The 55,550-nt window shown below is 41.7% G+C and overlaps 1 protein-coding gene across 2 annotated transcripts; it reads left to right on the plus strand.

Annotated features, from left to right (window-relative positions):
• Nucleotides 1-1,156: 1,156 nt before the first annotated feature.
• Nucleotides 1,157-43,585, plus strand: VAPA (VAMP associated protein A). Of its 2 annotated transcripts, XM_043539886.1 has the most exons (7): nucleotides 1,301-1,672; nucleotides 24,010-24,162; nucleotides 31,698-31,801; nucleotides 35,351-35,431; nucleotides 37,195-37,434; nucleotides 38,717-38,893; nucleotides 40,258-43,585. In XM_043539886.1, the coding sequence occupies exons 1-7, from the start codon at nucleotides 1,597-1,599 to the stop codon at nucleotides 40,414-40,416; spliced, it is 990 nt and encodes a 329-aa protein (XP_043395821.1). In that variant the 5' UTR covers nucleotides 1,301-1,596; the 3' UTR covers nucleotides 40,417-43,585. The 2 variants fall into 2 exon arrangements, with proteins under 2 accessions (XP_037748801.1, XP_043395821.1); XM_037892873.2 differs by lacking the exon at nucleotides 37,195-37,434 and having other exon boundaries at nucleotides 1,157-1,672.
• Nucleotides 43,586-55,550: the final 11,965 nt, after the last annotated feature.

Consider the following 55,550-nt stretch of genomic DNA (forward strand, 5'->3'; position numbering starts at 1 on the left):
GACAGATTACAGTATGTGTTGAGCTTTGGTGGATTAGTGATAGTGAAAGGGAAAAATCCTTTTTTGTCTCGGAATTTATTGTATGTTTAAAGTCAGGAAAAGTAGGGTGAATTGCCCTGCTTTCTACCAAAAATTAAACTGTTGCTTGTATCAGCTATGGATATTGGACACTCGTTGGATGAGGCCATGTTATTCTTACACTCTAACACTGGGACACTCCAGTTTTTGCCCAGCTGAGGACCGACTAGCCTACACTGGACCATTAAAAAGCCAGAGCTCCAGTTTGCATGTGTCTATAGCAATGTGAGCTTATTTGCCTTTGCACTGACCTTTTCCTAAGGCAGATACTCCACCTGCTCCATCCAGTGCTACTTTCAGCAGAGGACGGATCTCCCCCTCTTCCCAGGCATCGTTCGCATAAAGGAGAAGCCAATTTCAACTACCCTCCGCTGTAGGAGAACACTTCAACCTCCCTGGACACACAACAGCAGATTTAAAGGTAGCCATCCTGCAGCAAAAAAACTTCAGGACCAGACTTCAGAGAGAAACTGCTGAGCTTCAGAGTAGCAGCTGTGTTAGTCTGTATCTGCAAAAAGTACTTGTGGCACCTTAGAGACTAACAAATTTTTTTGAGCATTTGTTAGTCTCTAAGGTGCCACAAGTACTCCTGTTCTTTTTGCTGAGCTTCAGTCCATTTGAAAATTTGATACCATCAGCTCAGGATTAAACAAAGACTGTGAATGGCTAGCCAACTACAAAAGCAGTTTCTCCTCCCTTGGTGTTCACACCTCAGCTGCTAGAAGAGGGCTTCACCCTCCCTGGTGGAACTAACCTTGTTATCCCTAGCCTGATTCTTGCTTGCATATTTATACCTGCCTCTAGAAATTTCCACTACATGCATCCCACAAAGTGGATATTCACCCCGGAAAGCTTATGCTCCTGTACATCTGTTAGTGTATAAGGTGCCACAGGCCTCTACCCTCCCCTTGTGCACTGATGTGGCCCTTGAAGACTACTATTCCTAGCATGCAATGCTCCCACCGCTTGCAGAGTATTGCATGCTGGGATCTGTAGTCTTCAGGCTGAACTTTGGCCACATCGAACACCACTTCCTCCGCCGCTATACATTGCGCATGCGCTCTTTTTTCCTTCCCCCTCGAACCGCTTCCCGCCTGCCTCTTCTAGCTCACGCGCCCCCTGCTGCTTCAGCAGGGGCAGCGCGTGACTGCTGGGCCGCGAGGCCAAGTCTAGCGAGCTGTCAACTGAGGGGGGGCGGAAGGAGAAGAGAGAGGGGAGGAAGCGCGCATGCGCCTGTTGGGTTCTGCCACTGCCGTCGCCGCTCTCGTGCCCGCGGCGAGGTTGGCGTTGGATCGCATTGCGCGCGGCCGCCGCGGGGGGCTTGAGTCAATTCTTAGAGGAAAAGGGGGGAGAGGAGCACGCGCGGGCGTGCCCACGGAGGGAGATCGAGGCGGCGGCCGCTCGGTCCGGACCCCAGCCGAGTTCGGCGAGTCCTGCTCCCCCTCCCCGGCGTGAGCGAGCGGCGCCTCTACCCGGCTCCTCCTCCCCTCCCCCCGCGGCAGCCAGCGAGCGAGCGAGATGGCGGCCGCTGGGACTCTGGCTAAGCACGAGCAGATCCTGGTGCTCGATCCGCCCACCGACCTCAAATTCAAAGGTAGGAGGGGTGGGGGCCGAGTCGCCCGGGGCCGACAGGCTGGGTGGTGGTGGTGCTGGTGGTGGGGGGAGCCGGGCCCGGTCCGCCCCTTCCCCAGGGAGCGACTTCCCCGGGGTCGCGGCGGCGGCAAGGCCCCGTCCCGGTCTCCCGGCGGAGCGGGGAGCCAGAGCCGGTGACCGGGACACGGCGCCGCCGCCGCCATCTTGAGATCCCGCAGGGAATCGTGTGTCTCGGGCCCGGCTCCGACCCAGGCCGCTCCCGGGCAGAGGCGGGCAGGTGCCGCAGCAGCCGCCCCGCGTTGCATGCCTCGCCCCCCCGTGCCTGGAGCGGGGCCTCTCCGCCCTCAGCCTGGGAGCGTCTGCGCCGCAGCCAGGCCCTTAAACCTCCCCAGACTGCCCAGCCGAGGGGACAGGGCAGCCCGGCCTCCATCGCCTGGGAGCTGGCCAGGGACGTGCCGCATCTCTGCCCTGCCCGCTTTCGGGGCGGGTCTCTGGGGATCGGCGGGAGTGACTGGGGGGGCTAGGAGCGGGGATTGCTACCTCCCCAAAACCTGTGTGGCGCGTCTTCCCCGGGGAGCGGGTAGGAGAGGCCCCGGGGCGGATGGTGCATGTGTGAGGAGAGACGCTCCCCCTTTCCCGGGGTGTCCTCAGCTCTGTTTGTTCCTTGTCCGTCGTCTCGCTCTGCTTGCGGCTGGGTTAAGTCCAGCTGTTATCAAGGGTTTGTAGCGGGGAGGGAGTGGTGCTATTTTGCACCATTATCTGCTGGTATAACTAGGGGATCTGCAACGGCACGCTCCTTTCCCAGGTGGAGTTTGTCCCTTTTGGGAGGGCAGATGACACGATGCCGGCGTATTTCGGAGCAGTTTTAGGTTAATCCTTTGGAGTGTCTCAGTAGGCAGTTCATTAACTTTTGGTAATGAAGAAAAGGAATGTGAGAATTGCAAGTGCTTCTGTGTGTCAGATATTTATTTGTGGGGAGCTAGCTATGTAGTCTTACTAAGACTGGCTTAAAACCGTTCCCTTAAAATAGGCTCTGATTGATTACACTGTTCTCTGATAAACCCCGGCTTGAACAGTGAGGGGGGTTCTGAACAGAGACACACATTCAGTTGCTAGGAAGACAGGCCCCTTGGAAGGTGAGGACCAAAAGAAAGTTGTGCAATGGTGATCATAATTATGTGGTAATTTTTAGTGCCCACAGATTGACAATGGGCATTAAGTGAACAATTTATTAAAGCTTTTATTCTGAAACAAAACTGTTACTGTTAATTTTGAGAAAATATAAATAAATCTATTTGCATAAACATAAATTCCTTAATTCTTCAAATAGTATCAGCAGTTCTTGTACTTCTTAGCTAATCCTTTAATCTTTCTTTGTATTTAACTTTTTACGTTTAACAGTGTTAATTCTTCAAGTTCTTTTTCTATTTATAGTATTTTGGGGAGCAGAGCAGTCTTTTCTTGCGTTCTTTGGGAAATTTTAGAATCATTTTGGTGGCTTATTTGTAGAACCCTTTAAATGGGCAAGTAGAATAAACTGATGTGATCTTGTCTTATAGAGGACAACTATGTTCCTGAAAAATAGCTTTAGGTAGCCCATGTTTTATCAACAGGGCATAAAGCTTGCTTATTACAGAAGACAGATTTACAACAAACTATAATTTTCATATCAGATTTGAATTATTCTCTACCCATTTAGTCAATTAAAATTAAACCTACAGGAATACGCTCACTAATTTTTTTGGTAGAACTTTTAAAATTGCATATTCTCTGATACACCCAAAATTATAGAGGGTTTTTTTTCTGTTGTTCATTGTTAAAATGCTGCCAGGTTTTATGAAGTCTCTCACAGGGTTAGCAGGCCCCAGAATTCTACGTGCTCTTTGAGAATGGCTGCACTGTATTATACATTTCAATACTCTGTTGTCTCCCAAGAAGAGTAGAAAGAGGGTACACACATGCATACTAAACCGAAGCTGGTATGTATAATTGCAGGCATATCAACCTAGAATGTCTCTCTTAGCCAAAAATAAGCAATGTTTACTGGGTATAAACAGAACTGTTGAGATGTAAGAGATGCTGTCCTTGAATCATCATTGGTTTGCAAAGTCTATAGGAAGGATATGAATAAGCAAACAAATAGTCACAGTGTGTACCTTCAGAATGGGAGACATACAAATTGTTTTAAAGTTTAAGTTTACACATTTAACTTTATTTAGACAAGTACAGGTGTTGGGAAGGCTTTTGTGGAAGGGAATTTTTAAGTAGAACATGAAGCAAAATGGGGCCTTTGATGACTATATAGAAGGACCAGACCTATTGGTCAGACACAGCAGGTCAGTTCACTTACTATACATGCCATCCCAGTATGTACCCTTTTATGTTAAAATACGTCAGAACAATGTTCAGTTAACCACCATGCTTAACAACAAGGTACGATAAAACACTGTTTCTCCAAAGAAATAACTTAGAAAGTTGTGGGGGGGGGGGGGGGGGGGGGGGCGAAATAGATTGTAAGTAATATATTCTCCTTTTATTCCACTTAGACAAGCTGATAATAGGTAGTGTTCCTTAAAAGAGGTTCTGTTTCAAATCTAATATGGCAAAATTGTCTTGCGTTGGTAAAAAGAATAGTGTTTTACTGTGATTGTCACTGATTTGCTGAAGTTCTTTTGATGGGGCAGAAAAGAAAGTGGTTGACTCATATAGCATTCCTATAATCAAACATTTGATGTGCACACTAGACATCCAGACTGGGATTTTGAGAGTCCAGAACAAAAACAGGCTATTTTTTTGCTCCCAAAGGATTTACTCTCTGACATTTGTGATAGTCGAATGAGGATATGATATATGTTAACATGCTTTGATGTAAGCAGCGTGTTGCATTCAAAAATAAGCAAGTACTAGTCTTGTCAGGAAGCTCTGAGCAGCCTCCAGTAAAATGTTCCTGGTTTTTGCTTTCTTTATGGATGAGAAAGATGGTCAGCATCTTTGCTAACTGACTTAATTACTCAACCTTAATCAACAATTGCTGCACAAGGTCTGAATGAGAAGGTGTTACCATTTGGGATTCATATAGGTTTAAGAAAATATCTGATGGTGGCTGATGAAATATGAAATATTTCCACTCCCGCCCTCACAATGAATGAAAGACTAGCATCCAGTATTTGTAGCCCCTAGATCTTTCAGTCTTAATAGCCTCTTGCTTGCTGAGGCAAAACCAGTTTTCTCTTCTGATGTAATGGGCAATAGTTGATCCTATGATACTGTGGCAGTCATCAGATTTACTCACATTATTGTTCTCATAAGTAGCTCTTAAAACATGTGATGAAAGTAAGTATAATTATAACTTTTTTTTAACAAATGGAGAAACTGAGGCACAGAGTTGAAGTGATTTCCTGAATGAGCCACTGGCAATGCTGAGAATGGAACCCAGGTCTCTTGCCTCTTAGTCAGATGCTTTATCCACTGAACCATACTGCCTTCCTAACTCAGAGTATTCTTCCATCTCTCAGCCTAAAACATTTTGTTTATAACTTGAGATCTAAGAAGTTATAGCTGTAGTGGCTTGGTATTTGATTGAAAGATTTGAAAATATATTACTTGCTTAAAATTCACTAGTTTGGAAAGTGGAACAACTTCACTGTATAGTATAAGGCTCTTTCAAATCAACCATGCAGATACTGATACATTTAGTAATCGTTGGGTGTTCTGATGTTCTCCACAAGTTGAAGCTGCAGTTTTAATCTATCATCAATCTCTTGACTCTAAACAGATTTCTGTCCTGTTTAAAAGTCAGGTACTGTATATACTCGTTCATAAGCCGAATTTTTTAGTAAAAAAGGGAAGCACCAGAGAAGGGGGTTGGCTTATGAACGGGTATAGAGAGGGAGAGATGGGACACAGCCCCTCCCTCCCAACAGAGGGGGCAAGGAGAGGCAGCACAGCCAGCAGAGCCAGAAGGGAGGAGGTGGGACCAGAGTCTCTCCTCTTCTGGCCACACTGCTCTCCCCCCAGCCTCTGAAAAACAGCTCTGGGGCTGGCAGGCTGCAGCTGTGCCGCTCAGCCCTGCCCACAGAGCATGCTATGTTGGAGCAGCTCCAGCCAGGTCAGAGACATCCTCCCCTGGCCCTCCCCAGATAAGGTGGGAAGGGATGGGATGCAGAGAGTGTGGGGGTCCCGGGCTAGGGGTGGGGTCATGTGGGGGGTGGTCACAGGGGTTACTTCCCTGATTCCCAGTCCCCCCCCCCCCCCAAAAAAAAAAAAAAAAAAAAAATTCTCCACCAGTTGCAGTCCCAGCCCATCAGGGTAAGCAACTGGTGCGCAGGGACACTTGTTTACTTAGGTTTACCTCCCTGCCTGTGGATGCTCGAGGTAAACAAACCATCTTGACCCATCAGCAGCTTATCCTGATGGCCCGGGAGCCAAAGTTTGCTGACCCCTGTATTATAGGGTTGGCTTATGAATGGGTCATAAAATTTTTCCATTTTTACTTATCCGTCTTGGGGGAAGGGGGGGTTGGCTTATAAACGAACCGGCTTATGATAGAGTATATACGGTAGTTTGTTATTGACACTTGAAGCTTTTCAGTTAAAGGTCTGAATTGTCATGGGATCTCAGCATGGTCTTCATTAAATTGATAAAGGCTCTTTTTTAACCTTTAAAAGGTATGTATGATTGTGAGAGTTTAATTGGGGTTACTTTCTGCGTGTCAGTCTTTTTTTTTTTTTTCTTATCTAAGAGCTGCTCCAGCCTTTAAAAATATAATTAAGTCAATAATAAACAAGGTATGTGTTTTGCATACACTACCTAAATTTCTTCAAAATATTGTGTCAGAGTTCATCATTAACAAGTACATTTCCCAGACTTGAAGAAGAGCTCAGTGTAACCTCTAAATCTTGTCTGTCTCACAATAGAAGTTGGTCCAATAAAAGATATTACCTAACCCACTTTGTCTCTCTTAATATCCTGGGAGTAACTTAATATCCTGGGAGTAACACTACATTAACAAGTCACTCATTTTGCTAGGATTTAATAACCATGCTCCTGGCCATCCTGGTAAAACGTTGCTTCTTGTTCCAAGTCTTTCTAGTAACTATGGAATATTAGACACATTTAATTTGGAGTAGTTTGTAAGTATTTATATCACCAAATATTTTCTCGCTCCCTTTAAAGTTTAAAAAAATCATTTTGTTACTAACATCTCAAATTATTAAAAATGAAAAAAAACCTAAAATTCAGATTTTATAATGAAAATTTTTTGCTTTTTCCTCAATTTGGACAATGAAAATAGATTAATCACCTTCATTTTCTGGCTCTCTTACACTAGCATAATACTTCTCTATTCGTTGCAAACATCGCAGAGGAGTATTTAAATATAGTCTCTTCACTGTAATTTAAAAAAAAAGGTATGAACATTTCTATTTACTAAGCCTGAATTTTGGGAGTAATTGACTTAATCCTTTAAAGGATTATCAGCCAGTATCTTATTTAGGGTGCATATTTCAAATAACTTATTGGCATCACATAGGAATATTTTAAGATTTAAAAAAATGCTTTCTTTTGAGTATTGCTTATCCTTGATTGAGGTTCTTCATTGAAGATCTTGTTACAGGAATGTGAAATCCAGTTGTGTTTCTATTGAAAAGGTCACTTACTTGAAAGTGTAAACAAAGTATCATTACAGATATGAGCAAGAGAACAGTAGTGGTGTTTTTCCATTTTGTTCCTGATTTTGTCATGTTTTGGGCTAGAATAAAAACATAAATAAATAGACTGAAATCACTCAGTTACCAATAATGATCAGTATAGCAGATCAGATTTAATTTCTCATGATCAATCTGATTTGTAATCTAAACTCATTAGAAGAGTGTAAAATTGCCTCCTGTTAGAACCAGTATTCATGCAGATTAACATGTTCAGGCTACATAAAATATTGCAGGGAAACACTTTTTAGTTTTATGTCAAGTATAGATGTCCTTCTGGGATTTCTCATGATTATTAAAAGCATATCAAATAAGTATTGGAGTTCAGTAGTATGCTTTGTAATCACTGCCTTGCTATTGGTAATGTTGAAAGCTACGGGATATGCTTTACTGCAAATCGAGAAGGTTGAATTTAAGAGTAAAAATAGCTCACTGTTAAATCCATCCCCCTGCTTTCAAGATCTGTTGCCAGAATTGGCCCAGGCTATGCCTTTTTGTGTAGGGAGGATTTGAACTCCTTAAATGTAATCTGCCTGCTTTATTTGAGTGTGCCTGCCTTGGGTGATCTTTTGGCACTGCCCAAAGTGCCAACAGGATTGTGGCCAATTAGTATTGAGTTGTGTTGTCTCAGACTTCACTGTGAAGTAAATGTTCCTGAATAAAAATAACAGAAAATAAAGTCATACTAGTTACATTTAAAAAAATCAAAATATTAGATTGCACAGGGAAAATTTGATGAAAATGGTTATGCGCACAATTGTGATTTTACTATTTATAAAATGACGAACTCTTTTATACTTAATGTGTCTGTATGCTAAGTGTTAGTAGTGTGTACTGAGATATATCATTCTATCTTAAGTTGAATATCTAAGATTCAGTGAATAGTCATTGATTTTTAAGGCCAAAAGTGTGTGACCTCATTCACAACACAGGCTATAGAATTTCACCAAGTGATTATTGGCCAAAAATAACTTTTGGTAAGATGGACAGACACTCTTTCCTTAACATGTGCGTTATATAATTTTAACATTAGTTTAATAAAATCATATAATTTTTTGTAGTGGCAATGAAATGTAAGATAAAGTAACAATGATTTGTACAGATGTGTTAAGAAAAAATAAAATTCAACATTTAAAAAACTTTGACCAATCAGTATTTACAGGGAAGCGTTGTGACCATTGTCATCTCATAATCTCACAGTTAGGACAGAACTCAAAACTGAGTAATAGACGGGTTATATTGCTTTGCCAAGTTAGGAGTACTGTAGGTGTATTTGATACTGACTGCTGTTAGATTTATTAAAGCTGAAAATAGTGTGACAAGTTATGTTGGTAATAGTGGCATGTCTTGCTATTTATTCAGATGAAAAATTTTATCAATAAATACTTAGAGTATTTGTTGTCAAAGGGCTACCTTCTTCTTTCATTGGAGTTAACAGGAGTTTTGTTGCTCAGTTTATCCCACTTCCAGGCGCTGGAGAAACACCAGCTATACATGATCCTAGATCTCTCTCAAGTGCTGCTAATCATAGTTTGAGAATGAAACTGACAGATCTTTTTTATTGTTTAAGGCCACTATGAAAAACAGAACCTTGAAGCATAGTTCAAAGATAGCATTGTGGTGGGAATCCTAGTTCCTCAGCCAAGGGGGTCGTATATAGTGCATTGGATGTTTCAATACAGCACTGTCCTCTAATGGTTCATTGCTGAATGAGGTGGTTCATATCCTTATAAACTTCTGGCCAGTTTAGTCATTTGATTGATAGCTGTCTTGTAAACTAGGCAATCACTAGCCATTTAAAGGATTGCAATATACTTATCTTGCCAATTGCAAAATCAAGTTGAAAGAAAAGACTGAGGAGAGCTTAGTTCATACGAAACTAGTAAGGAAAATTATGAAATATATGAACCGTTAAGGGACTAATTATAGATTGGTATTAACTTTCTCCATCCATACTGGAAGTTCTCAAATGAGAACTGTGATCTTAATGTAAACCAAACACAGACGTATTAATTTGATAGACAAAATCAACCGCAAGTTTGATCAGTAATATGAGTTGTAGCATTCTGCACAATTCTTACTAAAAATAGGAAAGTAGAATCACAAGTCTGGTATATTGTAATTAAGAAATTCCACTTTCTTGTTTTTTTGTTTTTTCCTTTAAGTCATAAAACTTAATTTCTGATATAACAAAGATGCAATTTATTCTTGGGGTGCGTGTATTTATAACAATCTTAATTATAACATATTTGATTATAATGTACTTGAGCATTGATTTCTGAGGGGAGAAGAGCTTTCAGTGAAGCTTTCTTGTGCTTTTTAGCGCAAAAGTGAAAGTTTTGATAAAATTTTGTTTTGTAAAATTTGTTTTGGCTATGTTTAGTAGTTTTGAATAATGGGATGTGGGCTTTGGGTGAGGGAGTCCTTCACTTTTGACTTTATTATGCTTTAAATCATTTAATTTAGAAATGAAACTACCAGCATATGATATTCAACTTGAATACAGTTGGCAGTGAGGTTTGGAGAAATCTTCTGTTTATGCAGCTATTGTGGCAAAAAAAGCATATTAGGTACTTGAGTGAATTTTTAAAAAGATAAAGAATAACCCAGAAAATATGTGTTGGCATAACTGAGTATAATACTTGCTTAGAGTAACGTCTAGTTTGACACTTAAGAGCCCAAAAAGGTCTGGAGAAGGTGGCCTGAAGTATGGTGATAGTTAAATATGCCTAGAGATCATAATAAACTAGGGTTTTAACTTTGAAAGAAGTTAGAAAAGCTTGTCTGCAATATTTAAAATTCTAGATTGTATTTCTACATTGTCTTGTAATACAAAGTGTATGTGGGGGGCTCTCAGTAAACTTAGAACAAAACAGAAATACTGTTCAACGCACATAGCCTATGGAGTTGAATTCATTGCTACAAGAGGTTACAATCAAATACCGGAGTCTAATTTAGAAAAGAATTAGATAATTATTAATGATTTTGATGATGTTCATGCTAAAATAGGGGTGATAATTTTTATTGAAAATGGAGGTTCTTTTGTCTTTGCAGTTTTCATGATATCTAGCATATGCCATTTCAGTTCCTTATAGTATCTTTGGTTAGGGTTTTTGGGTGTGGAGATGTGTGTAATACATAAAAATTAAGATACCCAATTTTGAAATAAACTGTGGTACTATTGTGCAGTATAGTCCTGATTTTTCCAAAATCCTGTTATCTGAACCTCTGCCTTATTCGAATCCCTTCCTACTCCCCCATGCTGGGAAGGGATTTGCATAACAGAGCAGAGGCCCCCGGCTGCAGGGTACAGTTACCAACTTTCATGCGGTAAATAAGTACCCCTACTTTCACAATAAGCCAAAATCAAGCTAATACAATTTCAAAACAAGCCAATCCCTAAGAACCCCAATAGTCTGTGACTAGATCCCACGGCGTGCAGTCTGGGACTGTGGTGGGCCTGCTGTGTACCCCTGACTCCTCCTCCCCTGCCCCCCCCTTTGCCCCTGCTCGCTGGGAGCCGATTTAAAAAAAAACTAGCCTACAAGCTAAAAACTAGCCTACAAGCAGCTCAAACCAATTAAGCCAAAAACAAGCCCAATTTCTGCCTTTTTTTTTTTTTTTTTTTTGCGGGTTTGGCATGTCTGCTGCAGGGGAGCCTATCTTTGTGTGGAGGTGCCGGGAAGGCTGCGGTCCTGATGGGGCAGAGCAGAGTCTGGGCTGAGGGTCTCTGCTCTGCCCTGCCAGGACCTTAGTCTCCCTCTTTCAGCTTGTGCCTGCAATAATGGAGAGTGAGTGAGCAGAGCCCTGACGGTGGAACTGTAGAGGGCTTCCTATGCTGCTGCTCCTTATTGATTATCCGAACTTCCTATTATCTGAATAAAATCCTGAGTCCCTCCTGGTAGTTGGATAACTGGGAGTATGCTGTATTAGTTTTACTTGATGGAACGTGATTTGAGGTTACTGAGATAACTGTTTTATAGTTCTAAATCAGATGGAGTAGGTTACCAACAAGAATACTATTTTTTTTTTTTTTTTTTTAAAGCAGATGATCTAGTACTTTCCTGAGTAACTTAAAGGCAGGTCCCATCAGTGCCCTTAAAACTAACTGTTGAAGACATGAGTATCAGTCTGTTTCTCTACACTTCTAATTAATCTTTGCACCTCTGGGTGAAAACTCACAATGTATTTGGTTTTTTTGCCCATGAACCTGCAATGAGATATTTGTACATTTAGAGAGCTTGTATGTCAGTGGCCTATTGGATAGAGCACTCAACTGGGAGTCAGGAGACCTGGGTTTTATTCCCAGCTCTGCCACTCTCCTGCCTGGTGACCATGGGCACATCACTTCACCTCCCTGTTTCCCCACTGTAAAATGGGGACAATTATACTGACCTTCTTTGATATCTACTGATTCAACATGCTGTGTAAGGGCTAGGTATTATTATCTAGACCTGCATTTAGAAAATTTAAAATATGACGCTGAAACCTGTTGAGGTTGGACTTTGTGCTTTGTATCAGGCAGAGGAGGTTGGAGAGCAGTAACAAAAAGATGAAACTAATTTGATTTAAAAAAAAAAACAGCAAACTTTCATGGGCTGCTTGCTATTACGGGATGAGAAGAGCAAAAAATATCTCCCTTCCAAAGTCCCCAATAACGTAAATGCATACACTTGTCTTTGTTCACAGCAGGAGCAGAATTATGAAACTTGAAAAAAGTTGCTTTCCCTCTGTTGCTGGAACTTTACGCACAAGGGAAGCAGTGGTGACCAGGAGGGTGATTTTTGAGTTCTTGCATTAGGTTCAGTACTTTGAATGTCCCTTGTTTTGAGATTGGTCTCTTTGATAACAAGTTTTTGTAGCATGCTGGTCCCTGGAATAAGTGTCTTGAGGAAGCTGATTTTGATTAGGCTTTTTGCGGAGAGACTGAGTACCGTATATACTCGTTCATAAGCCGAATATTTTTGGTAAAAAAGTGACTCATCAAAGAGTGGCTTATAAAAGGGTCTACACCAAAATTTGGAATTATTGAATTGAATATCTAATACGTTGTTATTTTGTTTACCTGGAGCGTCTGCAAGCATGGAGCTCCTCAGCACCCTGTGACTGCGGTTTGCAGCTCCCATTGGCTGGGAATGGCGAACCGCGGCCACGGGGAGCTGAGGGGTCCATGCCTGCAGACTCTCCAGGTAAACAAAACGTCCCGACCCGCCAGCGGCTTATCCTGACAGGCTGGGAGCCAGAGTTTGCCGATGCATTTATTGATGTCAATATTGCAGCCTTTTAAAGTTGCAAAGGCTTTGTTTAGTGGGCTAGATTGGCTTGAAAGGAATACTTAAAAGAGCAGTGCAGATCTGCATGACACAGTTTGACCCATGCATTTCACAAAATGCTATACCTTATAAGCCAGTCAGAAAAATATAATGAATGATAGTACTATAGCACTGGTGTCAGTCCGCTACTGTGTAATTTGATCTCTTCATGCATTTCTACCTATGGACCTCATAAGTCTTGAGCCAATATGAAAATATAATGTGCAGAATTGATGGAATATCTATTAAAATTGAAATCGCATGTTATCCCCACAGACATGCCAGTCTAAAGGGCTGCTTTGAAATAAACAAAGAACAATAATAATTTGACGGTGATAAAGCAGGTGACATTCCTATATAAAGTCCTACAAAATCTATAACTACAATAATAATCAATTTTCATACTGGTATTTAAAATGAACAACGGTGAAATAAAAAGAAAAAGGTGTGCTTATCATGCAGCATTCAAACTTAAAGTTGTTGAATATGCAGAAACAAACAATAATTGCGCTGCTGCTCGTGAATTCTGTATCAATGAGAAGCAAGTAAGAGAATGGCAAAAAAATAAAACACTAAAAGACATACCAAGAAGCAAGAAAAAATGTCCAATGAGGTGCGCTTCATTTTCTGAGCTGGAGAAAGATCTCAATAATTGGGTTGTTGAATGTCGACAAAATGGGTACATTGTCACTAGAACTGGAATTCGTCTGCCTACTCTGCAAATGTATAAAGAAGACAAATGCAAGTCAGTAAAGCCATCAGTGTTTGTCGCATCAGCGAGTTGGTGTACTTGCTTCATGAACCGTCATAGTCTCTGTCATCAGCGAACAAAGATAGCGCAAAAGCTGCTGAGAGATCTGGAAGAAAAATTCGAATCTTTCCGAAGTTTATTATAAAATATCGAAAGGAATATGCATTTGAACTGTCACAAATAGGAAATATGGACGAAACACCGATGACATTCGATCTCCCGAGCAACAGAACGGTAATCGCTGTTGGTGAAAAAACAGTTGTAATTAAAACCACTGACCATGAAAAAATCCATTTTACGGTGGTTTTATCATGTTTGGCAAATGGATCAAAGCTCCATCCTGTTATTTTTAAAAGAAAAACCTTGCCTAAAAACATGAAATTTCCTACAGGTGTCATCATACATGCACACAAAAAGGGATGGATGGATGAAAGTGGGACTATTGAATGTCTGGAAAAAGTGTGGAATAAGAGACCAGGAGCACGTTTCAAGAAACCTGCTATGCTCGTTTGGGACATGTTCAGGGCACACAAGACGGATGAGGTGAAAAATGAGGCCAAAAATATGAAAACTACTTTGGCTGTAATACCTGGAGGCTTAACTTTTCAGTTCTACAGCCGCTTGATGTCTGCCTGAACAAACCCTTTAAAGACAGGCTACGCAAAATGTGGTCTGAATGGATGTGCTCAGGCATGGTGAAGTTGAAAAAAGGCAGGAATCTTATGAAGCCCGAAATCAGTCTGGTCACCCAATGGATCAAGGATGCGTGGGTGTCCGTTCCCTTGGAAATGATAGAAAAATCATTTAGGAAATGCTGTCTCAGCAATGCACTCAACGGGTCAGAAGATGATGACACAACAGAGACTGATGATGAGAAGGAATCTGAGTCTGAAGATGACACTGCCGACATCTACAATGACCATGCAGGTGCAGCTGTGACTGAAGCCGAGTTTAATGAACTGTTTGGTGAATCAGAGACTGATTCAGACTTTGAAGGATTTTAAGACTTTTTAAAGTCTCATATTGTTCTAAGTTACTTGTTTTAAATATCCATTTACTGATTTTAAATATTGACTGTAATTTTGAAGGCAAATACATATTTGTTCAATTGTTGTTATAACAGGTTTTTCATTAGATTACATTAAAATAATTCTAGCAAAACTTTTGAGTGTTTGTTGTGATGCCAGCTTTTAAAATATAGCAGTTGGAAAACTTTGGCTCCCAGCCTGTCAGGGTAAGCCGCTGGCAGTTTGGTAAGTTTTGTTTAATTGGAGCATCTGCAGGCACAGAGCCCCTCAGCTCCCAGTGGCTGTGGTTTGCCGTTCCCAGCCAATGGGAGCTGCGGGAAGTGCCACCACTTCCCGCAGCTCCCATTGGCTGGGAATGACAAACCGCAGCCACTGGGAGCTGAGGGGCTCCGTGCCTGTGAACGCTCCAAGTAAATAAAACTTACCCTAACGGGCCAGGAGCCAGTTTGTCAACCTCTGAATATAGGGTCGGCTTATGAAAGGGTCATACAGTTTTTGCTATTTTTACCTATCCATCTTGGGGGGTCGGCTTATAAACGAACAGGCTAATGAAGGAGTATATACGGTAGTTCGGCACCAGGGCCATAATAGTTGGTAGTCTGAGATGATTAAAATGAATTTTTGATTCCTTATATATCATTTTTAAGAATTGCTTTCCTGTTGCAGCAGAGGCTAGAAAGATGTATGAAAACTAGCCTCCATTTTTTGAGAAGGCACCTATGCCTTATGGTACTGCTTATTGGACATGTTGAATAAACTCGAAACCTTCACTGTGCTTCAGCCCCACCATTGCTGGGTGTTTTGGTAGGTTTTCACCTGATATACTATCTTTCATTCTTAGTGGTTTATCCAGTTTTGCTGTACCAGTCTGGCATTCTTTGTGTGGTTTCTAGAAAAAGAGTTCCTGTGAGTATCTCTGCTTAATTCATCCGTTATTTGGTTTATTTAGATTAGGCAACATGTTGCAGTTCCTGCAGTAAAGGATCATGCCATAGCCAGTACACTACTGAAATATAATGGTTGATCACCTATACTTAGCAGTCGCTGACACGTGGCCTTGGACATCACTTGTTTTATTAAAATTCACATTTAGCTCTTGGAAGAGGAGAATATTTTATCAGTGTAAAGTTTTGAGAGACTTATTTTCTCTCTCCCACTGTATCCCCGGGGAGAATAAGAGTTGTTCAAAATTTTCTAATTGATATGGAGTCATAATATTCAGTAGGAATAATGGAATTGCCATTAAGTGAAAGTAGGATGTGAGTTTGGAATTAACAAAAAGAGATGTGGACCTTTAATATAAATAATTGAAAATGAGCCTCCAAGAAAACTTGTCACTCTGCTAAATGGATGTGTGAGGAATATCTTTCAATAAAAAAGAACCAGGAAGGTGCAGCAATTGAATATAAATCAGGCTTACTGTCTTGTGCTTTTAAATTCTAAAGCTAACTTAAATTAAGACTTAAGTAGTTCTGGCAAAAAGTTACTTATTTTCTTATCAGGTATTGGTTTGTTTGGCTTATAATCACCCTCCCAAATTACAAATTTTAATTTTAATTTCAATTTTAACACACCATAATATTGTATTTACACAATAAAATGTAACTGATTGTGAGTACCAAAGCACTTCATTAGAGTTGTGCTGAAGTGTAAGCATGCATAGTTACAGTAATATAAATATTTCATATCAGCTGGGATAAAGTAGTTCTCCCCCATGATGATGTTTCAAATTACCATCAGCTATACAGCATTGTTTGAGTACGTATGATCTTTTGTGTATTAAGTGGTTAATGTTGGACTCATTGGATTCATCATGCCACTGACACCATCAACTGAGTGTCAGGTTTTGGACCAATATGAGGTTATAAACTAGGATTCTTTGAGTGGGAGTTTACTGCTCTGTCTGGTTTGAAACTGCTAGGCTTCTTCCCGGCTAAGAAGCTGGCAAAAAGTATCTTTTTAAAGATATTTTTTCCCCACAGTGAGGCCTGTCAGTACCGCCTTCAGGCATGCCTGGCAAACTGCACTGATGTTGCTTCTCAGTGTTCTACCTCTGTCAGAGGTAGACAGGATCTCTCTACGGGTTAAAAATAGAGCTCTTCCCACTCCTAAGGGAAAATCTTTGGCAGATCCACTAGCAATCTGCATGATGACTGACAGCCTGTCAGGATGGGGAGCTAGATGGAATCTTATATAACACAAGGCAAGTGGTGTACTCTTCTGAAGTCCTAGTCTAGAATCAACCTTCTGGAATTGTGAGCATGCAAGTGTCAGCTTGTTTTCAAAGGTGCTCTGAGTCACACATTTATGAGGAGAATGGTATAACTACTACCATAGTTTAGCTCATGTCCAAAAAGAACAAACAACAAAAGATTATATTGCAGATCTTGAAATACCTGGATTTGTGACTCAGAGATATCGATAGGCTGAATGGCTCAGTCATAATGAGCTGGAAGTGGGAGAATCAGAGTTAAACCAGCGAGTCTTCAGTCAGATTATATAGAGTCGGTTCCTTCCGCAAGAGACTCATGTTGCAATCCAGTTCATAGGGAAGATAACCAAATTCTGCAAATATTTTCGCTTAGAGACTACAGTGGATGCACTACCACTTTCCTTATCTGATCTACAGTGATCCCTTTTTACTGTTAACCTTTGCATCCAGATGGTCAAAGGGGTCATCTTGGCTTGAGTTTTGGTTGGTAATCCTGATTTCCTCTTCTGGCCCGCATGCCCTTGCCTTCCCAGATAGTGTGTCCTCCATGAGTTAGTACTAATCTCTTGAGATCTCATCTACCACACGCCTTTGACCTACCCAAACCTGCAGGGTATGAAGCTTGCCTTGTGGAAACTGAAACACCATGCCTCCTAGAGTAGGCTGTGAAATACTCTCAAGTTGCTTGATTTCCTTCTTAGATCCAGAAAATTTTCTACTATTTTGGCCATCCATAGTCTTTCAGGAGGAAGACAAATCTCTGGAGATCGTCCATGAAGGGCATTTTGGACATCTCTTTACATTGTTTACAGAAGAATCTGAGTTCCAGGTCCTTGAAAGTGCAAGTCTAAGCAGCAAATAGTAGGTATCTCATTCTTTGCTGTGTCATCAAGCTGTGCTTTGCTGTGTCATGTAAGGCCCTACTTAACTTGTGATACTGCAGAAATTGTGGATTCCCCAGTATTAGGCTTTCACTGCAGTTTTGACAGCCCCGCCATTCATGCAGGTGACAGTAGGAACCCTGGCTGCCCTGTGGCTGAGAGCAGTAGCCCCTGCTCTCAGCCCTGGGCCCCCACTCACATCCCCAGGTGGCCAACGGGAAAAAATCATGGAAAAGTAATTATGGACTTTATTACCACAAAATTGTTTAATGCTATCTCTATTCTCAATGTGATCTGTTATTTTACTTTCACTCCTGGGGGAATTCTGTGGCACTGTGTGTGTGTGTGCGCGCGCGCATATTTCATGTGCTGCACATATTTTTAATTTTTTGTGTGCAGAAAATAGCTTCTGCTGAAAAGTTGCTGCAGTTCCGCATTTTGCCTGAGGTGCTGTGACGCTAGAACACAGCAGCTGCTTCTAGTCAGTCCCAGGTAAAGTAGGGAAGAGAGAGAGCCTGCCTTCTTCACAGTGCCTGTTGGGCCAGATCAGGAGACCGGCGATATGGGGAGACAGACAGCATGGCGCTGCTGCGGGGGGGGGCGGGTCAGAAGGGCTCATAAGGGCTAGTGGGGGAGGACAGAGACTGGGGCATGGGTTGAATGGGAGTGGAGGTGCAGGGCCATGGGCAGAGGGGATTGGTCGAGGGAGGTGCAGGGCCACATGGGGACGGGGTGCAGGGACATATGGAGATGAGGGGAAGGGGCTAGCTGAGGGACACTTGGGGATTGGGTGGTGCAGGGACATATGGGGATGGGTGAGGGGGTGTAGGGCCACATGGGGACGGGGTTGGCTGAGTGGGGGCACAGAGACACATGGGGACAAGGGAGGAGGGTTCACGGACACATGGGATGGGGGGAGTGGGTGTCTGAGTGGGGGTGCAGGGACACATGGGGACAGAAGCAGACATGCCTGACTGAATGGGAGAGACTAGGGGTCAGCTAGGGTCTGCATGGGGGACGCTCCGTAACAATCCCTACCTGCCCTCCCAAAAAAAACCTGTTTCCCACCTATATCCAGCAGCCCTCCACGTTCACACCCACTTCCCAGCAAGTATTTCCCTCCCCATCAGCTCTTCCGTTACCCCTGACTCCCTCAAGCCTTTGCATTGCTTCTGAGGGGTGCGGAAAATATGGTTCTGTACTGTAGTTTAAATGAATTATTATTCAGTTCTGTAATAATGTGCCTAGTAAGGAATCTATTTGTCAAAAACATTTCTTGAATCTTTTTTGTTGTCTGTATTGTTAGACATATTTGCTGACAGGTATTTTGAAATAAATTACCAAAATAATTGAAACTGGTATGATTATATTGTGTTACGTTGACAAATAAAATGTGCAGAATTTTGCAAAATGTTTAATTTTTTGGTGCAGAATTCCCCCAGGAGTATACTATGTCCTTTATGGTTAATGGCCATTTTATGCAATATTACCTGCCTAGGCACAGTGAAACATATTATGGGGAAAATTACGCAGGTGCATAGTTTCCTGAGGTGTAATTGTTAATGCGTTTTTTTTTATAAGTGAGACATCTTCTAATTCATCCTTTGTTTTTCCTCCTGTTGACACTGCTATTGGACATCACATTTTAATGGGTCTGCAAACTTTCCCTGTGAACAATAGGAAAATCTCTTACCTGAAAATTTCCTTTCGTCTAGTAGGAAAGTCTACAGATATAATTTACTCAGGACTAGGATTGTTTAGAGGGAGAATTAAACTGTTGTGCTCACCACCATTTTCTGTGTGTTCACAAATACATATATGTTCCAGAAGTTTGGGTGGAATTTGAAGTTGTTCTGAAATAGCAAGTGTTTATATGATTTCTCCTTTTAATAACTTCCGAATTAAACTTTAATGAACATAACTCTTTGGAAGTATCTTTAGCTGCCTGGGTCTTCAGCTAAGTTGCCTCCAAGCTGCGTGGCCATGTGGCAGGCTGTAAAGGGCTGCGCAGGCATGCAACCACAAGGGCCTGGAGAGGACAGAAATAGGGGGTTTGTGGGGAGGGGAGCAAGTTGGCCCTGGTTCTGCTGCCGGCGGGGAGAGGTGCCTCTCCTCCAGAGCTACTGCTGATGGGGAGAGGGCCTGGGGGGAATTTTCTGGCCCCAGCCCCGGGGCTGCTGCCAGCAGGGAGAAGGCTGGGGGGAGCCTTCTGGCCCCAGCCCCAGGACAGCCTACACCCCAAACCCCTCGTCCCCAGTCCCACTCCAGAGCCCGCACCCCCCTGCAGTCCTAGTCCAATCCTCTGCCCAAGACCTGAGCCCTCTCCTGCACCCCAAGTCCCTCATCCCTGGCCCCACCCCAGAGCCCTCACCCCAACCGTCTGCCCCAGCCCTGAGTCCCCTCCCACACTCCGAACCCCTCGGCCCCACTCCTGCCACACATCACCTCCATATTGGTGCACATAACAAAATTCATTCTGCACATGGATATAAAAAATAAGAGGGAACATTAGTCTTCGGGGTGTTGCCTCTCCCAGCCTGCCTTGATTGATCACTCTGGTTTCTGCCTCCTAAGAGTTGTAAGCATTAGAGAGACTAGGGTGATGATCACTTTAGATAAGCTATTACCAACAGGAGAGTGGGGTGGGAGGAGGTATTGTTTCATGGTCTCTGTGTATATAATGTCTTCTGCAGTTTCCACAGTATGCATCCGATGAAGTGAGCTATAGCTCACGAAAGCTCATGTTCAAATAAATTGGTTAGTCTCTAAGGTGCCACAAGTACTCCTTTTCTTTTTAGGGTGACCAGATTCCTGATTTTGTAGGGGCAGTCCCGATATTTGGGGTTTTTTCTTATATAGGTGCCTATTACCCTCCACCCCCATCCCGATTTTTCACACTTTCTATTTGGTCACCCTAGGAGAGATCAATTTTAATGGTTCTGCAGACTTTTGCTGCCAAAAAGATTTTCCTCCTGTCCTGTTCCTCTTTTCACCAGAATAGAGTGGAACCAGGTCTTCACTAGAAACTTTTGCTGATGTAGTTTTATGGTTTAGGGGTGTACATTTTTTTGTGGGGTGTTATTTCAACACTGACAAAACCCCTAGTGTAGCTGCAGTTTGTGCTGGCAAATGTTCTTTATGCCTATGTAGCTTATTTTACGCGCCAAACCAGGATAAGCGCTTTTTTGTTTGCAGGTTGGCTTGACTTGAATCAAAGTGGTTTTAATCACCTAGCAGGAAACATTGATTTAAATAATCAATTTTAATCGTGTTTTGCATTTGTAATTTTTATTATTTTCCTAAAGAAAGATTGATTCTCATTAGTTGGTAACCATTAGAACGTATTGATTTGAAACTAAATATAGCCTTTACACTAAATTTGGTGCTCCTTTTTGCTAGTCAGGATGATACACTGTATGCACATTTACTTCATCAGAATATAACAACTTATATTCATTCAGATTCTTAACTTTTACTTTTTTATTATGTTTAGAAAATGGTGAATGATGCATTTCGTATTTATTAGATTAATTTTTTACTTGTTTTGTGTCAAACTCTGGATGGAAATTCAATTAAAATTCACAATTTTTTATTAAATAAAACGACTTTAAAAGTGCTGGATACACAAGAAAAAAAGTTATCAAAATGTTTTGCATTTAATATTGGCTTATTAAACAAAGGATGTATTATCTATAGTTAGTGAATTGAACTGATTGTTTCTGGTCATAGTGTCTTGCAAGGTTTTAGAACTAGAAGATCTCACATTCTCACATCTAGTTTTTACTAGTCTTCACGCTGGAAGAGAAAAACAAACTTTCCTGCTTTTTCAACTCCCAGTTGGTTTCTTAACTTTGAATGAACTGATGATTAAACTGAACAAGTTGAATAAATTGAAATGAAGAAAATACTCTCTTTGACCCTGCAGAAGAGGCTACTGGTGTCAAAAACCGGTTTAGGACTTCAGCAAACTTTGATTCCAGTTACTTAGTAAATGGCTTCCACCAGTTCAGTGGTTTGATTTGCTTTAAAACTTGGCAGGAAACATTTATTGCTTAACAGTAAAGTTTGTAATTAATTTTAAATGATTTAAATAGATTATAATTTTAGGACTTATGTAGCTTGTCAATTTCAAATTTATTTTTAAGTGGGTCTATTTTTAAAAAATAAACTTTACATTTTTTTTTTAAAACTAAATATTTTATATTTTTAAAAAAATCATCAATTTTTATTCACCCTGTTTCTGCTATAACCTGCATCTGTGCTAGGATGATATGCTCTTATAACTGTATCAGTATACCTTTTCTAGTGTAGATATTTAGAACTAAGTCTGACCAAAACTTCTCCGCACACCTGTGATAAGTATGCTACAGCCAGAATGGGAAGATCAGGGCAGTCCTGGTCCTACCACTATACGCAGACCTCTTTAACCACCCAAGAGTGCACTTGTCATCATCGATGCACCTGTTGTGGGCCCACTTGCCCTGCCCAGATTTCTCTGTGGTGTCAATGTGATATGAAGAATGATCTTCAGCTGATGACAAAAACCAGTCTCATATAACTGACCCGACCACATGTTTACCTGGCTTTGGTTTGCCAAGCTACTCATGGGCCCTTCTGAATCAATTTTGAACGAGCCAGGGACAATGTGCCGCCAGCCTTCATGCTTGGGGCTGGCCAGCAGGAGGATCCCAGGTGCAGCTGTGGACAAAGACAAAGAATGTCTCACATGACTGACTGCCGTCTTACCAGTTTGGTGGTGGCCTGAGGGTTCTGCACTTCGCTGATGAGGCTGGTGCAAATTGGCTTTGCAAGCTCCGCATCCAATAAGATGAAATGTAGACATGGTTGAATTGGAAACCTCTATCCATTCCTCCCTCTCCTGACCCTTGTCTTCAGCCAGTTATCAACTCCTCTCCAGTCACTCCTGAGTAGGGAGGTGCTGATTATTCCCTCTGAACCAAGGATTCAGATTGAGGGTTCACAGGATCATAGCAATGAAGGAAGTGCCATACTGATAGTTTAGTGGGCCATCTAGCCCAGTATCCTGTCCAGTCATGGCTAATACCAGTTGCTTCATCTAGAGGTGCTGGGAGATTCCTGTTACAGAATAACCTACCCATTGGGGAAAGTTTCGTCCCTGATCTCAGGGCTGGGTTATATCCTGAAATTTGAGGGGTTATAGCCTTTTACTTTTTGTCTTATGTAATAAAAATGTTGTTCTTTTTGTGTGTGGCCATTTGTTTTAACTATGGTCAGTTACAAAAACTAAAATGGAAGTTGCTTTAATTTCAGCATTTTCACAACAAATTGCAGTAGGATTTTTAAAATACCATTAAAGAGCCCCAGAGTAGTTCTGATAGCTAAAAACTCTGCATGTGAAATTCGGTTAAGAGCAAATTTCATATACGTTAAACCTTTTCAATAAAACTATAAGCAGGCATCCTCCCATTCAGTGCTTTTGCTATTTTGCTTTCCCACAGCTTGGGGCCAGTTAACCTCACTTGTGCTTGGAACATTACAGCTTCCTCTCCTCTCTTCTCTTCATGCCATTACTACTAGGTGCCATCTGAGGATGGTCTTTGCTTGAAGAGAAGGAGCTTATATTGCTAACGCTGAAACTACCTCTTTGCTTGGCCACCTAGTCTAGTCACTTCCCTCATCTAGAACTGTAGGGGTTATTTTTTTTTGGCGAACATAGTGTTAATCTAGAGCTGTGGATAAGCATGGAAATTGAATTCTCTTGTCCACATGATAGGTACAGTGTGGGCAACAGCAATTTAAACATTTCTATCTTCTCTGCCAGTTTTTTTTTCTGCCTGCATCTGGAAAGACCACTTGAGAGTTAAAGGATTAGTGTCTCTGCCCATTTTGTCCTTGGCAACTCTATCGACTGTCAACCAGCGAGCAATTTAATGCATCACAGTATCACAGAATTTTACCTATTATGACTTAAACATTTTACTACTCAAGTATAACAAAGCTATAGAGAGGTTTCTTAAACGTAAATACACATTGCTTCTGTTCCTAAGGAAAAATACTGCCATAGTTACTTTAACACTTTTGACTATCGTATGGTATTTCAAGGAAATTGTGGGAAAATAGTAAGTTTGCTGAAAATGTTTTCTTTTCTGTATTAGCTGTACTATTTTTAAATAATTTGAATACAAACTATGACTAGTTTCTACTACAGAGATGTGCACTGGCGAGTGTGTGTGTGTGTGTGTGTATAGGTGTATATGTAGGTGTATATATTGTCTTCATGTAACAGAGTACATGTGGGGTCATAACAAAAAGAGTATGTACCTTGTTGCATGCTTTGTAATTGTTAATGTTCTCAGGAGATAGTTTTTGCTATCAGAAATTATATTTAAGAGTATTCAGGACTGCATAAGCAAGTGTTTTTCTTAAAAACATACTTTTTTTTTTTTTTTTTTTTTTTAAAAAAACAGGTCCCTTTACAGATGTAGTCACTACAAATCTTAAGCTACGAAACCCATCAGATAGAAAAGTATGTTTCAAAGTGAAGACCACAGCACCTCGTCGATACTGTGTGCGGCCAAACAGTGGAATTATTGACCCAGGATCATCTGTAACTGTTTCAGGTAAAAAGAAGTTTGTTGTGCAGCTTTATAGTTCTGATTCTCTTGTTCCAAGATACTACATGAAACACTTTGCCACCTATCCCTTACAGAAACTATTGCATAACATCATTAACGATGATTTTTTTTGAAGGGTTGTTGATAATGAATTGTTAGTACAGTCTCTTCAGTATCGTTAAGCTTGCAGGTGCCACCACAATAACTCGTATACCAGAAGTTAATATATGAAAATGAAAATCCTGGATACTGAAATATTTAGCTGTCTGTTACAAACTACTGTAAATACTCATTCTTATTCATAAGCTGAATTTTTTTAGTAAAAAAGGGAAGCATCAGAGAAGGGGGTTGGCTTATGAATGGGTATAGAGAGGGGGAGAGGTGGGACACAGCCCCCTTCCCCCCCCCCCCCCACACACACAGAGGGGGCAAGGAGAGGCAGCAGAGCCAGAAGGGAAGAGGTGGGGCCAGAGTCTCTCCTCTTCTGGCCACGCTGCTCTCTACCCAGCCTCTGAAGCAGCTGCAGCTCCAGGGCTGGCAGTCTGCGACCGCGCCACCTGGCCTGCCAGAGCATCTCCGGCTGGGCCAGAAACATCCTCCTCTGGCCCTCCCCAGCTAAGGAGGGAAGGGATGGGATGGGGAGGGTGTGGGAGTCCTGGGCTAGGTGTGGGGTGGGGAGGGGTCACACGTGGAGGAGTCATGTGGGGAGGTCCCAGATTAGGAATGGGGTCGTATGGGGGGTGATCACAGGGGTTACTCCCCTGAACCCTAGCTTTCCCCCCCGCCCCAAAAATTTCCCCACCAGTTGTTGTCCTGGCCTGTCAGGGTAAGCCGCTGGAGGGCTGGGACATTTTGTTTACTTAGGTTTACCTCCGTGCCTGTGGACGCTTGAGGTAAACAAATGGTCTTGGCCCGCCAGCAGCTTATCCTGATGGGCTGGGAGCCAAAGTTTGCCAACCCCTGAATTATAGGGTTGGCCTATGAATGGGTCATAAACATTTGCTATTTTTACTTATTCATCTTGAGGGGGTCGGCTTCTAAACGAACCAGCTTATGATCGAGTATATACAGTACTGTGTTTCTGACTTATTTTGGACAAGTTAACACATTCAAATGACTCTTTCTATATAGGTGGGTGTGACCATGGGGAAAAAAAAATGTGGTTCAAGATGAGTGTACGGAAGCAAGAGGGGAAGGTGGAAAGGGTCAGAGAAAAATTAATGATGCCCTTGCCCAAGAGAGGCATATTTTTGTTTGTTATGCGCCCTCAGCTTGTAGTGGGACATCACTTTATGGCTGTGAAGTAATTACGCTGTATTTGATATCTGATATAGTTAATGGCGCTTTAAAAATTAGATGAAAACTTAGTTGATTGGATCATATAGTACATTCCATATTTAAAATGATTAAGTGGAACATATAATTAGCTCAGTCACAGTATCACAAATCCACTGTGCAATAACTATCTTTTCCAGGTTATTTAGGTAGCCTAATGCTTTCCATTTATAAAAGGTTCTTAATCTTTTCAAACAAGGTATGACATGTCCATAGTTTTCAGCAGGCCTTTGAAATTCAGTAGAGGGAGAGCCCTGGGGCCAGACAGTGCCTTTTCTTTCTCCCATGAAAATTTGTTTGGTTTGGCTTGGACAGTTGTTTTTTTTTCTTGTTCGAAAAATTACCATTGCCTTTCTGCTACTTGTGTTGTCAGCAAAATTTTGGCAGCCTCCCAAAATAACTGGACATGTGTATTTTAATCTAAGACTGGGTCCATGTTACCACCATAGTAGCAGCACACTGTACTGAGAATACTGGGAGCAGGCTGCCTCTCCAGGATCTGGGGAAAGGGATGGACTCTCCCACGAGTGAGCAAATGGCTCTGGTAGCTCATCCCACTGCCCTGTGGGAGGGACTGCATGGGGAAGGAACTTCCTCATCTCCCATGAGGGAAGGGAGGAAGAGCCAGGTTGGCTCCTGACCACTTCCATGGATCCACCATATGGGTCCAGCTTATCATTCTTTTCCCCCTCTCCTAGACTGCTTGGTTATTTGGAAGGGGTAGGGAAGTAATCCCTTGCTAGGTAGTGTTCTAGGCTTGGGCAGAGCCATTCAGGCTCCGGTCTTGCTCTCCTTGGGGCTTCCAGAATCTGGGCTGGCCTTACCATGAGGCAAACTGAGGCAACTGCCTCAGTGCCAGACTGGGGGGGGGGGGGGGGGAGGGGTGCCACTAGGACCCAGAGTGTAGAAAATTGTCTGCTGCTGGTGTATATGTATTCTCTCTGCTCTAGATGCACAGAGATGGTGGAGTGCTGTGCAGGAGGAAGGAGGGCACAAGAGCCATAACAGGCAGGCAGGAGAAAAGGTGAGAGGGAATAACAGAAAGCTGCAGGGAGAGAGAGGAGGAGGAGCCTCTTATGTACCTCTCTGGCACCCCCAGGAGCCTGGACTGATTAACACGAGCTTCTCAGGGAGCTTCCTGTTTCCTGCTGCTTCCCTGAACCCACCTGAGGAGAACAGGCAGTCAGCTGAAGTAGTAGGAGCCAGTTAGTCCCTTAAGACGCTGATATCTTCCCTCACTCAGGCCCTGCTACCAGCCTGCTTATTTGTCCCCTTCAGCTGAGTGTTGAGAGCCACTATAGCTGGCACAGAATAGCAGTCATGAGTGAAAGAAGAAAACGCCCCTCTGGGGCAGCAGTCAGAAAAAGAAAGAAAGCAAAGGAAACTTTTCTATCTAAGCAGGAAGGAGCTCTCCTAAGATACCTAGAAACAAATGTTCACGGTGAGCCTTCCAGCCCCAGTGAGGATGTGAGTGGTGAGGAGATGCCTGATCTTCCAGTTAGTCAGAGTGCAGGTGACCTGGCAGCTACTGCAGCATCCATATCTCCATCTCAAATGGATGTAACCACGCACATTCCTGAAGAAAAGCGTAGATCAGAGAAGAGTGTGGTGGAGGGGCAAGAAACAGCTGCTGCCGAGGTAAGTCTAGGTGATCCAGGACTGTGGACCCACTTGAGCAGTAGCCTGAGGGACTTCCTTGTACTGCATGGGCCACAGCAAGTGAAAAACTTCACGTTCCCCAAAGACAATGAAAATAGAAGTTTCCATCCAACACATTACTGGTGTGAAATCCCCTATGGTGATACAGTGGAGAGGCCATGGCTTATTACTCAAAAAGCCAGAATGCTGCATACTGTTTTTGTTACATACTGTTCCAGTCTAATGTTCCAGCCACATTGGGTTCTACAGGAACAAAGGACTGGAAAAATCTGGCTAGAAATCTGGCATGCCATGAGAAGGCAGCAAATCACCAGAGAGCATTCCATAGGTGGAAAGAGCTTGAGATGAGACTAAGGTTAAAGGCCACCATAGATGATCAGCATCAAGAGAAGATTGCATCAGAGTCTCTTTACTGGCAAAATATTCTGAAAAGGCTCATTGCCATGGTGAGAATGCTTGCTATCCAAAACCTAGCACTGCGTGGCAGTTCAGATCAGCTGTATGTGCCAAACAATGGAAACTTCCTTAAAATTGTGGAGCTGATGGCTGAGTTTGATGCTGTACTCCAGGAGCATCTAAGAAGAGTCACCACCCAAGAAATGTACACACACCCCTACCTTGGAAAAACAATTCCAAATGAGATCATACAGTTACTGGCAACAAAAGTCAAACAGAAGATTGTGGCAGATCTGAAGTCAGCAAGATGTTACTCTGTTCTTACTGCACACCTGACATCAGCCATACGGAGCAAATGACTTTAATGGTGCCTTTTGTTACAACAACAGAATCTAGTGAAAATGTCCCTGCAGTAGCAACTGTCAGAGAGCATTTTCTAGAATTATTGACTCTGATGATACTGCAGCAGCTGGTATGACTAATGTGCTTCTTAAAAAGCTGGAAGATACGGGAATTGCGATAGCTGACCTAAAAGGGTCAGGGCCACGATAATGGTGCCAACATGAGAGGAAAGAACAGAGGAGTGCAGACACGGATCCGAGAGTTAAACCCTCAAGCTTTTTTTGTCCCATGCAGTTCTCATTCATTGAACTTGGTGGTCAGTGATGCAGCATCAGCTTCTAGTGAGGCTGCTGAATTTTTTAATGTAATTCAAAGCATCTATGTATTTTTCTCTGTGTTAACTCATCAATGGCAAATTTTGAAGCAACATCTGGGAACATCCTCTCTGACACTGAAACCACTGGGTGCCCAACGATGGGAAAGTCGAGTGGAGGCGATAAAGCCTATCAAACACCAGATTGGGAAGATAGATGATGCCATAGTTGCCATTATGGAGGGTAATGCTATGACAGGAACTGTTCGTGGGAGAACAGTGGCAGAGGGAAATGGAATCACCAGAAACATACATAACTTCAAATTTCTGTGTGGCTTAGTGTTGTGGCATGATATACTGTTTGAAATAAATATTGTAAGCAAGAAACTCCAAGGTGTTGACCTTGAAATATCTGGAGCAATGGAACAACTGGACAAAGCAAAGTCATACCTACAGTCTTACCGGTCAGATCAGGGATTTCAAAACGTTCTGAAGAGTGCACAGAAGTTGGCAGAGGAACTTCACGCTGAAGCTATTTTCCCACCCATTCAAGAATACAAGAGTCACCGAAGAAGAAGACCTTTTGATTACGAGGCACGGGATAATCCCATAAGAGACCCCAAACAACAATTCAAAGTTGAATTCTTTAACCAGGTGCTAGATTGTGCAATACAGTCAGTTGAAGAACGTTTCATGCAGCTCAAGGAACACAGGAGTATATTTGGGATGTTGTATGATATTCCAAAACGCCTCACTATACCTGAAGAAGTTAATAAAAACACATCTATGCTCCACAATGACACTATCTTATAGAGCATGAGCTGGCCCAGACTGTGGGCCTTCAGCAGGAAGCAGTTCAAATCTTTGCAACCAAGAAGGCATGGAAAGCACCACTTCGATTATTCCAACAGATAAAAATGCTAGTGTTTACTATGCAGAGAAGAAAAGTTACATTTGCTGTTCAGGCATTTGAAAGTTAAGTGTTACTTAAAATTTTTGAACAAGGCATTTTAAGTTGTTAGTTCTCCTTTACTGGGGTAGGTAGCAGAGCAGTACCATGAGAGGAATAGAAAAGGAAGGAAGGCAGAATTGAGACCTTCCAAAGTTTTGGCCCAAGCGAGGGGGCATGGGGGCGTCATTTGAGCTCCCCGCCTCCGGTGCCAAAATGTTGTGGGCTGGCCCTGTCCACAGTGTAGCAGGGAAGCTGCCAATGGAACAACTAGAGCAGCTATTTTTCTTCCTCCTTGTGGTGTGGCAGGAGCCAGTGGCGGAGCTTCTGAGAAACAGCAACAGGGATGTGGGGAGCAGATGCTCAAAGCACTGTGATTCACGTTGCTAATTATGTTGGTGCTGCTTGAGAAGTGGCTGAAGGAGAATGGGGAGGCTGATTCAAACAGTGCTGTTTAAAAGTTGCCGAGTACAGTTCATGGAGCAAATTTTTAATTTATAGTCAAATACAAATTTTCTTCTTAACAGTTGTCCTTGAAGAGAAGAAGTTGGGCTGCTGTTATGCAAGTGGTAGCTCACAGCCCATAGAGTTTCTTCAGTGATTCCTGTGTCTAGACCAACAATTTATGGTTGAGCTAGAGCATTTCACTGAGACACACCTTGAGTAAAAGACTCCCTAGGTACATCTACTCTGCCCAAAAAAAGACAAAAACCCAAGACCCAGGTCAGGAGTCTGAGAGCCTGGGTCAATTGACTGGGGTCATACTACAGGACTAAAAATAGTTCCAGCCTGAGTGGGAACATCTACCCTGCTATTTTTAGTTCCATAGCGTGAACCCAAGTCAGTTGACTCAGGCTCTGAAACTCACTGCTGTGGTTTTGCAGTTTAGACGTATCCGCTAAGAGTAATGGAGAACTTGTCTTATTTCCAGCAGAACTGTGCTAACTTCACCTTTCAGCCATTTTATCTCATTATGCCGTTGTCCTCTAGTATCAGATATCTTTTCCTTGGGCAGTCAGTTTATAGATTTGCCATCAAGATTCCACTTGACCTTTTCTTTAGTAAATTAGGTTGAGCTCCTTTAGAATCTCATAGTAAGGTGTCTTTTCCAGGCACAAATCATCCTTCTAATTCTCCTCTGAACCTCTCCAATTTTTCAACATCCTTTTTGAAGTGTAAACACCAGTACTGGACATAGTATTCCAGCAGTTGTTTCACCAAATGCCAAACACAGAGGTAATATCACGCTTTACTCCTGCTTGATTCCCCCAGTTAATACAGTCAGGTATTTTAATAGCCCTCTTTGCCACAGAATCACACTGGATGGTTGTGTACAGTTGGTTATATACAATAACCCACAAGTCCTTTACAGAGTTGCTGCTTTCCAGAATCTAGTTCCCTATTCTGTAAGTATGGCTTGTGTTCTTTGTCCCTAGATGTATTGTCTAGGATTTGGCTATATTAAAAGACAGATCTCACACCATGTTGCCAAATGTGTTTAAAGCTTGAAAGAGAGCCTTGCACCAGCTCTGTCAGAAAGTTTTATTTAAATAGGATTAAAAAAACCCCAAATATTTTAAACTGTCTGAACAAAAATTTCTTTACTTCTTGGTTGCTCTAATTTCAGTCGCTTATCATTATTCTAATCCTATTAGGTTCTCAGTCATCCATAGAAAAACAGGGTGGTGAAAACTTTATATTTCTTTATGTAGAAACAAGAAATGTCATCGCCATTTTTTGGGTGATAGGAAGGTGGGAAACAGTCATTCAGACTTTGTGAGCCGAAGATTTCTATTTTAAAAAGTTACCCCCACTTACAAGACATTGGTGACATAGCCAATGCCAGAGAGTGTCTGCATAGTGTGGATCCTCTTTTTACATAATATATTTTTAAATCAGCATTTTGATTCTAGGTATGGAATGTGGTTGAACTTACGGGTAACCAGCATCAAAGGAGAATGGGCCAGTACCTATTTGTCTGCCATTGTACTGTTCTCTCCAGAGAGGAAGAGGCAAGCTGGCCCAGCTAGCACCCATCTTCAGAAAACTCTTTGGAATAGATACTGATTGTAACTACCATCATGTATATTTGGGGTCTGTTGTCTTTACATTCACTTAAATCACAATATGTGTTTCTGACTATACAGACAGCAAATTATGATCCCTTAGTTTAGTTTGTATTGTAGAGGAATTAAAAATGGATTGAAGGAAATTAAACTTTTTTGTTCTTTATCTTAAATATTTTCTGGTACTGGTAGAAATTAAAAAATATTCTGCCTGTTTTTAGTGTTGGATCAAAACAGTTTATGATAAATATGGGCTTTAAGTGTTGTAAATTCTAGGATTTATATAGTTGTAAGACTTGTTTCCAGTTGACAGCTGTTGCTACAGTGTATTCCTCCCCACCCCACTTCCAACACTTCATTTGCGTTGTGGCTTTGTTAATGGCCAGTCAAGTGAGAACTGAATTAAAGCTAAAATCATTTAGTGCAAGCATATTAATCAGTTGAAGAACCATGAATAATCTTATATTTCTTTTTTGTACAGTAATGTTACAGCCTTTTGACTATGACCCAAATGAGAAAAGTAAACACAAGTTTATGGTACAGACAATCTTTGCACCACCAAGTACTTCAGATATGGAGGCAGTGGTAAGTAAACATATTATCATGAATATGCTGCCTGCTTAAAATTCAGTTTCTGCTGTAATAGATAAACATGTTATGTTCAAATATAAGTAATTCTTACTCCGGAACAAAACTCAGACATGTTCTGAAGAACTCTCTGACTACTGTGAATAAATGATCCAAGGTTTTGAATCACAAATGCATAATCATGTCATTAGTGCTTGTTACTTGCTTAATGAGTTTTGTTTGAAAGTTATTTATGGGGGCTTGGTGAATAGCAGGCAAATTGAATGTGAATGACATGCAGATGAATTAGTTTTGGGTATTACAGCATGGGCCTACTGATCCTTGCAGTCAGTTAACAGACAGTAAACAGGGTTAGTGTAAAGGACTTCAAAGAAAGTGTGAGGTGGCAAGTTCTGACATGAGAATGGCATTACTGGATGTAAAAGAAGTTCAGCTGGGACAGTCTAATGGGAATCAAAATAGTCTAGTGGAGAAGATAAAGCCTTCTTCTATAGGAAGACTCTGAAGGCAAAAATATGTACAGACTACAAACTCGCTTTCCATTCTTGGAGAACTAAACACATACCTGAGGTTGAGCTGACATATATGATTGGTGGGATATGTACCCTTTAGTCTTTGAAGTACAGGTATTTTCTGGAAAGCAGTGCCCTTACATGACTCCAGGCACTGTCTTCTAGGAAGAAAAGCCACCATGACAGATCCAGGAAGTGGTGGATGGTCCATATTTCTGGAGATATTTGTTCCATTACTGTTAATTCTGAAGGCTCTTCTAACCTCAAGGCCTCAATGTCTCCTTCAGGAGACAGAGAGAGTCCCCAAGCCCCAGCGATCTGGTAACCATGTGCCTTCAGATTCAGAGGATGAGTCTGAGGCTCTTGCCACTGGTGCTGGTTCCAAGAACTTCCTTGGTCAGCCCTGGTGCACTCCAAGATGATCATCTGGGTAACTCAGAGTACAGAAAAGGGCAAAGGCCAGAAACCAGGTTTTACAAAAAACTAAATTCACTAGGGCTCAGCAGGCTTGTACTGTATCTCCTTTTCATCAGAAACTGAAGAGTTCAGTATGGCCTCTTTTCATCAGAAGTAGTCATAATCCACCAGATTTTGTTAAAGCTTCTGGAGAGTTTAGCCAGAATCTGCCTCAGTGGAGCTTCCTACCTGTTTTTTGTCCCAACACCATGCTCTGTTGGATCCTGGTTGCATGGATTATTGGCATTATCCAGGAAGGATATAAAAATCCACTTCAGAAACATTATTTTAAATTATCACCCTTGAAAATATAGTAACTCTCAATATCCCTCTGCTCTAAAGCTGCAGAAAATTAATCACTTTGGTTGTAAAATGCTGTACAGCCAAGTTTAAATGCCTCTGGGAAAAAAAGAGGGGGAAGGGATTTTATGGAATATGGCTTATTCAAACTGATTCTGTTTATCTGTAATGCTTTCATCTCTTAAGAACATTTCAGAAGCCCTCTTAGTGCAAGGCAAATCACAAACCTCAGATCTGTTTCCACCTCCATGGAATTAATTACATGCACATACCAAGTACTATTGCTCAGTTTGGACTCTAGCAGAAGTCAGTATTTGGAGTAGCCTAGGGGTGCATGGAGTTTTACAGACATTTAATGTTACAGAACTCTGTCACCCTTTAGGAGCTTTTCAAGATACCTGTTTGTCTTCCCTTTAGCTTTTTTTTGACAAATTGATTAAAACTTGCACAGTTTTTAAAAATATATATGTATTTTAAAGAGTACCTCTCTTATCCACATCACCATTAAATTACCATTTTCAAAGTGTTCACTTTGATTATTAAAAATTGTATGTTGTCTTCATTTTTTCTTTAGGCATCCCTTGAGCATAGTTATCTGTAATGGCTATTTTTTGAAGATGAACACCTCAACAGATTCTTCAACCAATTTCATTTCAACAGAATTGAGTAATTTGTAACTGGTTAATATTTTACTGTTTTGAATATTGTTCCCTTGGGAATAATTTGATCTCCAATTCAGAGGGAATTGACTTGGAGTATTGGGCCATTATTCGCCGCAAAGTGGCGCAAGATACGCCCATGCTGGAACCAGCAGCTCAAAAATTGATCACAGGGAATTGCTCTGTGTCCATACACAGCAGCAGGAGACCCAAGGGCAGTTATTTGTTGAGGTGTATATCTTTGTAGTACAATTACAGGTGAGTAATTTTAAAAGTGTTTCAAGGTGGAGGGACATGAAGTAGCCACCAGAAAGCTAGGTTGTTGTCTGAACCGGTTTTCTGTCTGGGCAGGAGTTTATACCAAGCAAATTATAATAACTTTGAAATATTAAATCTGTTTCAAAAAATCAAATGGCCTATGAAAGACACACTGTTTATTTAAAGTGGACATCAAAAAAAATTATCTTACATACTACAATTTTCCTCAACTGATTTATATAAAATTTAAACGGTTAACAGACATTGTTATAGACAGACACTGTTAACAGACATCTGATATGAATATAGATCAGTGCTGAGTAGTGCTTAATATTATTAGTGTCCTGAGATGCCTTTATAAATGTTCTTTATATTCTATTTAACAGGTAAGTCAGTATGTAATACCTCTTTGTGTTCATTAGTGTGTCATAGTAACACTTATATCTCTTTGGGAGTGATTTGACTAAGCTCTGCCCCCTAGTGGACATGTACAATTTTTGAAGATGTTCTGAATCTTAAAGCTTGTAGGGGGCCATCTTTGTTTACAGTTCTTAGGAGGAAGTCTTGAGTGTTTTTTAAACTTTAAAGACTTACTTAGCCATAAAAAGGGTTTTTGGCAGCAGGAGAGGGTTGGGAATAGTTATGGATGCTTTCAAGAATTGCAGCTGACATCTGGAACTCAGTAAGTCTAAGACATATTTTAGGTGGCAGTATTTTAAATGTCAGTTATCTGGAAGTAGGGGATATTCCAGCCTTTCTTATAGTTGGGTATATTTGACAGTGTACTAAAATTAAAAATGTTTATCAGCTGCTATGAAATATTTCTATAGGCCCAAACAGTAATGTATTAAAAGCTGCAAAATGGTAATTAGTTCAGAAAGTTAGGGTAAGGAGAACTAATTTATTCATAGATTCCAAGACCAGAAGGGACCACTGTGACCATCTAGTCTGACCTCCTGTAGTAATAAAATTACTCTGAAAGGTGTTCTTGAAAATATAGAGTCTTGTTAATGAGATAATACTGCCATTATAAAATACAGTACAGACTTTTTCTGTATTTTAGCAAAACATCTTTTAGTTCTTTGCTTTTAAAATCAAGTTATTTCATAATGTTGCATTCTGTTTTTCATCTTTATTTCTAGACCTTAGTTTTTGCACATCTCTATCTTCCATTATTCATTATAATTTGTAGAATAATGGTGAGAATTGTTTAAAAGCTAGAATCTGAAAATTGTAGCTGAAATAAAGGTAATATTCAACTTGAGTATTGAGAAGGTATAAAAGCAAATCACTTAAGAAATACTTGCATTTGGTGTGCATGAACCTTGTACATTAAATAACCTTAAAAATTGTCATTTTAGTGGAAAGAGGCAAAACCGGATGACCTAATGGACTCCAAATTGAGATGTGTGTTTGAAATGCCCAACGAAAATGATAAACTGGTAAGTCAGAAACTAAGTGACGTTATATTAGCCTTTTAAGTTCTTGCAGCAATTTCAGTTTATCTTGGATCTGAGTGTTTTTATAGATGCTATGTAAATAAACATTGTGCTGAATGTCCCAGATACCAAAAGTAAGAAAATTAGCAAACAGGTAACTTTAATTTTAAAAAAATAGTGTTTTAACCCCTAAACACATTGCTAGCTGGCTTTTTGCAGTCTTTCACTATGTGATATGGTTTTACAAAATCTGAACATGCTCTTGAGATAAATGGTTAGCTCTGCAATATTGGAGCCATATTTTTTAAAAGCAGTTGAGCTTACCCCCATACTATTCTCCATTGTGGTTCCTTGTATTTTTACACCTCCGTATAATACAGGCTATGTTGTCTAATGCAGGAGTGTATTTGTCATCTAACTTGAATAGACCTGGAAATAGGGGAAGGAATGGAAATTTAATATTTATTTGACAAGTGTCCCTCTTTTATCCTATAGCATTTATTTCGTATTCCCACATATTCCCCTTTTACTTTAATTAACTTTACCATTCTGGTGATGAACTGAATGACTTAGTATACAATTAGAGAGACAAGGTGGGTGAGGTAATATCTTCTGTTGGACAAACTGAGTTTGACCTGAAGTAGAGGTCGGTGTAGCTCAAAAGCTTGTATTTCACTAGCAGAAGCTGGTCCAATAAAAGAACACCTACCTTGTGTGTCCAATATTCCTGGGACCAACATGGCTACAACAACACCACTGCAAACCTGAATGGAAATTGTTATACCATATTAAGTGAACATACTGGTGTACAGTTGGTGAGCTGTGCTAAATAAGCCTTTGCCTCGGTGGAATAACATTCTGTGGATACAATTAATACAAATTGTGGTGTGACCCTTACAGATGGTACAACATTTAGAACTTGTGAGTTTTCAGAATATTAATAGATAAACATTGCATTAATTTTCAGCCCTGATTTTGATGCTTTAACATTCTTGGCTGTTTCAACAGATTGGATAAAACAAATGAGACTTTTCAGTATTATGTGTAAGACTTTTTTCATACACTAAAACTTAATTTTAATATTGGAATATTAATGAAAGTATTGATGTACATTTAAAAATTAACTTTAATCAGTCATTTCAGACCTGTAATTTTGAATTCAGTTTTCCTCAAAAAGAAGGTGCTGTGCTTGGGCTTAGTATAGATACTCTTGGGCCCTGTGCCCATCTTTCAGGTTAGTGGTAAGGAAGGGAACTACAGGTTAGAGAAATGCAACCTTTTACCCGTCTGTACCAAAATCCACTCAAATTGTGTGGCACATGGTCATTTCAAGCTCTTTAAATTGAAGAGGCCCTGTCCTGTTTGCGCTATCGGACATTCAAAATAACATTAATTTGGTGTCAGTTCCTCAGAAATTACAAGGGAGAAGGACTTTGAAGAGTAGAACTCCCAGGCCTGTGAATTGTCAAATCTGATTTGGGAACTGTCTCTGCATTCATAAGCCTAGGCAGGGGTTTTGCAGACAACAGCCTCATTCACTTCAGAGCCCTAAGAGCCATGCATCTTGTCCACGGAGGGAGGCAAAAGTTCATTGGAAAAAATAGTATGTGGTCATATAATTAAAGTCTGTATTATAATGGATACGCACAAATTAAAGTTGCAATTAATTGTATAAAACTAACAGCAGGAGCAAACTTTTTGTACTTTCTGTAACTTGGTACCTTTATATTACTGCTTGTACATAATGTTTATGTTTTTCTGAGTAGCAGCGTGGGGTTGCAGAACCTAATCCTTTAGCCGTTGGTTTAGTCACTCCCTTAAATCTTGCAATGAGAAATCTGCCGAGTGCTGAGGGTATGGCTCACCTGCCACCTCAGGATTTACCTACACCAAGATACAAGTATTTCACTCCAGTGAGCAGCAACTTTCTTCAGACACCTATCAGTTATAGTCAGAAGATTGACATGAAGGAATCAGTCAGTGAGGTCAGACAGCAGAAGAAGCAGGTTTGTTCCAAGGAGCTAAAAGCTATAGGGTTCTAGTGGAGTTTGTTTATTGCTGGTTTGCGAGCTAACTAGAATTACTTTAAAACACACTAAGTGCCATATCATGCTCTCCTCACACAAGTAATTCTGTTGAATCCAATGGATACAACCTATGGAAGACAGCAGGATTTGGCCCTTAGGCTCTTTATAACCATACAGTAGAATATATTGTAAAATGTAAGCAGGTGTAATGAGATAACTAGTAGCAGTTTGAGTTGTTACTAATGAAGTTCAGTTAATTATAAAGAACTTTGTTTTTTCTGCATATTGAAATCAAGATATCTTCTGTTTTTACATAATTGCCATATTAAGTTTAAATAGTTATTTATAATCTTTGATTTGGTATTTAACTTTCAGACTGCTTACTTGCTATTTGAAGAGGTGCAATATAGAGTGGTGACTTAAGTAAAAGTAACTGCATAGTTAATCAGGAAAAAATACAGTAGTGTTAACATAATTTACTATGATATTAATTACTATTATCTCCAGTGGTGTTTACATTTAACTGTATAGTTAATCCAGGTCACCACTGTATGGATTAGGATTTTTAATGTCCACTGGAGATTGTTTAATGTCTAGAGCAGGGATGTGGGAATCTAGACTCCTGGATTCTGTTTCCAGCTTTGTCACAGTCTTGTTGTGTGACCTTGGGCAATCACTTAACCTCTTCGCTTCTCTTCAACCGTATTCAAAATGAGGGGAATCCTTCCTCTCAGAGATGCTGTGAGATTTAATCAATATTTGTAAAGTGCTTTGAGCTTCTTGCATGAGAAGCACTCAAAGTGCAAAATATTTTTATTTCTTTATCATACCTCAGTCTTTAACCGAACTTCTGTGTCCTGAATTTCATCTTTCTAATTTTAGACTTTTTTTTTATTGTTTCCTATTACTTAATTTTTTTTCTTTTCCTTTGATATAAAAATGGAAGTTCACATCTTATGTTGTTGTTTTGATGCCTGTTGGGACAGTGTTAACTCAAGAAGTATAAGGATTGGCTTTTTTCTCAGTGGCACTAGCGCTAAATGCAAACAATGCTATGTTCTTGTGCCTTTTAATGTTCTTACTAATGAGAATTGAAAACTTGAAAGCACAAGCCTTGCTGTGTTTTGGATGACCTCAGATATGAACTTCATTTGAAATACGTTGTAGCAGTAATTTAATTTTTTCAATTTTTATATTAAGCTGTAAATATTTCTTTGGATCTAGAAAATTAAAATTCTCAGGTTTTTCTTAATATTTGCAGAATGATGTAGAAGCAAGCAAATCTGCCCCAGTCCTGAATACATCTAAACAGGATGGACCAATGCCAAAACCACATAGTGTCTCTCTTAATGATACTGAAACAAGGAAACTAGTGGAAGAGTGCAAAAGACTTCAGGCTGATGTGATGAAACTGTCAGATGAAAATCGGCACCTGAGAGTAAGTTCTGTTCTAATGAGTTTCATATTAAAATTAGTTTCTCTTAAACAGGTGATTAAAAGACATAGATTTGTATAGATGTATACAGATAAAACTTAACTTTTGAAGTTTTATCTGCATAAAACTTAAAAAGGGGAAATACTTTGGGGAATACTACTTAGAATGAACAAAGTCTGTTCTGGAAGGTAGGTACAATTATCTGCCTAACAAGGATCATCTGCTATATAATTTTCTTGTTCTCCTAAGAAATAGGGATTGATCACACATAGCTATTTCTTCAGTAGCACTGTTAGCTAACCTATCACTTCTCTCCTCATCTAAAAACTCCACTTCTGTGTCAATTTCAGAAGTAACTGAGCTTACTTTTAAACCTGTTTATAAATTATCTAGGAATTATTATTCCATGATGCAAGAATGTGTGCAGCACAAGTTAATGTTAAATGTAAATGCTCATCAGTTGTTTATGGTCAGTATCTTTTTCTTTCCACTGATGAGAATTTGAAACTATGGCAGTTATTTATTTTTATATATATATATATATTAAGATGTAGTGGAATAAGAAGTACCATTTTCTGAGGTGGCACTCAAACATCCTGAGTGTCTCTATAGTTTCTACTGCATTACAGCTTTTCATAAAAACTCACTATTTTCTGTGTTCACAATATTTTGGGTCTATTCATTAGATACTCAAGCGCATATAGCTGAGAACCAGTGCAACAGCATTGCAGATCACAGAATTTTAGCTTACAGAATCACTTGATTGTTCACTTACTAGTTGTGTTCAATGTGGTGTTGCTTTCTGCTGGCTTTGTGTAGTCGTATTACTTCCATAATTATAACTTATCAGTACACAATTATATGTTGTCATTGTAGCTGTTGGGTATATGACAGTTCCTATATTGTCAATAATATTTTAATATATAAAGAAATCTGAAATAAAGCTAACTCCTAAACAGTAGTTGTGATATCCAAGCACACAGGGAAACCACAAAATATAAATATTAGCTATTGGGGTGTTTCCTTTACTAAAAATTTTTGTATAAATTAAAGATGGATTTTTCAGTGTGCAAGGTAAGAGTTCTATTACTTTTACTAATAGTTATACACAAAAACAGGGTGGAATACATGTGGATTAGGTATTGGAAAAGAGAATTTGTAACTTGATAAATGTACACTTATTTGGAATCTTGCAGTATCTTGGTTCTTTTCAATTTAAAAAGTAATAGTACAGCTCATCTTCTAAAATAATTTTGTATGACCTTGTTTAAATACTTACCAAAGAGATTCAGTCTCCTGGTTAAATTTTCACCATTAAGACTACTATGATTGCATATTCATGAATTTCTTCCATGTGTCCTTTTCAGGAGGAAGGCTTGAGGCTCAGAAAGGTAACACACTCCGATAAATCTGGATCACCCACAGCCTTGGCCCTCAGAGAGAATGGCTCCAATCCTCTTCCTTCACTTCTTGTTGTAATTGCAGCCATTTTCATTGGATTCTTTCTAGGGAAATTCATCTTGTAGAGGGGGAGAGAGAGAGAGAGAAGCATGCAGAGTGCGGCTTCCTTTTTTTTTCCTTGGCCAGAAAAAGATTTGTTTACCTACCACTTCATTGGTAGTATGGCCCAAGTGACCATTTTTGTGTACAGCGTCATACAGGCTTTGCCTTTAATGATCTCGCACGGTTAGAAAACACAATTTAAAAAAAAGACAAACTGTTCGGCTACTGGACAAAATTGTACATTAAATCATCAATAGCAGGTGTCAGTTGCACATTCAGTCCTTTATGAAAATTCATAAATAAAGAATTGTTCTTTCTTTCTGTGGTTTTAATAAGAGTTTAAAAATTGTTCAGAGTCTTGTAAATGTTATTTTAATAATCCTTTAAAATTTTATCTGTTGCTGTTACCTCTTGGAAAAATGATTTATTAGATTGCTAATCCCACTTGTTCAGGAATATGACAAGAGGTTTTCTGGGGGGAAATGGTGCCTCTTACTGTGTAAATTTTCTCCTTTACCTTACTTTGCTAATATCATGGCAGAATTTCTTTCTTATCCCTTGTGAGGCAGTTATTGGCAGTTTTTCATCCTTACAATCCTGTCCCATGATATTTAACATTAAAACAGAAATAAAATTAACAGATTTTCTGCTGGGTAGCCTGTTTGTGTGTCATACTTTTAGAGGGATTCCTAACAAATTCATTGTTCATGGTAATTTGCTACTTGTAACAAATGGATATTTTTCAATTTACTTTCAATCTTTGGCTAAGACTGTTGTATTTGAAGCTCGAAAAAAACATTAAGGGTTCCCATTCTATTTATGAAGTTCTGAATGGTTTTTTGGCTGCTTTCAGCTATAGAAAAGATAATTATCTAACTTATTTTGAGACATGGAGATAATGTGGGTATCCAGCAGGTATAAATATTGGGAGACAAATGTTTCCAGTATCTGGTATTTAAATATTTATACTTGGATTGTGTGGGTGTATAACAGTCAACCTTCTGTTGCATCTTTGGGTTTGCTGAGTGTCTTCCAGGGGCTGATTCTCCTTTGGTTTCATAAAGGGTACATCATTCAAGTTTACTAATCTATCAGTTCTCTTTGTAACTCCATTTTAACTGATTTTCTTAAATAAATTTTTTTCTATTCAAATGCCCCTAATGAATTTCCATGATGCAGAGGAGTTGATTTGTGAGCAAGCCTCAATTATTTAACTTCCCAGAAAAACAAACAACAAAAACTTTCATGCTACTCTTGGTAAATCTGCCTGTTGTTAACCATGTATATCTAAGTTTTAGAGAATGCATTTTTTGGGTCTGAAATGCTTCCCTGCACTTAATCTTATGTCTTGCCTCATTTCTGATATACAGGTCATAAAACCAAGTAGGTGGTAGTATTGGAAAAAAATATATCCATACTTCTGACTAAGCATAATCCAACACAGGGAATTACTTGTAAACTGACAAATTCTGGAAGGGATATACTCCTGTAAGAAAAATTGTGTATGTACTTGGACAGCTTGACTTGATGTGGTGCAGCTAAGTGTGTTAGACCTTGGTGTATACACACATTGTGTAGCTGAGAAAAATGTTCTAGGGAAACATTCATTATCTTGGTTGCCTTTGATTTCTAGTGCTTTTTTAATGAAAAATATAATTACATCATGTTCTGTCATTGCTATCTGTGGTAAACTTTTATAAAAAACATCTTGCATATGTACAAGAAAGACAACAAAGAAAATACAAATAGTGCTTATCTTTTCACTTAAAAGCATGCAAGTACAGATGTTTCCATTTGTATGTTCCAGTATCTGCATTCAAGTCTCCTCTCACCTTAATGACTGGAAAAATATTCTAAAGTCTTGATTATTTTGATTCCATTGGTTCAGAAACCAATACAATTCTCCAACTTATGCTCTGTCGAAATGGTGATACATCCGACTGTATAAGCCTGTTCCTTAAAGGAAAGCTGATAACATGTAAAGTAACCAAAAAGGTATAGTGTGCAGGATGTAGTTTGCTTCGGACAAAGCAGTCATAAACGAGTGTATGCAAAGATTTGTAATAATGGCCAGCATTTTCAGGGCTACAGAGCAGAGAGAGTCATTTCTCAGTGCAGCCCATTTATGTTGGATGTCTGGCGTCAGTACTTTAGAATGGAAAAGGGCACCTATATTGAGATAAAAATGATTATAAAATCAGCCAATTAATATGAATTTTTTAAAATACAAAGCAGGTGGAAATTGTGATGGTTGAAGTAATATGTGCAGACTAAAAGTGCAAACAGGCATCGTAACAATATACGTAACATGAGGTGCTCCTGATATAAGGAGACTCTTTTTTGGTTTCCAGTAATCCTTCATAGCTGTATATAAAATGTAATGCTAAAACTATTTTGCTCTCAGGAGTGACTTTGGATGAGATCAACTGTATTCAGTGAATTATGTAATATGGATTAAATTGTTTGTCTGTTCCTGAAATGGTTAGAACTTCTTACTTTGTGTGCCTGCTTACTTGTGTATGTCAGCATGGGGAAATATAATCCCCACTGCTAATAGAGTACGGTTAAATGATAAAGGCCATAAAGTCATGTATGAAGTTAAATGTACAATTTTCCCAACTTCTTTTTTTGTTTAATAGAGAACACAGATTGCATTTTTGCTTGCCCACTCGGGCAAGATGTTAACAAAAACCTCTTGATCCCAAATACGTAGTACAGTATGTTAAATTTTTTATGGATATAGCACTTTAAAAAATGTATAACACTTAAGAAATTCAGCTAAATAGAAAATATTTCATTGTCTTTTAATGCATTTCTGTAGTAATTTAGATCCCAAATTTAAGCTACTTCAGAATTACGCTAGTAAATTAGCCTCCCACTTTATCGAGCACATTTTAAAAAATACTCTGCAATTTGCACCAATGTGCAATCTTTTTGTGCATTCCTACTGCTTCTCTAAAAGTAGTGGACAAGCACTGTCCGTCAGAGCCTTGCATGTTCCTGCTATGATTGAAGCAGATGTGCATACAGGAAATAAACCAACAAAACATTAGCTTGAGCTCTGTTAGCGTCTCTCAGGGGGCAAAAGGCCTTTGCCAAATGGGAAAGGATAACATCAGTAAGCAAAACTTCTTATAAAGGTTTTAAGGATATTACAAAGCATAAAGTGTTAATAAACTATTAAAAATGTGACAGTGTCTTTTTTTGTTTTGAGACTCACTGATTCGAGTTGATACAGTAGATCTGTGTTTCCATGCCAAATAGGTGTACCTAGTTTGCTGTACAGCTTACCATACTGCCTTGTTTGTTATAGTTAGTGATAAATAATTTAAGCTTAAAGTTAGCAGTAAACTGTTAGTGATCATTTTTCACATGTTGGATAGCCAGATACAGTAAGCAAACTAAAAATATTCTGAGTGTTGTAGTAAAAGTATAATATAACATACCTTCTTTTGTATTTATATTGGAGCCCTCTGGGCTTATCAGTTTCCTTTTATACTCATCCAACAGCCTTCTGACCGATGGAGTGTACTGCTTTAGTAAGTAGCAAAGTCCCCCTGTTGCACTTTCTAGGAGTCTAAATTGCTTCATAAATCCAGACTGCATCTGATTTACTCCAGAATATACCACCTCTCACTGTGAGATATTATCCTATTATTTCACAGAAAAGATCATCTGCAGCCAGGCTAAAACCCCATATAGACAACCAAGACCAACAAGCAGAATCCATGAACAGAAACACAAAACACTCTTTTCAAGAATTCAATCAATTCCCACAAGTAGAAATAATGGAGTATCGATGGCAGTTGGCATATAATCTTTTGTAATTGACCCCTGCCTTTCCTGGATATTAAAAAATAGAACCTCCATTTTCTAAGCAAGCAGATCAAAAAGATAGCAAATAATCTCCACATGTCAGCTGTCAGTCTCTAAGATCCTTCAGAGTAGCAGCCATGTTAGTCTGCATCTGCAAAAAGAAAAGGGTATTTTCCACTGCATGCATCCGATAAAGTGAGCTGTAGCTCATGAAAGCTTATGCTCAAATAAATTTGTTAGTCTCTAAGGTGCCACAAGTCCTCCTTTTCTTTTTAAGATCCTTCAGTTACACTTCAGGCTCGGGCATGGTACTGAGACAGCACTAGTTACTTTGGATGACCTATCTATAGACAAAGGAATTAACATCCATACTTAACCTGCTGGACCTTTGTGGCATTTGGTACCATAGATCACCAAATATAAGTGTCCTGTCTTCAAGAAGCTGTATGGTTGAATGGAAACATCCTGAAATTGCTCGAGTCCCTCCTTTCAAATGGAATCTAGTGAATCATTGTGAACTACTGGTCCTCCATCTCCAAAGTGCTTGCCTATTGAGTCCCACAAAGCAGTTCTCTCCTCATCTTATTCAACATCTGTGTGAAGGCACTGGGAGAGCTGGTGAGACAACAGGCTGATATGTCGATAGTACACAGGTGACATCCTGCTCTACACCACTTTTCAGTTAAACATAAACAGCACCATTTCTCAGCTTTTTAAATGCTTTGCTGAATTCTTATCACCTGGATGAAAAGCAGCTGGCTAAAGGTGAATCCATGCAAGACTGAGGTGCTGCCAATGGTATTTCTCTCATAATATCGTCCATGACCAAGGGCATTTGCCCTTATATTGGAAGACCTGTGGTCCACAGTGCTACTGGATGTCTAAATAGCCACTTCCATCTATGGCAAAAGATTTTATCTCATTCTGTCTGAGACAGACCTAGCCATTGTGTTCTGCATTCATGTCCTCCTGGCTTATCTGTTGCAATTCATATCTAGGAAGGAAGCCACGTGCTCTCATAGCTACAACTACGCCTAGTACAAAACACAGCAGCCCATTTAGCAAGGACACTGAACAAATCACTCCATACTTTGCTTTGTGAACTGGTTCCCATTGAACAGAGGGCAAGGTCTGTCCCAGTGTTCATATCTCTTCATGGGGTTGGTCCCAGGTTCTTGAGAGAAACCACCTCTCCCTCTTTGACTGACTTGCCATGACAGCTATGTTCTCCTAGTATAGGTATAATTAAGCTATTGACCAATACAGAAAGGCTGAGTGCAGGTGACCAAACTTCCACAGTTCTGGAGTCCTGAAAGAAATAAGTATGACATGAAAGTATGACCATGAAATTAACCACACAAGTAAATGCAAAACTTTTTTTTTTTATTTTTTTCCTTCAAATGAGTTCTTTGCACATACACACAACCAACTAATGTAACCACACTATAATCAAGCTATTTCTTACATGAGGTGAGGAAATAAAATGTTCTATTTTTAAATACTTGAAAGTTGTTCATGTTTTGAGGTCTATATAAGAAGTACATAGGTAGAGGCAGTGGATGGGTTGTCTTTGTAAACATGTCTCAAGTGTAGATTTCGTCAGAAAAGTGACTATGTGAAAATGACATCTTGCACAAGGAACAGTTCTTAGTCTATTGATTCTTATGTGGTACCTTTGGCAACACAGGGCTTGTCTATGCTGCCCTGTGGTTCGGACTATGGGGCTGTGAATGGCAGTACACACCAAAGTGCTGAGCTTTTAACTCCCGTGTGGAAACTGCAGGCATCAACTAAAGGGTTCATAGTTCACGTTAACTTAGTCCTCTTCAAACAGGACTACATTAATGAAAACTAGGAACCTTTTAATTTGTGTGTGCAACATCCACACGGAAGCATTACACCCCAGCATTGTAGTCCATACGGCTATTCATGCTCCTATAGTCTGAATTTCAGGGTAGCGTTACACATAGCCTATTTTTCTTCTGTACAGCTAAATGTGAACTGGATTCTGTTGCTTAGCGTGCATTAACAGAATTTTGTTACAATCAGCTATCCTTGTTGCAAACCTACTGAAAACAGTTGATTTGCACATGTAAGTACTACTTTTCCCCTCAGTAGTATAGGTCTTTTTTTGTTTTAGCTGATGGTCATGCACGAGAAAGAACCACTCTTGGATCTTCGATTCTAGGCTGTATTTGCAGAAAATGACAAATTAAGAAAAAAAAAAGTTATTTCCATTCTTAGCACATTAATTTGGAAATCAGTTTGGGAGCCACCAAAGCTATGTTTAGTCACTTTTTCAGAATAGAATGGCACTTGTGGTTAATGGTCATTGCTGAATGAGAGGCACTTCCATGGTAATTAGGAAATGAGACCACTTGCTGTATGACAGGATGCATCCCTGCACTGGTCATAAATTTCAGGTTTTGAGTCTGAGTGAGGTGCACGAGTTCTGAAGTAATACGGTTCTCACAAATCATACTTTCAGCACTATACTCATTTTCTCTTGTTTGCCTCAGACACTGAATTACTTCTACATACAGATTTTTGCAGTGATTGCTACATACTCTTAGACTAATAACAGCAGTACCACCTCTTGTGATTTTTTTTTGAAAGTTTTGAGTTTTAAGAAAAACAAATCTTCAGATACAAGTCATTTGAGTGTGACAATTTCCGTTTGCATTTTAAAAAAGTTTCTAGCCTTCATAGTTGCCAAGAAAAACATGTATGTTACCCCCAAAGGCTCAAAAAATAGAGGGCAAATAACCATCCCTCCACATGTTTTGACATACAAATTGAGTGGTTTTTTTTGTAAATCATGAATTTTTAGGGCCTGACTCCAGATTTTTGAAATCTGGGGGTTGGTAATGCTGTATTAGTGCAATTAAATGCTCGCTAATGAATTACAGAACAGAGGCCTGGGCAATTGTCAAAGTGAGTTCTGTTCTCCTTCCCCCACCCTCTCCCTGTTGTTACCATGTTTTCTGAACATTTTCACACCAGCACCAGCTCCACTGATGTTAGCAAGGGTGAGCATTCTTACCACGAAAACGTCTATGTATAAATTAGGCAGCAAGGTCGTTCAAACATGTGAATGGGATACTGTCAACCTGATTAGCTCCTCTCCCATATCTCCTTTTCCTGGCATCATAACTTTAAATGGGGATCAGTGCTTCCAATGTATTTTTAAAATATCTCCAAACTATAGCCAGTGTCATCTATGTATGTGAAACATGTTCAGGCTGATTGCTGCTGCTGATCTCCAAGCCCAGTCTGCTTTCTGGGTAGATAACATCTAGCTCTCATATAGTGCATCTCAGTGGTAGATCTCAAAAGTGCTTTACAAATACGTTCAGTGTAATTATCCCCGTTTTACAGATGGGGAAACTGAGACACCTAGGTGAAGTGGTTTGCCTAAAATTACCCAGCAGGCCAGGGGCAAAGCCAGAAATGAATCCAGGTCTCCTGAGTGCTCAGTCCACTGTGCCACATGGCCTCCTCTTCAGACCTCTTTGGGTTCCTGGAGACACTGCTCTATTGGGTCTCCAAGATGCTGCTGTATGTAATTGGGGAAACCTATCTGGTGGGCGCCATGCGAACCTTCTTGAAGAGGAGTGGGCTGATACCTTCTTGTTCCTGAAGTCATGAGGTGAGTGGGTGGAATGGGGATTTGAGGAAGTTTGGGGCTGGTGAGTTGCTTTTATTGTAGAGTGGCTCATCACATCAGTAGATAGGCATACTGTACAGTGGTGATACCACCAAAAGTAGTTGCTAAAGGTCCCAGTACCCTGGTGATGGTGGTAGTATTAGGGCATAATGCTGATCTGGTGTGGGAGAAAGCTTTTGGTGGTGCTGATGGTGTTTTGCATCTGTCTGCTCTACAAAGTAAGGACAGGAAAGATAAGTAGGTTCTGTTCAAAGTCATGTGGGCAAACAGCATAGCTACTGTACTAGTAGTATCGGGAAGTGGGGAATATTTTTTCAATTGTCATTTTTGTAGTTCAAGTAAAGTTAATATAAAATAAAGCTGTATGCATTACAGACGTATTTTCTGAAGACATGAGGGCAGTCCTGCATCAAGCACTTCCTGTAAGGTCTGGAAGAGATTGAATATATAGATTTCCAGGGCAGTTCATGACAATGACTGAAAGGATGTTGAATTCTGCAGTTAAAGTACTTGAGGAACATAAGGCTCTTAGGAAGGTTAATACAACTCATTTTTTAATTTGTAATAAATGGGCAACTTTAAAAATTCATAAACCCATTGCTTTTATCAATGGTTCCCAAGTGGTGGTGGGAGCTGGAAGTGGCTGGCATTTCAACTGGTTTAACATATATCAGAGGAAGAATCTGTTACCACATTGAGTACAATAAGATAGGGGGTGTGCTAGGGCTCAGAGTCTGGGGAGCACTGGCTGGAATAATTCCTTTACAGTACCTTAATGCACTGTATTTACTAGGGAGTTTAGGGAGCCAAAGTGTGAGACTAATGGTAGTCTCCTTTTTAAAAAAACAAAACCTGTCATCAAACATCAAAACTCAGCCAAACATCAAAATATGCCCAACACGTAACCTGAAATACCTACTAGAAGGTGACTGGGCTAATGAAGAGAAAGGGAGCCTTCGCCGGGAGTAGCAGATCAGACAATAGCACGTTTTGCTGAGGATGAACAAAACTAATGTGTAGGTGAGCAGATTGTCATTATTTAAAATCAAGGCATCCGTCACATGGCCCAGGGAGGGGGTAGGAGGCGGAGGTGACGCCTAACCTGAGATTTCAGAGGAGGTTTGGAAAGCTGGGGGGAGGGCAAGGCAGACGATTGATAGGAATAGAAATGTGGGGTTAGGGGTTTGGGAAGGACTGTGTGGGCAGGTTGCAGTAAGGGAGGCTGGGTAAGTGACACCATGGAAGAAACCTGTTCAGATTGGCTGCTGCTTCATCTAGTAGATGCAGATGTGAATTCCAATTAGGTGTGTGCGTGCCCAGACAGAGACTTTTGCCTAGCAGTACATGTAGAGGGGTGGCACTCATAGTTGGGGCCCCTCCCCTGGCTATATGAGGTGGCACCACCCAGAACCCCCTCAGTTCCTTCTCAGCGCCTGTGGCTGGAGTTGGAGCTCTGTGCGGTTGTCTCACAACCTTGCATTTTGTTTTAGCCTAATTTATTGGATTTAGTTTACAGTGAGTATTCCCCAGTGATGCCCTCACTGGAGTTGAAACACTCTCCTTTGTGTGGAGGGTCAATCCCCAACAGCAACCTTAACACACGGTCCTTGCTTTGTCTCAGCGAGGCCCACCTTAAAGAGCTCTATTTTATTTGTGAACCGTTTAAGAAGCGCACTCAGGTGGCACAGGATCTTTACCTCAAGCAGCACCTGCTTGAACAGGCAATATAGCCTGATTTGGGCTGAAGATCACCCTCTGGCTGGGAGGGCACTGCTGTCTCTCATGCTGAGGCAGGTGCCTCGCTGAAGAGATGGAGGAACTGTTCTCCCTCAGCACCGAGGAAGAGGTATCACCGGATCGATCGTGACCACTCCAGGTAATAGGGCGACTTGTCTGCCTCATCCAGGACCAGCATATGGGAAGGCGTGAGCACTTCTGAATACTGAATGGGAAGGGCAGAAACTCCGTACCATTGACTCCAGTACTGGCCTCCAGACATGAGTCTGGTACCGCCAAGGGAGATGCTGGTACTGACTGCATCTGTGTCATTGCCATACCAGGCAGCCACAGACCTCCTCTGCCTTTTGGTCCCGATCTCAGGCTTGGTCCAGGACTTTTCTAGGGCTCTGCCACCTATGGCCCCTTCACTGGAGTGAGCCACTGGATCTCCATGTCTCTCAGCACTGCATCTAGCTCCCTTGCCATGGTGGGGATGGAGCTGGTACCAGAATTGGTGCACGGGGACCTCTGCACTGGGGGACCCTCTTCAGCCCCACCACATTTGATGCCGCAAGTGTTTTGATTGTGGCTCTCACACCTTTTACATCAGTGCATTTGGGTGCTCCAGTATGGCAGTTTCCACTGGGACCAATTCTGCCTGTGGCACTGGCATGCTCAGTACCGATAGTACCGCCTTCATTGGGGGTGCCAATTCCTGCCTCATTCTAGGTGATGGATGAATTGGGCCACTTATTGGCTTCCTTGGACATTGCTCTTCCCATGTCACCAAGAACCCGGGGCTCTCATTCAGAGTTGTAATAGTCATCCTCCCACGCTACATCACCTGATGAACTCTGGAGGCTGCCAATGGACCAGTATGGCTCTCAGGGTTGGTGTGTGCCCCGTAGCCAGGATGGAGGACCCTGGCCTGGCCTCATGTGGGCCACCAACGACCAGCCCCTATCAATGGCCTTGGAGTCAGTGGGACACTCCTCGTTTGCAGAGATCTTACTCTTCATTCCGCTTGATGCCGAAGTCCCCCGCCAGATTGGTGGTTGTTTTGGCTCAACCATGAGCCCAGGCATAGATGGTTTTCCTCTCTGGGGAGCCAGTGGAGTCCTCCCTTCCGGGTATGACTTTCTGGGAGCAAGAGCTGGTTTTGGCTCATCTGAGAACTTTGTCCTCATTGCTGAACAATGCTTTGCGGCCTGGTTTGTTCTCCCCTTCTATTCTGGAAGACTTTAGGACATACCAGGACCTTTTACGCCACATAAGTTGCATAGCTGGGCATCCAGGTGTTGTTCCTCCAAGACAAAATGCACAAACTGGTGGACATTTATAGTCCATTGTCCCAAGAAGAGCAGCCCTCCTGATCAGTGATACGCTCCTTGAGCTGGTGAGTGCCCTGTGGCTTTGGTATCTCCAGTGGCAAAACAATTGGAAAAGTGCTACTTTGTTCCTATGCAGGGATTTGATGGGTTCTATTCCCACCTGGCCCTGAATTCCCTGGTTGTAACAGTGGTAAATGACAGGGCCTGACAGGGTAGATTCAAGTACCCCAGGGGATGGAGATTCCAAGTGGTTGGATTGTCTGGGCAGGAGGATCTATACCTCATCATCTTTACAGATGAGGATTGCAAATCAACAGGCTTTGCTGGCCAAGTAAGATTTCCTCAATTGGTCAGCCCTGGCTAAATTTGAGGACCAATTGCCCAAGGCCTCAAGTGAGGCATTCCGGGTGTTCGTTGCAGAAGGCTTCTTGGTGACCAAAACGTCCCTGCAGTCCATCCTTGGCGGACACCTTGGCTAGGATTATGGCCTCTGCAGTAACTACGAGGAGGTCTTCCTAGTTGCAAAACTCTGGTATCTCTCTGGATATCCAGAAGGCCATCCAAGACTTGCCCTTGGATGGCTGAGTCTTTCTGTCAGACAAGACTGATGACATTTTGCACTCTTTCAAGGATTCCGGTGCTATCCACGCAAAGACGCTGCTATGGGGCACAACAGCAGCAACAATATGACCTACAGCATTCCTTTGTGCAACCTTCCCCCCGCCCCCCCCCGCCACAATGGGACTGGCTTAGAAAGAGGGATAAATCCCATAAGAGGAAGTAGTTGGGCTTGGGCTTCGGGCAGTCCACGCACCCTCCCTTGGCGCAGGCCAAGTGCCCATTTTGACTCCTTTGATGTGAGTACTAGTCCAGTCATTATTCCATCCCCCTGTCCTTTTGGGGACAGGCTGGCTGGCTTTTACAATACATGGGACACTATTACCTCCCACAGCTGATTCCTAGACACTGTCAGATTGGCCTACACAATCCAGTTCTTCTTTGAGTGCTTGTTCTCATCAGTTCCAACCGGGTGTGCTCACGCTGCGTGGACGGTTGTGGGAAACTTTCCCCCTTAGCAGCTCCTGTTGGGTCAGCTGGGGAGTCCCCTGGAGTGGCGCCTTCATGGCGCTCAATCTGTGACACTGCTGACCCAACCCCCCTTCAGTTCCTTCTGAACTGTCCATGGTGGCTGTTGGAACTGAGTCTCGCTTGCCTCACAAGTGCTCCCTTAGCTTAGTTATCTAGTTCTCTCTTTGTTTCTTGTACAATAGTTGTTGTTAGTATAGTTAGCATCGAGGTTGGTGAGCGGGATCGTCCCTATCCCGTCGCCCCTCCTTGGGCTCCAGGGGATGCTGAGAGCCCAAGGCTTTAAGTCGTGCAGTGTATGCCACAAGCCCATGCCAAATAGCCACCCCCACAACTGTTGCCTGAGGTGTCTGGGGGAGGCACATCAGTCCAAGCGCTGCAAGATATGTAGGGTTTTGAAGCCCAGGACTAAAAAGGAGCGTGACTTCCATTTAAAACAGCTGCTCATGGAGGCCGCACTCTGTCCAGCAGCACCTAACTGCCAAGGCCCGGGTCCGAGCGCTTCAGTGCGGAGCGCTCCTGCATTGGGCCACAAATCAGTGCCGAGGAAGGACTCTAGCATGAGAGACCTTCAGCACCGGCAATCCCCGACACCACAACAAGGAGCAGCGGCCCAGCACCGCTCTACTTCTCCGGTGCCCCACAAGTGCAAAAAGGCTGATGGAGGGCACTCTCCTCAGAGCGCTGCGGGACTGCCAGGGGATGCTTCACTACACCAGAGGGAGGAGCTGGCTCCTAGGCAGCAAGTGTCCGTGCTGTCAATTCCGGCGCCCCAGAGGGCACCATCGAGTCTGGCTCACACTGACTGTCCGGCAGGGTAGTGCCAGGTGGAGGTGTTGGAGCCACCCTCCACCCCGGACACATTTGAGATGATAGCAGCTCAGCCCTCAGCCATTAGAGACAAGCCTCCGGCACTGTTGAGACTGGTACCGTCCAGAGGCAAGTCTGCCATGATGCGGCGCTCCCAGTTGCTGGATCGGCACCGCACCTGGCACTGCTTCAGGTCCCCATCACCGCACCACTATTCCCCGGCACCGGCTTCAGTGGAAACGCGCATGGCACTGGGGGCATGGTGATCTATCTCCCCGGCACTGAGGGTCAACACCATTCCATGACGCCATCACAGGACCAGCACCGGCATGTGGCACCAGAGTACAGGAGCCGTTCACCAGCGCCGGACCTATGGCACTGGTCTCTGTCACGAGACAGCCGGCACCTATTCTCGGTGAGGTCGTCATGGCACTGGCCCCTACCTCCACTACACGGCACCGAGCACCGGCACAGGGGTCTTCAGCACCACCGTGGTCATCACCCTCAGGATCCTCAGAGTCTGATGCAGACTCATACTATTCGAGGCACAGTTGGCATAAGTCCTGGTAGGGCTGAAGGGATGTGAAGGTGGCCTGGCAGCCACAGTGGCCATCTCCTGCACAATGGCCCTTTTGGAACCCCGAGCTTACTATCTGGCCCAGTGTACCCCTTCTAGGGCTTCTAGGTCTGTGACCTCGGGACGCCACCTTTCCCAGTCACCTAAAGATAGATCTGCCCCTTGGGGAGCAGAAGTTGCTCTCTCCAGATCGCCCCCCCAGACTACAGAGGTGTTGACAGAACCAGCCTGGGACCTACCGATCGCCCAGGAGACATCCGCCCTGCTGAGCCAGTAGAAGAGCCTAGCTCAGCACAGGAGCAACCCAGGCACGTAAAGGGCCATGAGGACCCTGTACCTCCACTTGCCACATAATCAACCTTGCCCAATGAGGTGGTGGCAGGAGCATCAGTTTCAGGACCCCCGGCCATTGACCACAGGACGTACCAAGACCTGCTCCACAGCATTGCCCGCAACATGGGCCTGCAGGCAGAGGAAGTGACTGAAACAGAGGACCCAGTGGTAAACATCCTTACGCCAGAAGGTCCGTCCTGGGTGGTGTTATCATTAATAAAGACCATACAAAATAATAATAAAAGCCAGGGGCAGATTCCAGCGTCCATTCCGCCCACTGCCAGGGACGTAGAGAGGAAGTACTTTGTCCCGTCTAAGGGAACCAAGTAGTCATTCTCTCACCCACACCCTTGCTCCCTGGCGGTCTCGGCAGTGAATGAAAAGGAGTGCCGGAGCAACAGGCACTAGCCCCCAAGGCTAAGAAGGCCAAACACATGGACCTCTTTGGCAGGCAAATCTATGCTGAAGGAGGCCTCCAGTTGAGGATAGCCAGCTGCGAGTTCATCATGGAACCAGTCCCAGTAAGTAGCCGTTTCCTCCTTTGCTCCACTTACCTCCTTGGGAAAGTTCAGCCAATATACTTACTGAGGGTTGAAGCAGCCAATAAAGTTTGGTTGCCTCATCCCTCAATATATGGATAGGTGCCAGAAATCCCCATCTTTCTCTCCTGTCCCTCTCCATTAGAGCGGACTTATATACTTGGCTGAGGTGTTGATCTGCTGCACTCCTGTGGTTCAGTTCAGCAAGAGTCTGTACATCCTGTGGGGGGGGGGAGGGGACTAAACTAAAAGCGGGAAGAACTGGGTTTAGCAAATCCAGTCATGGACAGGCCTGTAAACAAAAAGAATCCCAGAAAACTAGGATGTACGGTCACCCAACTCGCATGACTATCGCAGCCTAACCTCAGGCTTTTGATCTGACATTCGGCCCCTTGGCACTGCCTCCAAATTCTCAGCCCTTTCTGCTGGACCATAAACTGTGGCCCTCCTGCCCTTCTCCCGGTGCTCCAGCTTCACTTAAAGATTATTTTCCTGATTAAAATGATTTTTCCCCTCCAAGGAAACCAGGTTCATTTAATTTGGAATTACATTGGAAAAGAGTGTCAATGTACTCGTTAAAATATCCCTAATTGTTTCATATCAAAGGCACCAGAATGGAAAGCTGGCCTGTTCTCAAATGCCTTTTCACAACTTGGAACATAGCCGTTTCCATGCAGTTAAGCTGGAACCAGTAAAGTCATAGGGAAGAAATGTTGCAACTCCAGGAAATATCAACCTAGGTACAGTCCTACTTGCTCCCCTCACCCCTTGACTGCTCCATTGCAGTGCGTCACAAATATTAGCAAATTTATACTTGTTATCCTTATGACAAAGATATACTTACTGAGGGTTGAAGCAGCCAATAAAGTTTGGTTGCCTCATCCCTCAATATATGGATAGGTGCCAGAAATCCCCATATTTCTCTCCTGTCCCTCTCCATTAGAGCGGACTTATGTCTTATGTACTGTTTGTATGTCTGGGCATACATGTATTTTTACGTATCTATATAACTGTGGAGCCATGTGATAAATAGAGGAGCTGTGAGTACCGCACTGTTCTGAATTTTATCACACACATCTGATTGCTTCAGTTTTCCTCTGTTCATCTTCTGCCAGAACTGCTGACATTTCAGACTTCTGAGCTGCTTCAGGGTCACTCATGTTTTTGGAGCAACCTGCCAGAGAAATGTTTCCTTCTTTCTCACCAAAAGTGGAATTACCTTTCCTGAAATGTCACTTCCCTAAGAGCCTATTCAGTTGTGGAAAGGTTTCAGGTCCAA

The sequence above is a fragment of the Chelonia mydas genome, chromosome 2 (assembly GCF_015237465.2).
Source record: "Chelonia mydas isolate rCheMyd1 chromosome 2, rCheMyd1.pri.v2, whole genome shotgun sequence".
NCBI classification, from domain to species: domain Eukaryota; kingdom Metazoa; phylum Chordata; order Testudines; family Cheloniidae; genus Chelonia; species Chelonia mydas.

Bases quoted from the DNA above. Each gene is read 5' to 3' on its own strand.
- VAPA (XM_043539886.1), top strand. From the start codon at position 1,597: ATGGCGGCCGCTGGGACTCTGGCTAAGCACGAGCAGATCCTGGTGCTC. The intron at 24,163-31,697 runs GTAAAAAGAAGT...TTTTTTGTACAG, and splicing joins ATCATCTGTAACTGTTTCAG to TAATGTTACAGCCTTTTGAC. The intron at 35,432-37,194 runs GTAAGTCAGAAA...TTTTCTGAGTAG, and splicing joins CCAACGAAAATGATAAACTG to CAGCGTGGGGTTGCAGAACC.